This window comes from Camellia sinensis, chromosome 10 (assembly GCF_055761805.1).
Source record: "Camellia sinensis isolate YWXY chromosome 10, ASM5576180v1, whole genome shotgun sequence".
Classification (NCBI taxonomy): domain Eukaryota; kingdom Viridiplantae; phylum Streptophyta; class Magnoliopsida; order Ericales; family Theaceae; genus Camellia; species Camellia sinensis.
The window spans coordinates 115,944,568-116,016,656 of NC_138970.1; the positions used below are offsets into that span (position 1 = coordinate 115,944,568).

A 72,089-nucleotide genomic window follows, 5' to 3' on the forward strand; every position below is an offset into this window, starting at 1 on the left:
GCATGTCGTCTCAGACTCTCACTTCTTATCTAGTATTGGCCATCTATTCTTATTAAGTTCCCACAGACGGCGCCAAATTGTGGATGTTGTTTTCTAACCTCACAACAAAACAGATCTCTTTGTTGAGATCTAGGGAACTTAGCTGGAGAGCACGTGGCAAAATAAATTAAGCCGAACAACTATATACAAGAGAGTGAGAAATACAGCGGTGGCTCGTCCACCAAGGGGCACTTCGATGATCAAGTCAGTTAACTTATCTCTCAAAGATATCAGCACAAGTAAATAACTTACAAATTAAAATGTACCTTCGACCCATGAGGGTGCCTTACTTTTATAGTCAGCAGTGTCTTCGTCCACTACAAGTCTCACTTCATAGGACTCAAGCATAGCACTTAGCACTTATCTTGGACTCTCAGCTAGATAAGAATGATCCCGCTTAAGAGTTTCATCTTTATCCGAACTGAGTGCCTCAACTTATCTAGGACTTTTGTCCTCTATCCGAATATTTCGAATTCTGATATTACCACACCATATCTCGGCAATATCATAACAACCTCGTCAACATGGCTCGTCCATGTGACATCTTGGCTAATCACCTTGGCCACGTAGACAACCCTAAAAATATGTCCCCACAACTATTATCATCATTTTATTCATCTCTTTTGTTTTCTATTCTATTTTATTTTACTTGGGCTTTAAAGAAAATCTACATAAGTGCCATGCCATGCTTTTTTTCTTTCCCTTCAAGCAATTTCTAATTTCTTTCCTCCAAGTAAATTTTATTTTCTTATTTTATTTGTCATCATTCTTTGTCCATTCTTTTTCCTTTCCTTTCATATATATATATATATATATATATATATATTTCTGTTCTTCGGCTCCAAATTTTCTTGGAGGCTAAGTAGCCTCTTATTTTTTAAGTTGCAATTTAAAATGCTTTTTTCATCATCATAGGCCTTCGTTTCTCTCTCTCTCTCTCTCTCCCCATTTGTTATATAAATTTTAAATTTAGATTAGGAGTATTTATAGTGAGTGTTAGTAATTTTACCAAAAAGAAGAGTTGTAGATTTTGTCAAACCTTACATATCTTTTCGATCCACCACCTTTGGAGATTTATCCTGATATAACAGGTAATTAAAATATTGGTGATGGAAGGATTAAGCATTAAGTGATCATGGAATTGTTTTGAGGTAATTCGAGTGGTATACAATATGCTCTCTTCAAATCTCTTGCAAAGAGTTTTATTTTAATTACTTTCAATTTGTAATCCTCTTGATTATTCTAGTCATTTCATAAATTCTGTGAAATTATTCTTTACTGATTCATTTGATTATTCTGATCATTTGATTAAACTCTGTGAAGTTATTTTCTATTGACGATGCTGATTTATCTGACTAAATGATGTGGATATGCTCCATATATAGATCGAGTGGACCTTGCTAATATTTCCTAAACCAATATAGTTGCATAAGCGATTGTACTTGGATGTATTGGATGAGGTCAGTCACTGGTCATGTACTGAGTAAGACCATGTATTTAGTCCTAGACAAGTTATCATATGTTAAGTTTATTTGTGTATGCAATTTGGTAAATTGCTTGATAACCTCAAATCAAATTATTTCTGCAATGTCATTGGAACGCCCCGACTTTTAATACTTGGATAATATTACCTTTTCCTTTAAATTAGTCCATTCAATAATAATAAACATGCAAAAAGCAATTAGAAATGAATAAATTGCAATACCCTCTCTCGTATAAATGTAATGAATTACAACACAGGCCTGTTAGCTTACATCACCAAATACAACAAATGATATAACAAGGGATTAACTCTTTTACATCATACTAGCATTCCACCTACAAGTGTATGGCCCCATGGCCAACAAATAAAAGACATCTAGGCTTGAGCAAGTCTTCACTCTATAGCTGGAAGATGAGTAACAACGTGGGATGAACACAAAGGCCCAGTAGAGATCCCAATGATTCTAGACAATAGCAACATATAGATAACTATGATCATGAATGCTCCACATATATACATATATATGGGTAAAGTGACATTTGGTATTCAAGATATACTTATACAAGTATTTTTTTTCTTTCTTTCAAAGATTCCTCTTTAACATAACAGGAAAATCGAAGCCATATCTTATCTTTCAAATCCTTTTATTCAAATTCAAGGAAATCCCAACTATCCCTCATATTACCACAATCTCATAAATTTCTTAAACAAAGACACTCGTCATATATTTCCAACACATTACAGCTATAATGACAATTACCATCTTTTATAGCCTTAACACAAGAGTAGATGGAGCACCCACGACAATGTACACATACAACAAAAGGTACGTGAACATGCATTAACATCTTCTACCAGTTCCAAGCACGGAAGGCTAATAATACCCCATTTTCATCATATTCCAATTATAAAACTAAATTACACAAAACTATCACACAAAATAACCTAGTTTCGTCAAGCCATAACCATCACAACTTACTTTACCAGACGTGAACCAGAGGGGAGAGAAACCCATTTCAAAGTGCCAAACTTTACCGGACCTCAAGCCAGAGGGGAGAGGAACTCGTTCACACTTTACCTAGCACGAATCGAAGGGAAAAGGAACCCATGCCAAAACGCCAAACTTTACCGGGCACAAATATGAAGGGGAAAGGAACCCATATCAATGCGCTCTTTCATTTATCTCAACAATTTGCACATTATTCCAAACTCCACAAGTTTATTTTAACAATGCATGGAACACATACTTTATTCAACAACATCTATACCATCCTCCACCGATGGCCAAAGACACCACCTCCAGAACAATGAGGGCCAAATCTCATAATTAACTTCGCAATTTTCATTTGTCAATAATTACGACACGAGTCAATTCCATAAATTAATTTTGTCCTCCCAGTTTAGATTGTTATCCACATTCACACGTTACAAGACTTCTATCATTTAGTTCCATTCAATTCAATTTCTAATTCATATATTCTCAAAGTTCATGAATAAATCCCCTTCACTCTTGTTTCCTTCCATTTCTCATAATTCAGTTCAAAATGTTAAATTGACTCAACAAGTAGTAAGTTCATCAAAAGTGCAATTATTCATTTTAAAATAAAATCATATACTCTTCTTACTTTACAATCTCATTTCTCGCTTCACAAAAATTGATAAACCTTCTCTTGATTTCAAATTCTTTTCTCCTTATTCCAAATTTTCATCACCCACAACAATTCATCAATTCTCTCTTTAGTTTTTTAAAGACTCAATTAGTCAATTTGTAATCATAATCCAACATCCTCTTTATTTTCCTGAACTCCTAAATTTTTTTACAATGTTCATTACAACCCTACAATTATAAAATCATTGGCAATAATTAACACAAAGTAAATTCATGACCACTCTCTTTATTTTTCTCTCATATCGATTTTCGTGTTTTTAACACACAATACCCCATATAGTCCAAATAATATCAAGTCAACAAATTTTCCCTCTTTCTCATAATCCTTACACAATTAATTAGGGATTTTTACTTTAATCCTTTTTAAATATTTACCTCAAACCATACAATCTCATATATTCACAACAAAATACAAAATTTAACTCTAGATCATAAAATCCTAGCCTTCATCTCATGCTTTTTGAAAATACCCAACAAATCAAGTTTTTAATGCAATAAAAACTACCACATGTCTCATACAAAGTTGTCAGAAGAGCTATGCCGACCATAAGAGGAGGCCTTTATCGTTTGAGGTGGGAGATCATGTGTTTTTGAAAATATCGTTGAGCCAAGGATTGATGAGATTCGGGAAGAGCGGGAAGTTATTTCCTAGATTTATTGGGCCTTTTCAGATCCTAGAGTGAATTGGGGAGGTAGCTTATCGTTTGGCCTTACCGCCCCAACTTTTCAGGGTTCTTGACTTGTTTCATATTTGTATGCTCTGGAAATATGAGCCTAATCCTTTACACGTGTTAGATTGGACCGAGTCAGAGGTAGAAGAGGATGTTTTGTACGAGGAGAGGCCAGTTAGATACTCAGGATCAAATCTTGAGAGGCGAGACTATTTCGTTGGTTAAGGTGTTGTGGCAACACCATGGGATTGAGAAAGCGACTTGGGAGCGTGGGGCAGAAGTTCGTGAGAAGCATCCTGACTTATTTTTTTATTGTTGTGGAAATTGCATGAGTATTGGGTGAATTGAAACTATTTACACATACATCTTGCATTACGCATTTTTTTACACTTAAAACATTGAAAATGTATTTTTTTAGGAAAATGGATGTATACCTTGGTGAATCTGGTTAGGGGGTGTGGTTATGGTTATTATGTTGGCCTGTGTGTCATGTGGTTAGGTGTCGATCCTTCCAGTTAGTACCGGTAAAATGGCTTTGGTAGTGCTTGTATAGCCTACTAGCAGATACGTTGTTAACATGTCTTGGGGGGTACCCGAGCGCATTAAACAGTTTAAACCCTCGATTTCTTCGATCTAGTCTCATAAGTGCAATGTAAAACATAGATGAGAGTCCAACTTTGGCAACTTTTATAGAATCCTTTTTTTTTTTTTTTTTTGCAAAAATGTTTGTTAGAAATGGATTGCATCATTAGATCTCAGAGTCACCACCTAATATTTGGTAGAATTAGGAAACCCGTGACTCGTGCCAAGGCCATTATTCGTCGTAACCAAGGATGCTTGGCTCGAAACCTTAGGCATGAAAGGAGAAGGTTATTAATTGAGCACTCCTACTCACCCAATCAAAAGATCGGCCTTTACTAAACCATGATATGAATTTTATTAACTTTATATGTTCATATTCTGATTATTAATAATAAATCTTAAAATTTACTCTGTGAAGCAAACAAATATAGACTGTGTCATCCATTTTGAAATAGCTTGATTTCATTATTTAAAAAATGTTTTGAATACTGCAATCATGAAAATCAATTTATTCCAAATTGAATAACACAACCTTCACCCACTGGCATGCATAAAGTTATATCAAATAACCAATTAGCTACATGGTAGGATGCTCGACATAGTAGAAAAAAGCATAGGCGGGATGCTAAAGCACAAAAACTGACATATTTATCGACGTCCCACAAAAAATTACAAAACAAAGTTAATAAAATATACATGATCCTATATATAATATCCTAATGCAATTCACTCATGAAATGCAACTATAGATCCAACTTTTAAAATATACGACATGTGAATCATCTCAAAACATGAGGTAGTGCATAAAATTACATAATAATTGATTAAACTCACAGATGCAAATTTAGCCGAATCTTAAGGCATAAAACATAGGTGCAAGGCATGGATATGATGACAAGCATGAGATAATGCATATTTATATATAGGGAATGCAATTGAAAGAACAGGATAAAAAGAAGCAGGGATGGGAAATTATTACAGCGTTTTGAAATATTATAAATCCGAATAGGGGGAAAGGAGAAAAATATTACAACAAAAATTAAATCCTTGCAATCTCTCTAATTAGAACAAAAACTAAACAAAAACGGAAGCTTCAGAGGGCCTCAAAGACTGTTGGAGAGTGTTCTACTCATCGCCAGAGGTTGCTAAGTTCTGTCATGAAGGAAATTGGCTAGTTGGCCAAAAGATGAGCCAGTCGGCCAATAAGGTCAGGCCGAAAACTCTATTTTGTTCAAACACCAGAAAAGCAAACGAAAAATATGCAAGTGGCTCAACTAACCACTTCTAGTTAGCATACAATAGGTTTACAACAAGAAATTGAAGCAAGAAAAGCAATACAAGAAAGAAAAAGAAAGAAAGTAAAAGAAAATAGAAAGTGTGCAAAATTTACCTTCTAAGGAAGGATTTGATTTCTAAACTTCTGTTTGATCACTCACAAGTTTAGGAAGTGTGTTCTCAATTCTTATGTTGAAAATTCAAAATTCAAGCTGGAATGATGTTTTTGGGCTACTTAACTGTGTTAGTTTTGGAGGGAGGAGTTACAACTCTCTGTTTTTCTCTCTTTCAAGGAACACTCACTCTCTTTTGATCAAGGCTACCTGATTATGGCTATCATAGAATTTATAGACTTGGTTTGATATATTGAAATATGGAAAATCAGTGTGTAGAAGTGTTTTGGCTTAAACTTAAGCTTTCTATCTTTTCCTCTCTAACTCTCAATTCACTCTCTCAATTCAATTCCATTCTCGCTATTCCATTCTCATTCTCTCTATCTCTCCTTATAGATCATGAATGGAATGGAAAGTCAAGGAGGTGGGACACAAGGGACCATGGGTGACAAAGGTGGTTGAAAATGGATACCCTCTATTAGGAAGAGCACAATCTCCCTTTTGACAATGGAGGCTAATAGAGGATAATTTAGGGGGTGGGTGTGTATCTCGTGCATGAATCTGCCAAGAAATAACTGGAATGGGCATGTCCCATACGCATTCAACAAGAATTCTGCTGAAACTGCCCTTCTCCTAGGAAAATTGGTCGGCTAGCCTAGTTATTGGTTGGTTGGCCAGAAACCTTGACATGGTCGGCCAAAAACTTGGCCAGCCGGCCAACTAAGTGGCTGGCCGGCCCAAAAAGTTGGTCATGGCTAACTATTTTGCTTGAAACATGATTTTTCAACACAATTCTTGTCATTTCCTCCTATTTCCACATTTTTCTCAATTTCCTAAGAAAATGTTTCATTTTGAAGTTTAAAAGTGAGCCTAGGAACACTACGAAAATATTTAGAACAAAGCACAGAAAGAAAGTTTTTGAAAGGGACTTAAGCACTTGGCCAAAAACAGGCTTAGGGTTGGAAATGAAGCAAAAATTCCATCTTTCTTATTGAGAATTATCCAAGAAACACATTCTAGTTTTCGTCATCAGGTAATCAAAAGAAAACACCTAAGTCTTAGGACAGGTCAAATTGGAGTGCCTTTAGTTGCCCCTCTTTGATAGAACTCGAAGTCATTTCTTGATGTGAGTGAATGTCAAAGCCCAAAGACGACCCATTTGACAAGGGCGTAAGACTTGGGCAAACAAACAAGAAGCGAATGCAGGTGGTTGAACCCAAGGGTTACCTATGTATCCCTTTGCAAGGAATCAAACCAGCATAGTTCAAGGACAAAATGCAAATGATATGCAATTGAAATACAATTTGAAAGCTGTATTTACACGATTCATGAAGCCATTTTTGTTTTGAAAATTCACGATTTACAATGCAATGCAACAAGTAATATGAAGCATAACAAGGGACACAATCTAAACACATTCACATAAGAGAACGAAATGTAACCAATGAATAGTTTTAACCTACAACCCAAAACAGGGGAGGTATAAACCGATGGATAGTCTCAACTAACAACCTAAGAACATGGAGGTATTAGACGTGCTCTGTTTTGTCTGTGTTAGACGTGGTCTGTTTTGTCTCCATGCCTTTTCTAGGTAAGATATGGTTTGGCCTGCACCTTTTATTCACTACATCCATTGCATTGTACTTTATTTTGTTACATTCATCATTTAGGATCCTTATCTTTCCCTAGCAGATCATTCCTCACTTATATCATACCGCCCAATTACTTGTACTCTTTCTCTTTCTACGAAAAACATAGTTCTGCATGTGCACGCACCCCTTTCACGTTGAAACATGGTTCTGTTATGTGTAAGCATCCATGCAGCACTGAGGCCAGTATTGAGGATGTAGGCACTTAGCCTGTGTTAGGCATCGTTTGGTTGTGCCCACTTATTTTCTATATAAAACGTAGTCTGATTTTGTATCCCCATTTCTTTATGGTATTCATGAGTTTTGCACTGCTTGTGGTTTGATTATTTCATTACATTGTATATCATTTTGCATCCTACCCTTGAATTATTCTGGTTTGATTCCTTACAACGGGATACGTAGGCAACCCTCGAGTTCAACCAACTGCATCTGCATTTTGTTTATTTGCCCAAGTCTTACGTCCTTGCCAAAATGGGTCATCTTTGGGCTTTGACATTCACACACGTCATTTCATAACTCTGAGCTCTGTCAAAGAGGGGCAATTGTAGACACCCCATTTTTTAGCGCCCTTAAGACTTGGGCGCCTCAGGTTTATCACTCGATGATGAAAAGTTACGTTGTACAACATTCAATTTCTTCAGCAAGAAGAGTTTCAAAATCCCAACCTCACACCCTAGTTTGACCAAAACTATTTTATACCTTAAGACGCTCATTTTCAAAATATTTTTTCAAATGTTTCTACGATATTCTGAGGCTCGCATTTCGTTTAAAATATTACACTTTTCGGTAAACCGAGAAAGGACAAAGTGGAAATAAATGAAAGGGAGGTAAACTCTTTGAAAAATCTTTAAAACCTCTTATTTATAGGTTTGGCGTTGAAGAAAATAGGAGGAAAGGAAAGAAAACTAGTTGGGGAAATAGATGGGCATCAATCCGTTAGGAAAGACATGAGCAGCCTTCACTAAAATAGGAATATCTCTTTGTGCACTTAGAATTTAGATGTGAAATTACCACCATTGGAAAGTAGACTTATGGAGCTTTAATTTAGACTTAAGAATGACCTAAAATCGAGTCCGGATGAAGGAGATATGCCCATTTGAAGTCGGGCTTGGAAGCCAATTTTTGTGGTCGGTGTAGACACCCCATTTTTGACTACCTTTAAGACTTGGACGTGACTGATGGTTTACTTGGTGGAGAAAGGTGTGCAGGGGAAAGGTGCAATTTCTTCGGCAAAGAGAGAGAGTCAAATCTCAACTTCATACCCCTGTTCTGGACCAAAACAATCTTGATCAAAAGATTTTAGTCTTTAAACCCTCTCTCTCAAAAACATTTTTGAAATAAAGTTCCTACGATGTTTTGACGCTCGCATTTTGTTAAATGTTGCGCTTTTCGGTAAACCGAGCAAGGGCAAAGTGGAAAAGAATAAAAGAGAGATGAAATCTTTGAAAAAAATCTTTCAAAACACCTTGCTTAGGGGTTTGAAGTTGAAGAAAAGAGGAGAAGAGGGAAGAAATCCAGTTGGGGGAGAAAATGGGCATGAACCGTTAAGAAAGAGTCGAACAGCCCTCGCCGAATCGGGCCTATTCATTGGCATACTTGGAATCAAGCTATGAGGCCACCACCGTTGGAAATAATACTTCCGGGGCTTCATTTTTCACTCAAAAATCTCCGAAATCCAATTCCGGACGGGGAAGATATAGTTGATTGAAGTAGGGCATCACTCCGGTTGGACCGAAATCTGCGCGGCTTCACCAAAAAGGGCATAACTTTTTCCACAGGAGGAATTTTAATACAATGTTTGCGCCATTGGAAAGCTAACTTCTGGGGCTTCAATTTGGACACTTGAACGGCCACCATTGGACCTTTCTACCACCCACCGGCCACTTTTCTTTCCGGTAGTCCATTTTTTGTCTTGAAAGTAGCTAGCCGGCCAGAAAACCTAGCAGGCCGGCCACCTAGCTGGTGAAATGACCTTTTTTCCCTTTTTTAGCTGGCCGGCCATAATCCTTGCCCCAAGTACATTCTAGCCATGTATTTCTTTTTACACTTCACCCATGTCCGAGGGTTTGGCACTTTTGGAGGGAAACTTGACTCATTTTCCCTCCATTTCCCCCCCCCTTTTTCCCCCTCTTTGGCCTATATATCAGCAGCTCCAGCTGCTGGTTTAGGGTTACAAAATTCCCCCCTAAGCCCTTGCCTTGTATCTCTCTTCCTCTATACTCTCAAGCTCAAAACCTTCAAGTCCAACACCCTTCTCTACACCACCACCTAGCACCATACCTCCAACCTCCATTGCAACCACTTGAAGCCGATTTCCAGAGCTAAGGAGGCATCTTTTCTCAAGCCAAGAAGTGTTGAAGTTTGGTCTACAAGGGTGAGCAACACTTCCCATCTTTTTAAGCTTATTTTTGCATCCTATCTAAGCCATTCTTGCTTGCTGTTTTGGGCTCCGATCATAACTGGAACTAGGCTTATTTTGAGCCATTCTTCATGTTTGTTTAAGGGTCTCACACTGTTTGAGGCCTCCTTGTTGCACTTGCTTCATTATCCCTCTTGTATGCCTATTCCTTGTGTAGTATTTTTGGCCTACGTGTAGACTGTTTTGAGGCATGTCATAAACTGTAAAGTTTCTTATTTTGAGCCCTTCTTCAACATTGTTGAAGGGCTCATCACTGTTTGTGGCCTCCATTTGCCACTTGCCTTTATATCTCTTTTTTGGCCATATTTTTGCATGATTTATTAGCCTCTTTTGCTTCTGTTTTTGGACTCTGGTCCAAACTGAAAATGACCTTATTTTGACCCCCTCTTCATGTTTCATTAAGGGTCTTTCATGGTTTGAGGCATCTTTTATACACTTTGTGTTATATCTCTCTTTTTGGCCTCATTTTGCATAGTATATTAGGCTTGCATGCATACTGTTTTGGGTCCGGCCACCAACTGTAAAGTGTAGTATTTTTTGCCCCTCTTCAACATTATTGAAGGGCCCCTTTGTGTTTGAGGCCAGAAACCGCCACTTTCTCCTTTGCCCCTCTTTTGGCCCATTTCTTGCATGAGAGCTTAGCCATACCTGCGCTGGTTTTTGTGGTTTGCCATAAACTTTAAAAGGTCATATTTTTGGCCCCTCTTCAACATTGTTGAAGGGCCCTAATCTGTTTGGGGTCAGCAGCTGTGAGTTGCTTCTTTATCTCACATTTAGGGCCATTTTTGCATGCTAGTTTTGCCCTATTTGTATTTGCTGTTTGGCCTTGCTTAAAACTGTAAATGTGCTTATTTTTGGACTTCCTTGAATCTGTCTTCATATGTCATAAGCAAATAGTGCATTTTTTGTATAGCTATAGGCCAATGCATAGGCCTAGTTTTGCATTTCGGTTTCATTTCGTGCATCGGGTGTCATTTTGCCATCTTTCGGGGCTGTTTTGCATCACTTATTGCCTCTGAAATTTGTATGCTTGTATGCCATATTCCATGTCTTGCCATGTCTCGATAGAGTGGCATTTTGTGCCTTAGGGTCGGTCCTCGGTTTGTGTGCATGTGTGCACGCATTCCGAGTTGTCTCATTTTCATCTGATGGCCTCCTATGTGAGTGTGGCTGAGGTCCACTCATGTTGGTGTAAGCCCATATTGCATTGTGTATGTCATTCCATTTCATAGCATTGCATATGCTAGGTTGTATGTTAGCGCATTGTGTATGCCATGTTATCTCGTGCATCGTGTATGCCATTTCATAGCATGTTGCATGTTAGGTTGTATATTAGTTGCATTCATGCATATCATGCATATTTCATTGTGCTTGGGATAGGAGTTAGCCCGAGCACGGGAAACGAGGTACGTTTCGTACTCCGAGTGACGGAACGTGTCTCAATTCCCAGTCACCGACACTCCGGATTGTCCATGATGGAGTCTAGGTTTTGTTTTGTTTTCATGTGCATTCATTCTATATTGAGTAATGCATTTCGACCCCTCTTCCATCATGCATCGAGATGCGTGATTGGTGGCACGAGGATCGAGGCATGCATACATTTGCAAAAATACATTGCTATGCCCTTTTCCTGCTCTCTGTTGCAGCAAATCAAGAATCAGTAGTCTTCCGGGACTTGGCGCACTTTCCAAGGATAAATTGCAAACAGAGGCTAATCGGGGCATCGCCGTGGATTTCCGCGCAAGGCAGCCCAGACATGCATCATTCATCATCCGAAGAAGAGTCAAGGCAGTCCCTGGCTTGCATGCCAATTTATCTTTTTTCTTAGTTAATTTGTAAATTAATTAGGAATTTGTATTATTTGGACTGTATTATTTGGACTGTACTATTTATTCGGACCCTCTGCGCGAGGGCGTAACTGTAATAAGTGTGCGTGTGTGTGATGTATGTCTTCCAACCCCACGTCTTTCTCCCTTTTATTTATCTGCTTATGATGGTTAGATTAGGGCATATTTCAATTAGCATACAGTATGATAGCATGTTTGCATTCATTCATCTGTTTTGCATGCACCGGGCTCGGCGCATCATACTAACTGCATTGTATTTCAATTTCAAAGTTGAATACTTGTTAGCTATTGCATCTCATATGCCATGTTTAGAATAGCCGAGCCTACTATAGTTGCATTTTGCATGTGTTGCATTAGGCATTTCTGTATAATTAGGATCATGCATGGATTTCTAATAAGTTTCTGTTTTGGCTTGGAGTACTCGGTAAGTTTTATGCTTTAGCATCCTTGCATGCGTGTGAGTGATTGCCATGAATAGCATGCTTACCATGAGGCTATTTGCTTATGTGATATAACTGCCTGAATGCCTGTGGGTGAAGGTTGGGTTATTTGGATTGGAACAATTCACCAAATGTGTGTTTTAAGCCCACTAGATAGTGGCAAAATCATGTTTTCTAAGCCCACCCGAGGGTGGCAAATCCACGTCTTAGCCTACTTGCGAGTAGCACCATCAAACCATTTTCAAATAAACAAACATGAAATGTTTTGTTCCAATTCAGGCGATCCAGTCTATACTTGTATGCTGTGCGCATCACATAGTAAATCTAGGCTAATAACCGGAATAAGAACGCATAATGTTTTCAAAAATAGATATCATGGTTAGTAGAGGCCGATCTTTGATCGGGCGAGCGGGGGTGCTCACGAAGTGACCTTCCCCAATCGTACCCAAGTTCCCGAGCCGAGGCAACTTTGGTGATGACGGACACGTGGCCTTAGGCAAACGAGTCAGGATTTCCTAAATTTTCCCAAAATAAAACATTTAGGTGGCAACTCTGTATCTGGCAAAGCAGTCCATGTTTGGCACTTCTTTCAAAATTTGTTTTCTCAAAACGATTTGCCGGATTTGGACTCTTTGGTTCAGATTACGAACCGTGACAATTTGAGAGTCCTGAGCTGTAGTGAGCCCAATATCGAACGGAACGGGGGACTCCATCCTCCCCGGGGCGTTCGGGGACGTCTACAGTCAGCCACCCACTAATAGTGGCCTACCGACCACTTGTGCAAAATGCAAATATTTGTTGCCAGCTGTCCCCCAAAAACTCCAGCTGTTCCTATACAAATATTTCAGGCCTAAGAGGCTGTTTTTCTATATATACTTAACCTTCCCTCGTGTTTTTAGGTTACAAAAAATTCCAAAAGTCCCAAAACTTGAAATTTTCTCTCTATCTCTATCTCTATCTTGCAACCTATGCACTCTCTCTCTCTCTACACTTTCTAAACCAATATTGGAGCTCCCCTTGCTGAGATTATTGAGTCCAAATTTCAGCCCTTGAGAGTGAGAACTTGTGGGTTTGTTAACAAAAGAGTTGCCTTGCTTCAAGAGGTATAATTTTGAGCATCTTTACACTACTTATTTTCTATCTTTTCTTGTTGATTTTGAACTGTTTTTACACTGTTTTTATGGGCTAAAACTTGTGGTTTAAAGCTACCAAAGGTGGAGGGGTTAACCACCCTTCTTTGAACCTTGTTCTCTAAGTTTTTGCCCCTATGTTTCCCATTCTTTCTTAACTTTTTTGGAGCTTTTTACCACTGATTTTTAGAGGTTTTTAAAGGCTAAAAATATAAGTTCGAAGTCCCAAAAATGGAGGGGCTAGCCTCCCCTCCTTGTGCTTGTTTATTAGCTTAAATTCCTCAATATTATAGCTAACCTTTACAAGCTTTTCTATGTGAATTCTAGCACTGTTTTGAGCTAACTTAGGACTATTTTGAGGTGTTTATGTCATTTAAGTTTTGTATAGTATGCTTGTAATGTAATGGTCTTCACAGGCTTGGTGGTTTAGGCCTTAGCCACCAACCTATTTGAGTTGATAGCCTTTATTTCTTGCTTTCCATACTTGTGTTCACCTCTAAGCATCTCTGCAACCTCCCCTATTTCTTGGTTTTTCGTTTGCTTTGAGAGTGGTTTCAAACTGATTGCTTGTTTAAGCTTGAGATTGAGGCTATTGTGCTTAATGGTTTAATCCCTTTGGGGGTTCATTACTAATGGCATGACATCTCTCTCATGCGTAAAACAACATTTGGTTTGGTACTTCTCTCCAATAGTGGACTTAAAGCTTATTATTGGACTCAATGAATTAAGGAATGGAAGGTAATTAAAATGAAGCAATAAAACTTGGACTAAAATGGGACAAGATAGTAAGGTAATTTGGTGTTCAATTAGACGTTAATTGAACACATGGAGACTTAAGTCATTTCATACTTATTAGTGATGAAATGGTTCAAGTTTCTAAGGTCAATCACTTCCCTTGATCAGTCCATGATACGGAGGAGGTTTTATTGGTCTTTTCTTACTATTTATTGAAATTGTGTCCCTTGATTCATAAGTCATCATGCAATGAAATTGCGTCGATTAATGATTTACGAATCAAGCCTACCTATCCTTTGACCTGTTTGCTAATAAGGAGAGGCAGGGTGGACAAAACATCCCCTGAGAATACTCTGGTTTGTGCTCTGTTTGTCCTCTGTTGCTGCAGAAAAGAACCAACATTAATGGCCGGCAGACCACTTTTACTGGACGGCAACCCACTTTTAGTGGGTGGCAGACCACTACTTCTGGGTTACCAGCCACTTTTTCTAGCTAGACGGTGTCCTTTTTTCAAGTAGAGCAGAGCAGAGGCTGAGGTGAAAAAAAACAGTCCAATTTTCTAACTGTGCAAGAGACGCATTCTGGCAGCAAACACAGGGGACTTTTTTTGATCGAAATCTGCGTGTACACATGGGTCAGCCCTCATTCCCCGGGGGCTCATAATAGTTAATTAATTAGCTAATTAATTGTGCATTGTAATTAGCTAGTTAGTTTTTGTATTAAACTAAGTAGAATAACTAGTTAATTTTGTGTTATACTTATTTAATTAGCTAAAGTAAGTTAATTCGTGGTGTTGTAATAATTAGCTAGCGCAGTTAATTTATTTCATTTGTGTTATAATAGATTAGTTAATTCGTAGTAATTAGTTAGGTATTTATTCAGACCCTCTTGTGCAAGGGCCAAACTTATAATAATGTGTATGTCTTCCAACCCCACGTCTTTCTCTCTTTTATTTACTCACTTATGATGGGTAGTTTAGAACATCATGTTTCTTTTAGCATTTCCATTATTACGTCCATTTGTCTTGCATGCATCGAGGCTCGGTTCATCACTCTAATAAGCATTGTTGTTTATTATTTTGTTGAAAACGTGTTTTAACTGTATGCTATCAAGTTGTTTCAAATGCCATATTAGTAGTTGAGCCTATTAATTACATCTTGTATGTGTTGCATTATGCATATTTTGTAATAGTTAGGATCATATATTTTTTCTAACTAGTTTATCTTTTGCTCGCCTAGGGAATTGGGGTAAGCATTTTTTGCTTTAGCATATCGCATGAATGCGATTGTTGCCATGTCTAGCATGCTTGCCATGAGGCTAATTGCTTAATTGTTATACTTGCTTGAATGCTTGTGGATGAAGGCTAATTGCTTGAATTGGAATAATTTGAGTAATGTACATATGCGATCACTTTTTCAAGTAGTACATATTCGAAACAATTTTCAAAAAAAATAAAATCAAATCAAAGTGTTCCAATTTTTGTAAATTAGTCTATACTTGCGTACGCATCACATAGTAAGGTAAGCCTAATAATCGAAATAAGAGCAGATAATGTAAATAAGAATCACATCATGATTAGTAGAGGCCAATCTTGATCGGGCGAGTGGGGTGCTCAATTCATGACATTCCCCTCTCGTACCTAAGTTTCCGAGCCGAGACAATCTTGGTGATGACAGACACGTGGCCTTTGGCACAAGTCATGGGTTTCCTAAATTTTCCAAAAATATTTAGGTGGTGACACTGTATTTGGCAAAACAGTCCATTTTTGGCATTTTGATTCAAATTCGATTTTTCAAAAGATTTGATGAATTTGAACTCTTTTGTGTTTATCTATTTCGTATTGCACTTCTGAGATCAGATTTAGAATTACGGGAGTTCGAACTATAGGGTTATCGTATTTGAAAGGAGTATAACAAGTCAAGCTATAGTCACCTACCTCAGCCCAATACATAGGAGACCTACACAGTTGGCCATACAAGGCCTCAAACGGTGCCATGCCAATACTCACTTAAAAGCTATTGTTATAGGCAAACTCCACTAAAGGCAAGTGCCTCTACCACGACCCTTTAAAGTTAAGAACATAACCCCAAAGCATATCCTCCAGGATTTGAATGGTACATTCTGACTGCCCGTCAGTCTGATAATGATAAGCAGTGCTAAACGTCAATCTAGTGCCCAAGGCATTCTGTAGGCTCTGCCACAACCGAGCCGTGAAATACGGATCTCTATCCGAAACAATAGTAATAGGGACCCCGTGAAGTCGCACTATGTATCTAACATAAAGGACGGCGAGACAATCTACCGAGTCACTTGTGCGCATAGGTACAAAATGTACTGACCTGGTTAACCGATTCACTATCACCCACACGACATCATTACCCCGTTGAGTCCTTGAAAGACCCATAACAAAATCCATTGTGACATGTTCCCACTTCTACTTGGCTATAGGCAAGGGTTGCAACAAACCCGCTAGCCTCTGATGTTCGGCCTTCACTTGTTGACAAGTAAGAAACCTCAAAACAAATAAGGCTACGTCTCTCTTCATCCCCGCCCACCAAAACTGGCAACTAAGGTCGTGATACATCTTGGTGCCTCTCGGATGCACCGCAAGGCGCGAATGATGGAACTCTCGGAGTACCTCCCCTCTACAAGATTCCGGTATAAAAAGACGATCAAGATATCTAACTCTCGAGTCAAAATACATATTCAAGCTTTTCTCCACTTTCTCACTAGATATATTCTCTCAGAGGATTTTTACTTCATGATCACCCCACTGTGCTTCCAAAACTTGGTTCACAAGTGTAGATTGTGCAACTATAGTAAACAAAGCTGCAGACTCAACAGACTCGCCAATAACGCCCAACATCTCCCATTCTCGGATAGCAATACTAGCTACACTGCTAATGGATTTCTTACTCAAGGCACCGACCACTACATTGGCCTTCCTCGAATAGTAGTGTAACTCAAAGCCAGAATCCTCCATAAATTCCATCCACATTCTCTGCCTCAAATTCAAATCTTTCTGTGAAAACAGATACTTCAGACACTTGTGATCGGAGAATACCTCAAACCTCTCACCATACAGATAATGTCTCTAAATCTTCAAGGCAAATATCATAGCTACTAGCTCTAAGTCATGAGTACGGTAGTTTCTCTTGTGTGTTTGTAACTGCCATGAGCCATAAGTTACTACCTTCTCCTCTTGCATCAAGACACAGCCCAAACCTTCCCGAGACACATCGCAAACTCCTCTCTGGAATAATCAACACTAGAGCAGTGGTAAGTCTAACCTTAAGCTCTTGAAATGACTTCTCACAAGTTTAGCTCATCTTTTTCGCACCCCTTTTCGGAAGTTCGAAATAAGCCCTACAGTTCGGACTCCTACGGTTCTAAATCTAATCTCACAAGTGCAATGTGAAATAGATAAACACCAAAGAGTCCAAATTCGGCAAATCTTTTGGAAAAATCGATTTTGAATCAAAATATAAAAAATAGACTGCTTTGCCAGATACAGAGTCATCACCTAACTATTTTTGGAAAATTTAGGAAACCCATGACTCGTGCCAAAGGCCACGTGTCCGTCGTCACCAAGATTGTCTTGATTCAAGAACATAGGTACGAGAGGGGAAAGTCATGAATACATTTGAGCACCCCCGCTCACCTGATCAAAGATTGGCCTCTACTAATCATGATATGATTTTATCAACATTATATACTCTTGTTCTGGTTTATTAGGCTAGCATTATTATGTGATGCGCACACACAAGTATAGACTAACTTTGCAAGAATTGGAACTCTTCGAGTCATGATCGTTTTGAAAAATTGTTTCGAAATATGTACCACTTGAAAAAGTGATCGCATATGAACACTACTCAAATCTTTTCAATTCAACCAACAAGCCTTCATCTACAGGCATACAAGCAGGTTTATCAATTAAGCAATTAGCCTCATGGTGAACATGTTTTGACATGGCAACAACCACACTTATGCAACATGCTAAAACAAATAAATGCTCACCTAGTACTCTAAGCCAAAATAAACAAAAGAGTTAGAAAAAATGCATGATTCCTAACTATGCAAGATGACTAATGCAACATATGCGATATGCAATTACTAGGCTCAGCTACTAATATGGCATATGAATCAATTTAATAACATGCGGTCTAAGCACATATTCAAAGAAGTATTAAACTAACAATGCAGTTAGAATGATAAACCAAGTCTCGGTGCATGCAATACGAATGGATGCAAACATGAAAAATGCTAATTGAAACGTGGTGTCCCTAAACTAACCATCATAAGCTAGTAAATAAAAGGAAGAAAGACGTAGGTTGGAAGACATACACATTATCACATTGTGCTCTTACGAAGGAGAGTCCAAATGAATAAACTAGCTAACTAGCTAACTAATTAAAACTAAAGCTAATTAAGCTAATTATTACAACACTTGAAATAAGCTAGCTAAGCTATTTAACTAGTTATTACAAACCGAATTAATCAACTAACTAGTTAACTAATTAAATAATTACAACACAAGTGCAATTTAAAGTAAGTAATCAAACTAAACAACTAACTACTACGCTTTAGCAAACGAGGGATGTTCGTGCACTTGCTCGGTTTCCACCCGAAAAGACCACCGTTTTGCTTCCGAATGCCTCTGTTTGCACAGTTGAACACCAGCACTGCTGCTCACTCTATTCTGCCATACAAACTCACTGCTGAATTTTGCGCCAGTGGTCGGCCGGCCAGGGAAGAAGGTTGCCGGCCATAAAAGTGGCCTACCGGCCATCAAAGGCCATCTGCCAGCCACTTGCTGGTCACTGCTGCACAGGTTCATCTTGCTGTAATAGAGGACAAACAGAGCATATGCAGGGTATTTTAAGGGTTTGTTTGCACAACTCACCCCTCCTTTTCATGGACAAATCCAAAGAGTGGGGTACTTAAGCCACAAACCACCAATTCAAGCAATTTCATTGAATGATGGCTTGTGATTCAAGATGTGCAATTTCAATAAATGCAAAACAAGACACAAACCCCCCTTCCTTTCATGAATGATCAAGGAAAGAAGTTAACCTTGGAGACTTGAATCATTTCATCACTAGCAAGTATGAAATGGTTCAAGCTTCCTTGTATTCAATTAACGTCTGATTGAACATAACCAAATTATCACCTTGCACCATTTTTAATTCCAAGTTTTAGTTACTCATTTTAAGTTACCAACCATTCTTTAATCCAATTAAGTCCGAGGGGTGAATTAAAGTCCTCTAATGGAAAGAAGGCTCAAAACACAAGTTGCCTTAGGTATGAAAGAAACATCACACCATTGGTAATTAACCCCCTAAAGGATTAAACCATTAAGTGTGAAACCTCAATTTTATACTTGAGCAAGCTACTGACTTAAAACCACTTTCAAAGAAAAATAAAAAATCAAGAATGGAGGGAGGTTGTAGAGATTATTAGTGCTGAAATGAAGTATGAAAAGCCCAAAATAAGTGATGTCTAAGACCTAAAACATCAAGCTTATGAGGACTATTACACTAAAAGCATGCAAAACAAAGCTCAAATGCAAACAACAACCCAAAATAGTGCTAAAATATGTTAAAACAAGTCCTAAAACATACTGGAATTAAGTTAAAAATAGCTAGATTAATATGCTAAAACATGGCACCAATTAGGCTAGTAAGCAAGAAACAAGGAGGGGAGGCTAATCCCTCCAAATTTGGACTTCAAAACATGATTTTGGCCACTGAAAAAGCTCTGAAAATGAGTGTTTAAAAACTTTGAAAAAGATAGTAAAATGGTGGGAAACACAAGAGCAAAGGCCTCCAAAATAAGGTACAAAGAAGGGCTATCAACCCCTCAACCTTTAATGGCCTTAAACCCAAGTTTTAGCCCAAAAAACACAGAGTTTTGACAGCCCAAAACAATGAAAAAAAAAAGTAAGAAAGAAAGTAGAGAATGCAAGCAAATATGTAGAACCTTATACCTCTTGAAAAGAAGAAACAATTCTAAGCAACAAAACAAGCAAACAACACCCTCTAGAACTCAAACCAAACCCAAAAGTACCTCAGCTCAAAGGTAAGAAGATTTGGTTAAGGATGTATAGGCAAAGGTTAAGGAATTGTAGGCAAAAGTGTAGAGATTTGGTAGAGAGAGAGGAAAATTTTTAAGCTGAAAATTTTCTAACCTGCAAAACAATATGAGAGGTCTTCTATATATAGAGAACCAAGCAATTCCCTCAAAAACATCCAGCCCTACACGTGGGTGAAGATGCATGCATCTGTGCAAACAGTTGGCACAACTAGCATAAAAATATCTACAAAATACACTGGTGCCCGGCAGCCCAAAGGTGGTAGCCAGAGGTTGCAGGCTGGAAAAGCTAGGCTTGGTCCAAAGTTGGGACAATAAAGGTACAGGGTTTGAAAGGCTCAAAGTTGTGGCATTCTGCTGAGAACTTCGAGCACTTGGCGAGAAAATACATTTATTATCGGGTGTATATGCAAGGACGTCCAAGTCATAAAAGCCGTCAAAAATGGGGTGTTTACAACAAGTCTCATTCTATACAAACTTAATTCCCTTCCTCATCAGTCTAGTCAACAGTGAGGCTAATATAGAGAAATCCTTCACAAAACAACGGCAATACCCAACTAACCCCAAGAAACTCCTAATCTCAAAGGCATTCTTAGATTGCTCCCAATCTTGCACTGCCTTAATCTTAGAGAAATATATAGTCACCCCTTCCCCAGATACCACATGGCCTAAGAATTTCACCTCCTTTTACCAGAACTCACACTTTCTGAACTTAGTATACAACTTATGGGCTCTAAGTAACTTAAGCACAACCCGTAAGTGTTCTTCGTGCTCCTCCTCAGAGGTTGAGTAAATTAAAATGTCGACCACAAAACGGTATAGGAACTTACGAAAGGCCGATTCATCAAATCCATAAACAAGGTTGGTGTGTTGGTTAACCCAAAAGGCATCATTAAAAACTAATAATGCCCATACCGCGTACGGAATGTCGTTTTTTGGATACCCTCTTCCTTCACTCTTAGTTGGTGATAACCCGATCTCAAGTCTATCCTTGATAAACAATGAGACCCCTTCAATTGATCAAATAAGTCATCTATACGACGCAATGGGTACTTGTTCTTAACAATTACCCAGTTCTACTTCTGATAATTAATACAAAGTCACACTTCTTCTTGGCAAAGAGAGCCAGTGCTCCCCAAGGCGAAGTGCTAGGATAGATAAAGCCCATATCTAACAATTCTTGGAGTTGAATCTTCAACTCACTCAACTCGACAGGTGCAAATCTGTAAGGTGCCATAGAAATCAGTGCCGTACTAAACACTAAATCAATAGAGAGCTCAATCTCACAATGAGGTGGTAAACTAGTGAGATCATCGGGAAAGACGTCTGGGTATTCCCAAACTACCCTTGGCAACTCAACTCGGACCACGTCGTTTTTCAACACCCAAGAATGTAGCAAGAAGGAGACTAAGCTCACCCCGACCACACAGATCACACACTGGCAACAAGGCCCTATCAACTCGATCCACTAAGAAATAAAAACATTCACCACTTGAGGTGCACATTGTAACTCTCTAACGGTAACAGTCTATAATGGCTCGATAGGATGACAACTAATCCATGCCCAAAATAACATCAAAACTCGGCATATCAATCAATACAAAAGCAAAAGAAAGTCAGCGACCGGCAACCTCTATCTCACAACCCCGATACCTCTAGTCCGACACAACCTCACCGTAAATAGGTGACTCTACCCTGAGTGAAAATGCTAACTGAGCCACTTCTAACCCCAATACTGATGCGAATGCAGACGAAATGAAAGAATGCAATGCACCAGTACCAATCAACACATTGGCAATAGAATTACACAACATGAAGTTACCTCTCATTACTGAAGGTGCTGGCAGCAAATCTGGTGTGGTAACAACATACACACGTCCTGTAGGTCTCCGTTCCACCTGCTCTCCTCTAGGAGCATGAGTTTGATACATTGACTAAGCCGAAGAAGCTCCCTAATTGGCCCTCGAGGCCTGAGCTGACGATGTAGGCTGATGGCTCTGTGTTTGTCTCAAACCAGACGCACCAGATATGCCATCTGCTGGAGGGAAAAACCTCCTCAGTTGTCCTGACTGCCCACACTGATAACAGGTAGGCGGTTGTCCTCTTCTCTGACTCTGGCTCTGAGAACGAGCCGAAGACGGTGCAAATTGTTGCCACCCTCTATTCTGTGGGAAAACTATTAACTTGTGGCCCAACTGACCACACTTGAAGTAAGTGATCCCTCCTTGACCATCTCTCCCAGAACCGGAACTTGGTACTGGGAAAATGGACCTAGACTATGCTCCCTAGGATTGTTGTGGATTGGAACTCCTCTGCCTCTTACTGTCCTGTGTCTTTCTCTGAACCTTCTGACTCTTCTACCTAGAGCCCTTCATCCTCTCCTCCTCAGTCAGAATCACCATCACTAAGTGAGTCGCCGCCTCCACAAGACGATCATAATCTCTAATCATGAACGCAGCCACCTTGAATGAGAGTCCAGTCCTCAACCTCTTCTTAAACTCCATGCAACAACATTCCTTCGTCACTACAAGCTCAGGTAACCTCGACAGACTAGTGAAGACAACCTCAAACACGGCCATCGGTGTGTTAAGCTGCTTGAGCTTCAAAATTGCTCCTTGAACTTCTCTTTAACAATGGGAGGCAAAAATTTGTCTTGGAAGGCGTGACAAAAGGTTCCCAAGTCCCTCCAATGTTCCCCGCACAAACGTCCACCACTGACCCGCATCTTCCTTCAGCTAGAAGGATGCTAAGATCGCTCTCAGTCCATCATCCTTGATGCCAAGCATCTCGAACGTCTTCGCTATCTGCTCTAACCACTTATCCGCTTTTAGTGGCTCCTTCGGGTTTTCCAAAAATTCATCTAGATTAGACCGAAATAACTTCCTTTTCAGAAATGATGGCTCGATTTTCACAACTTGGGCTTTGACTTGATTCTCAGCTCTTAGAATGTCCATAGATTCCTGCAAGGCTTCGGCCATTTCACGGGCCAAAGCGCCTATGGCCTGCCGACCAACCAGTTCGGCCACATTGGCCTGACCAATTCCTTCTTCTTGCACCGGAATATCATCCGATAATGGCACCTCCTACCATCTAGGCCTGCCACGCCTACCATCACCACATCCACGTCTAGAAATCTTAATGAAGGTAACATAAGAGATTAACACATTTACAAATGTGCCGAAGCTAACTCACTCGCATCCTAATGCAGTGGACAACAATTAATTCACTCCACATAAGCACATAGTCACATACATACATACGAATTTTCTTTATAGATAATGATCGTCTCGTGACGTTGCCAGAGTTCCAGTTAGAAATAGCAGTGATCAAGTGCTCTTCTAACAGGACTTCCAGAAACTTGTAGACCCAATCAATATCTTAGAAATTAAATCCCATACCCACTTAGTCACATAAGCATGTTATCACATAGCATGCAAGGCTATTCTTAATATCATCTAACAAGGGAACCCATTGTGGTAATAACCACTTCCCACGATCCCAAAATATTCAAACCCGGTAGTTCTGGTACCAAGTTGTAATGCTCCGACATAATTACAATAAACCGAGAGCAATAAATAACTAAGCAACTCTATGATCCTAGGATAATGCACTTTCATTTATATACCCCAAGCATACAAAAGAGTATCACATGCAATTATACGTTCATAAGCCCTAACCCTGAATCTATAGCATGTATTATAAACATCAGATAAGAAATAAAGTTAAACAGATATAGTAATGCCCTGTTGGCTACAACTTTCCAAGACGGTGCTTGGTTACAATAAAAGTGAGTTTAAACTCAATACAAACAAAGCCCTAAGCTTATATAAAATAAATACCAAAAAAAAAAAAAAAAAAGCTCTTGACTCCCAGTCCTCCCAAGCTATTGCCTTGAGGGAGGCATATCATCTGTACCTAAAAATAGTTTTCCACATAGGTGAGCCAAAGCCCATTAAAGATACCCTAACGCAGTGTATGAATCTTAACAGAGTTATAAGATGAATGTATCTGCAATGCTCGTGTCAAAACATTTTATATCTCTTTTCAAAACCATGCAATACCAAGTTTAAATCTCGAAATTATGAATTTATTTCCTGTACAATAGAAAATAGGACAGTGGATATAATATTGGGAATCTCTAGGACGTGTCTACAAGTAGGCTACAAGCACTACTTATTTGTCATTTTTACCAGTATTAACCAGAAGGCTTTACACCTAACCGCGCAAGTTTTTGGACTTTCACCAAAGGCACGCATGCCAACATAATAACACAAGTACACTCCTACCCAGATTCACCAAGGTATTCACCATTTTTTCTCAAAACAACAACAATTTCAATGTGTTAAATATGTTACAATGCTTAATGCAAATGGATGACAAAATAGTTTCGATTCACCTAATTCTCATGCAATTTCTACAACAATCATAGCTATCCTTCATCGATAGCCCAAAACAGATATTTCTAAATAGATAAATAATTTTGAACACATATATACTTTCCAACATTTCCAAAGAGGGTTGATAATTCATATCCAACTCCACTACCATCATCATCATTGTTCTAATTCCATAAAACCAAAGTCAATTCCATTTTCTCTTTACAAAAATCAAATCCCCACAATTTAGGGCAGAAACCCCCTTTTTTTAAAATCAATTTCCATAGATAAAATCCACCATTTATCATAGCCCAACCATTTTTATAAGGCCACAATCATATACAAGAGCCCATTTTGAAAACCTATCTTTTGATTTCAAAAACCAAACCCTAGGTTTATCCAAAAATCCCCAAATCACTATCTTGTTTAGAAAAGAAAATAACTAAGTTAAAAATCATAAAAAGGGTCAAAGTAATCCTTACCTCAAAGACAAGAACCAAGAAGAACAAGAGTTGAAACTTGACGAAGTCGAAAACGAACTTTGCTCTTATCAAAACGAAGCTCTAGGTGAGCTCTACCTTTTTATCAAAGGGACTATGGTGTAGAAATCAACGGATTAAGATATATTTGAGGTTTAGAGATGGTTTTCTAGAGAGAGAGTAAGTAGATCTAGGTTTTGGAGTGTTTTAGAGAGAGAGAGAGAGATGAGAAAGTGACTCAAAAGTAACCTCCTTTAAACTAATATATGCGTAGATCGCTCAAGCGTAGAAATGGTCGCTTGAGCGACCAGACACAAAGAAGACACCGCTCAAGCGCAAGAATGATCGCTCGAGTGCACAATGCATCCATCTAGTAGTTCAGACCTGAAAAAGTTCCCTCAAGCGCAAGAAGCATTGCTCGAGTATAGGTATCAAGCTCTTAGTAGTTTGCAGACTGTAAAAGACAGCTCGAACGCAAGAAGCGTCGCTTGAGCGAACAAGTAGAATTTTGGGCAATCAACTCTTTGAAAAACTAACCTCCAACCTATTTTAAACTCAACCAAAACTTCCAATAACCAAACCCAACAAACAATATGATGAAAAGAAGTTGAACAACCAATAAGACAAGGGAATTTCGGATCCAAAACAATAAATGGATTGGGTCCAAATTAGAGTCATTATAGTGAGGCCATGATTTTAAGCCAAACCTATGTAATACAAAAGTTATATATATACATATAATATTGTATATATAGAAATCATAAATGCATGCACATAATAGAGCTTCAATAAAAAAGAATTTCTTCTACAAAGAATTAAAGAGCTTCAAATTGAAACAAATAAAAACATGCACATAATAGTTCTTCAACAATTAAAGAGAATTTCTTTTGCAAAATCTAATTTCAACAAATATATAAATAGACACACAAAATATATGTATACATATATGCCTATGGTTGCAACCTTATTGACCATTGTAAACCCAAAATCAATACCCTCATGCACCACTGCATCTCATTCCCTACATATACAACCAATCACTAATCCAGACCCTATACACCCAAACCCAAAATCAATCAACCATTTTCCAAAATTCTAAAAAAAAATGATAATTAGGCGAGAGAGAATAGAGAGAGATCAAATGAGAGAGAAGAAAGAGGCTCTCTAAAATTAGGTATCGGATTGGAATTTAGCCTTGATCAAGCTCTACGATAGGTTGCTCGTTGGCCAGTTACGAAGGTTTTTCTTATTGGATTTGCCTCACAATTCCCCTTCTGTCTATTGTAGTAATCACTATTGTACCATCTTCCACCACCGATGCAGCCCAATCCAGACCTAATGGTGATGAATAGTTGCTGCATAGGTGGATCGACAAACAAGAGTAGCGGAAGTGGACAAGGGCTATGGAGGCAGTGGTCATTGACGGTAGTAGTGATCTTCGACGACAATTGATGGTGGTGTTATCTCCTCTTCTATCTTTTCTTTCTCTGTTTTTTTTTTTGTTACATATATCTTTTGTTTCTTATATCTTTTTTTTCATCTCATCTATTTTATTTAAGATACAAAATCAAATTATAAATAGAGTGTGGGTATTATAGTAATTTTATCATTGCAATTAACGGTGTTAATTGACAAAGGGTGGCAGTGTGATTTCAGATTTCAGTGTGATTTCAAAGAAATTGAGGGGGTGTCAATGTAATTTACCTTATAATTCATGAATTCTTTAATTATACCTGATGCTGTATTTAGTTATGATTTTTTTTAGTTATGACTTAGAAAGTTTGAAATTATGTCATTTTTTTTAGTTATAAGGTGTATATAGTAAACACATTTATAGAGCGTGTGTCATAGTGTTTCTCTTAATATTAGTAAGATATCTAATTGTTTATGATACTCTCTCAGCCCCAAAATAATAGTTATTTTGGGGAATCTAACTTTTTTTTGGTAGTATAATTATTGCATTTTAAAAAATTGATTTTCCAAAATTATCTTTTGATAATACATTTTTTTGAGAAATATCAATTGTCATAATTGTACCTTTTGTGTGGTTAATAAATTTAAAAAAAAAGTGTAAAACAGGAAATTCATATTATTTTAGTTCTTGATTTTTGAAAATGGACTAATATTTTGGAACAATAAAAAATCGAATAAGGAACTAATATGTAACAAATTATTTATATGTATATATAAACGGTCTAGTTTTGTCACGCCCTCAAAATAATAACATTAAACCCATCAAATAAGACATGCATTGAGATGCAAAAGTTCCACCTTCTTCCATTTATCCGAGTTCTATTACATAAGTATTACATGTTAACAACAAAAGCAAAATGCCCTACGGGCTTACAGCTTTCCAAGTTAACACTTGGTTACAACAAAAGAGTACTAACTCATACACGTTAAGCCCTTGGCTTGAGTTTACATGTAATACATCAAAAGTAAATCAACAAAAGTGTGCCCGCCTCTAGCCTCCCAAGCTATGTCCTTGGAGGTGGCATGCTACCTGTACCTGAAAATGATATTCCCATATAGGGTGAGCCACAGCCCAGTAGAAATACACTAAACCAACCATGAACAATGACTAAAATATTAGCAATTGATAGATGGCCAACACTGATACATTCACATAAATCACATATTTATGTCATACGACTTATGATTCCAAGTTACTTTTCATTTTCCCTTTTTCAACGGATAGGCATATAAGCACTAACCACATTCCCAACAGATATGTATAACAACAATATCCACATTCTCAGATAAGCATATAAGCTATGTCCACATTCTACAACAGATATGTACAACCACAATATCCACAGATAAGCATATAAGCTATATCCACACTTCACAAAGATAAGCATATAAGCTCTATCTTCACTTCTTTAGACAAGCATATGAGCTGTATCTACGGAGTTCATCCCCTATCTTCTCCCAACACTATCCGGTTTAGAGGTACATCCCCTATCTTTCCCTAAACCGCGGAGTACATCCCCCATCTCCTCCTCTACACATAACGTATACAAACACATTGGTTCTATATACAATCACCCAATACATACAGTTAATGTATTCTATCAACCGTCAAATTCCATGACACATTCCATTGATTAGTTTCCGTTTGCCTAATCATCATGCATTGTCTACAACAATCACGACTATCCTCCACCGATAGCCCAAAACAGTTATTTCTAAACAGAAAATAAATGCACAATGGATATTCAATCAACATTTCATTTCCTCATTTCTCACAATTAATTATCCCAATTAATTAAACAATGTAATTAGGTTGTTATCCATAATTACCATTTCAACCCTTAGGTCCCATTTTCATCAATGATTCAACATTTATTCCATTTCTCTACTCCAATCATGCATCTAGGTTTATTATGAATAAAACCCAAACTTTTGTAAAATTGCACAAAAGCCCCAAACTTTTACCAAATTACCAAACCAACCCCAACATCTCAAAATACTAAAATTTAAAGACAAAATCCATAGAGAGGAGTAGGATATCCCTACCTCGAAGTTTGAGCCAAAAAGGAGATGAAGACTCGAAGATCAACGTGTTCCGAATCCCAACTTTTTCAGATTAAAACAAAGCTCTCAACGCCCTCTATCTTTTTAACAAAGGCCCTAGGCTAGATTCACACTCTAGGGAGATCAATTCTTAGAGAGAGTGTAAGTTTAGAGAGAGAGGGTCTCGAATCTAGGGTTTGATCAAAAAAGAAAGTGAAAAAGTGAAGTTCAAAATCGCTACTGTCCGCTGATATAAAACACGCTCGCTCGAGCGAAGCCTTTGTCGCTCGAGCGACCAGACATAGAAAACTCTCGCTTGAGCCAATAAGTTCTCGCTCGAGCCAAAAACTCAAAAGTGCGCTCGAGCGAAAGAATGCTCGCTCGAGCCAACAACTCAAACCCTCAGGTCTGCAACCAGAAGCACGCTCGAGCGACACACCTCTCGCTCGAGCGAAGAACAAACCAGACCGCTCGAGCCAAGAAAAGCTCGCTCGAGCCAAGAAACACAACTCTCAGGTCCAGAACCAGACGCCATCACTCGCTCGAGCGAAACCACTCTGGCTCGATCCACCAGACACAAACTCAACTCTCGCTCGAGCGACCAACTCCTCGCTCGAGCGAAGGTCCAAAAATCTGGACAGCAACAGTAGGCTCCCAAACACAACCAACCTGAAACAAACCTGCCCAACACATCCTATAACTCAATATACAAAGTAAAGAGGATGCAAGCTAAATAATAAACAACTACCAACATCCACGGACACATGTCCGGATCACTGTACAACAAGGGTAAACCCGGGATCGCTATAAGTTTGGTTCCAAATCAGATTCTTAACTATAAAGTCATGGATCGAACCATTAAGTACGATTTGTCAATTTTAAAAATTAAGCTCAAATTGTACATTGAGAAAATCAAACCAAATCGTGTCATTGATCTGGATAAAATCGGTTAGCAATTTTTTTGTGGAAAGGGTTGAGACGCCATTTTTTCTTGAGTCCCACCACTCCTAATGTATTGCGATTGTCAAACTTTTTACTTTTTGTTTTTATTTTTCCTCCCATCACTCACTGACATGTGTCTGTGGAGTTTGTGGGAGTCAAAGAAAAACGGGGTCCATATCATTTCTTTTTCTTATTTTATTTTTCTTGCTTAACTCTAATTTATGCACAAATAATTACAAAATAAATTTAAAAATTAAATTTACGACACAAGGACCTTATTTATAAACGGTAATGTGGTACCTATAACATTTTTCTTTATCTATATCTATATATATATATATTGAGGAAAATGAGATTTCTAACCTGCAAGTCTTCTAAGAGTTCCAATATCTCAATCTGAATTTTAAAAATTTTTAATTTTAAAAAAAACCTTAGTATTTATTGATTTGGTCAAAATCTCTTGATCAACATTTATTAATTTTTTTCAATCCACATATCTTTCCATATGTCTGCATTTATTGATTTGGTCAAAATTTCTTGATCAGCATTTAAAATCCCCTCATACAAATAATTATAGATACAATTCATATATAATTACTATAATATCCTTTTTAACTTGTTCTATATATTATAATTAGTGATAAAATTATTAAATTATTTAGGGCAAATTACATATACACCCCTCGAGGTTTGGCTAAATTACAGATACCCCTGAGGTTTCGGAAATTACATCCCGCCCCCTGAGGTTTGTATTTTCATAACAATTTGCCCCCTGAGGTTTATATTTCATAACAAATAACCCCCTAATTTCTTATGCAAATATAGTATTCAGGGGGGAATTCGTAATTTCTCAAACCTCAGGGGGCATCTGTAATTTGGCCAAACCTCGAGGGGTGTATATGTAATTTGCCCAATTATTTTTATAAAAAATTTTAAAAAACATAAATTATATATTAAAAAAATTTAAAAATAAATATAAATATTTATAATTATTTGTAAACAATTATTACAATATCTTTTTGTCATGGTTGTACTAGTGAACCCCACTAAAACTCATCAGTTACCTCCGTCATCACCACCCTGGAAAGCTACAAAACCACTTTATCGTGGCAACACCTGGAAGCCCAAATCTATCGATTTCTCCGTAAGATCAAAGATGGCACAATCGTTCTCCACAACCATTGCAAAACCAACTTCCATTTTCACTTCCACACCATCATCACCCTTGTGTACCCTTGTGTTTGTGGTTATCCTCTGCATTCTAGGACTCTATACCCTACAACATCACCACCGCCCAGAACCACAACCAGTGTCCAACTCCACACCAAAGCAATCATCATCCAAAAATGACTTCCGAGACATATTCCTCACCGCCGCTACCAACAACACCCTTTCCTCCTACCTCCGAGCCCTCACACTCCATCCCCACCTCGCCGGCACCCCACAGGCGGTCCAGACAGCCCTCTACGTCGAAACCCACTTCAGGGACCTAGGCCTCCAGACCCACGTCAAGCACTACAATGCCCTCCTCTCTTATCCTACGCACGCGTCCCTCTCTGCGCACTTTAGCGACGGCACCATCAAGGACGTGGCCTTGGCCGAACAGGGTGTGGCTGGAGACGACGACGTCGTGCGGCCTTACCACGCCTACTCGCCGTCCGGGTCGGCCTACGGCAGGGCTGTGTTCGTGAACTACGGGAGGGAGGAGGACTATCGGGCTCTGCTGGCGCAGGGGGTGAGCGTCTCAGGGTGCGTGGCGGTGGCGAGGAGGGGGGACTTGTCCAGGAACTCGGTGGTAGAGAAGGCGGCGGAGAAAGGGATGGCGGCGGTGCTAATGTACGCCGAGACGGAGGGCTTTAGTGGCGGGGTGGAGAGGGGGACGGTGATGAAGGGTTTGGGGGACCCACTGACCCCTGGTTGGGCCAGTAGTAGTGTTGATGTTGATGTTGATGTTGATGGAGAGAGATTAGGGTTGGATGACAACGAGGTTGTGAGTAGATTTCCAAAAATACCCTCTATGCCGATATCAGCCGACTCGGCGGAGACCATTTTAAGGTCACTTGAGGGGGCCAGGGTGCCCTATGAATGGAGGGCTAACCTAAAGTCCAAGGTCGCAAGGGCTGGTCCTGGTCCTACCATGCTCAACTTCACTTATCAGGTTGGTTGGTACACAGATTCTCTTTTCCATACGCCGGCAGAGTTGGTAATTGTTATTTATTTATTTATTTATTTTGATCAGGGTAATTGCTATTATTATGACTTCTAATGTATTGGAGTTGTCTGTTTGTACTATTGTTATTAGAGTAATGGTAAGAATTTTAAAGGTTTTATCAATATTTTTATCAAGGTACTGTTATGGTGTGCAACCCTTAAGGTTGGTTGCACACCATATGCAACTAACAAGGGTGTAAGTGGAAGGTATAAACATAAAACAGGACAGCAAACAGAAAAGCGTAAGTGTAAGGCTTAAGTTGCACACTTAAGAACAGTTTTTTTATCAAATGTTTGTGGGACCCACATATGAGTATACACCCGAGCCCTTCGATAAAACTATTGATAAAACATATGGAGCTTTCAATCTACATTTGTGATTTTTTCAAAATATCTGAAAACATGATAAGATTTAACCCCTTTCAATTCTCTCAAACCTAAATTGTTTCAAATAATTGTCATGATGACACATGTAATGCTTGTTCACCATATAATTGGATTAAAATATGTCAAATTTGGTCAAATTCGACATATCTTTAATATTCAGGGAAATTACATAAAAGAAAGTTCAAAGTTTGACTTTAATAACACTCTGGTCTAGCTTGAGCGACTTTGATAACACATTGAGCCCTTGAGTTTTCTAATGTTTCAATTTAAACCTTTCTAATTTGGTCTCAATTTAAACTTTCTTTTTTGTTTAGACCACTAACGAAAAGGGGTAAAATTTGTCAATTTGCCCTTCAGTATACATATATTATATATAATACAGATTCAAAAATATTATTTACTATCAAAATTAATTATTAATTATTTGTTTAAGAGTTACTATCAATTTGCCCATAGCATGAAATTGTGCTAGTAAATATACATATACATATATGATACAGACACCATAAACCATCTTCTTCCTCCTCTTCCTCCTCCACCACCACCACCTGCAGATCCTCCACCAACTTCCCACTGCCACCCTTACAAACACAAGTCTACCTCCACCTTTCCACCAAAATCTCATTTTAATAGTTAATCCCTTCACTTCCACCAAAATCTCATTTTAATCCCTTCACTTTCAATTGTACCAGTTAATCCCCTACACTTTTTAGTTAAGTTGCAGTCTCACTATTCAATCCATCTACTATTAACAAAGTTGACGGAATTTGTCATTTGAAACATATGTGACATTTTTGTTTTTTCATTGGCACTCTTCCACTTTCACTAAAATCTTACTTTATTTCTTACACTTTCACAAAAATCTCACTTTAGTCACTCCACTTTCAATTTCCGTTAGCTTTATGAACGGTAGATGGACGGAAGGGTGAGACTGAAACTTGACTTTAAGTGTAGGAGGTTGACTATTACAATTGAAAGTGAAAAGACTAAAGTAAGATTTTGTTGGAAGTGTAAGGGTACTGAGTGCAATTTACCCAACAAACTACCAATGAATCTAAGTAAGATCTAACAAAACAAACAAATTAGAGATGAGATTTTGACGTTGGAAAAACCTCAATTGGAAGGCAAAAGCGTCTTCAGAATCCACCAAAAGGTCTTTAACAATTGCCTTTGGAATCTACCAAAGGTGTTTAAATTTGCCTTTAGAATCTACCAAGGATTTCATCAAGGAATGAATGATTTGATGATTGAAGACTTGGAGTTACTTGATCCATGCTCTATCATCCTCATATCTTCATACAAACTTGAGGCACTGAAAAATTATCTCTAGATGGATCTGGTCCATTTGGAACAATTTTGGTACATCAAGAAAGAGAAACCAAGTGCTTAGATTTGGAAATGATTGAGGTTTGCATTTTTATAACTAATTGTGCTGACCTTGATTTCACAAGCCGTCTCTTCACTGCTCTGGTGGTGAATGCATGCTCTTTGTATTTGGTAATAGACTCTGAGATCAAAAGATGTTTAGAATACCGTTGGATCACTGCTGGACCACTGGTCCAGCGGTTGATCTATCTATCTTGCTTCTTCACGTTGTTGAATCACGATGACTTTAATTCTCAGCTTAAGTCCATGGGAGGGATTCACACTCACAAATACAAGTACATGGACTATCTTACCATGTTTACAGGATTACAATATAAGCAACTGATTGTCAAACAGGATTGCCAAGTCTAAATCCTAACATCCATGCTTCATAGCTTTAGCCCCTTTTCACTCATGTTTCTTGTTTTCATATCCAATAACCTATAACATCTTACTATGTTAACATTGTAGGAGTGGAAATTCCTTTCGTATTTCTCTATTTTGTGGGTCTTGCGTACAAACGATCAAAATGCTTGAATGAATAACCGTTAGATTTGTGTATTATTTTCTCAAACATTTTGGTTTCTTGACAACATGATTTAAAGTTGATATATTTGAAGTCCTGCTGATTTGAAACTCTTCTACTAAATTAACCTATTAGACGATTGGTAAATGCCCCGCCCATAGGTTCGTTTGTCATTGGGGCTTACAATTCACCTTATGACTCATTCGTTTGGTCAAGTGTTCTCCTTACGTTGATCAATAAATTCAACACTGGAGTGAAGTGCAGGGCTTCCACATGTTTGACACCACGCGGCATGTCAATTTTTTTAAAAATATATATATTTTTTTTGCAAGGCACATTGGGGCACTTTATAGACATGCGTTGTAACACCTCTAATGTTATTGCATGACATATGCGTGTTTTGTTCCATGCTTAAATGCTTGAGTTGCATTAGTACTTTGATATTTGAAATACTTTGAATTGAAATATGTTTCGGTAGGAAATGAAATGAAATTTAACGTTGTGTTTGGTTTGGGGATTTGGAGAGGGATTTGGAAAGGGAAAAGGTGTGTGAAACTAAATGAAATGTAAGTATATTTTATTCGCATTTCACTTATCTTTTTCCTTTCCCTTTCCATTTCCATTTCCATTTCCAAATCCCTGCTCAAATATCCCAACCAAGCACATCGTAAGGCTAAGTAAAATCTAGAAAGTTTCCTTTTTGAACCTAGTATGCTCATGTGTGCTCATAATCCTTAATCAAGGTGCTTAATTATATTGGTCTAACGAACTAAACATTTTCATACATTATGTGAAAACTTAATTGATATTAGTGCTAATTAAACGTGATTAATGTAATTGATCCAGATTAATTAACCTTAAATATGATTAATTAAGTGTGATTAGTGGCCTAAATTTGATTAATTAGTACTAACACAGCTTAACTAGTGTTAATCTAGATTAATTAAGTTAGTGGTGCAATTAGTAGAGACAAGTAGGCACACCTCTCAATTGGTATTGCCACCTCCACCTTTATATTTGATATATAACTATTGCAGAGACAAGTGTCTCTTCAAGTAAATTAAATAAAAACAAAAGAAGAGAGAGAAAATCTACTGGAAAAAGAAAGAAAAGAAAGGAGAAAACAGAAGAGAAGAAGAAAAAGAAAGGGGAAAAACTTGGACTCTTGACCTAGAGTTGTTCTTAGCTTGAATCGAGGTAATATTCATGTTCTTACACCTAATTTTAACCTTTTAATCGGTTGATTTTTGTTTAGAGATGATATTTTTAGGGAAAAATCAAAGAACTTAAGTTTTCACACTTATATTAATTGAATTTAAGCTTTTGAGTTAGAAAAGCCCTACTTATTACAGAATTATAATCTGACAGGTTGCAGTCTTTTGACCATATCTCCTAAAATATATGGAATTTTAATGTCAAATTGCTATCACTAGAAACTAGACATGTGGAGCTACAATTTAGACTCAAATTTTGCCTAAATCCAAGTTTGTATGAAAGAGTTAATACTCATTTGAAAATGACTTCTCTTTGCTGGAAATTAGTGCACAGACAATAATTTTGGGCCAACTTTGATTGAAAATCTGTATTAATTGGAAAATAAATAATTTGTGTGGCCTAAATCATTGGAAACATATGCGAGTTTAATTTCTAATGTACCAAACGGATCTTGATTTCTAGTTTTCTGGTGAGAGATATAGTTGTTTCACTAAAAAGTGTCAACGCTGCCTGCACAATTCAAATTGCTCTAAAATGGTTTCAATATTATTTTTCTTCATTTAATTCAAGCTCAAATCACACACAAGTTAATCCTAAAATGTTTTAAGACATTAGTGAGGGCCTAACTGACATATTTGAATCTTAATACACCTTAAACAAGTTAATTTAAGAAAATGAAGTTCAATTGCTCTAATTTTATTGAAATGGATTATCAACCAACGTGCATTGCATTATATGGTGTAGGTTAATTATATTTGGTTCTGACACTAGCCTCCGTTTGGCAAGAAAAAGCCCAGGCTTTTTTGGCTAAAATAGCCACAAAAAACAAAATAGGCTATTTTAGCCACAAAAAACAAAACATCAAATCCAACCCATAATCATTACAATCCTCTCTCACAAAAAAAGTCAAAAAAGCCAAAAAGCCAAAAAGTCCTTCCCAAACCAGGCTAAAATAGCCCAGGCTAAAATAGCCAAAAAGCCAAAAAGCCAACCCACTTCCCAAACGGAGGCTAGAAAGACTTGAGGTGAATAGTATTCCTTTAAAGTTAATTTGAACTTCTATTTTGAATGCTTAAAACTTTGTTTGATCCATTGTATTGAAATGTCCTAAACTAATGGATATCCTATGATTATGTTGAAGTGAATATATACATGGTATCCTTGTTTAGTCCTAGCTATTAGGAGACAGAAAATATACTAGTCGCAGTTGTTTGAGATCAGTGGGTTTGTCTAACTGGAGTCGACCTGGTTATTCCATTTGTTAGTACCGATCCAGATGTTCATTATCATTGTTTTGAAATGAACTGTATATGACTATTTTATTCTCAAACTGCTTAAGCTCTCAATTTAACTATGTTTTTATTGTACGAATGCTGATATCCATTATTTTACACCTTTGTGAATCTCTCGAACTTCGGTTACTCTCAAAAACTACTTGAGGGGACTAACCCGAGGGGAAAGAAGATTGCATTTGTCTCAACCAAACTGTACGCGAGAGCAATATTCAATGTGGTCCCTAAAGGCCATGTGACAACTTTATATATGTTTGCTTGGCCCCCAAGCTGGTCTAAGTGCCTATAAATAGGCACCCATATTTCAAAAGCCCTAATTCATGCTTGAGTAAGGATATTCACCAAGAGTGGGGGGTAGTGGTGCTTAAGTATATTCTACCATTCTCTCTCTACTCTGTTTGCCTTGCTTTCATCCAACAGTATCTCTCTCACCATCTCCATCTTCATCTTCTTGTACCAATCATTCACCAGTGTCACCTCACCATTTCATTACCTTCCATTATTACACTTTCTCCATTTGAACCCCTACAGGAGCGTTGGTGCTCCTTAGATATTTTGTCATACGCAGGTGGGTGCAGGATAAAGGATTTGTTAATTAGTTGTATAAACTTTGGCAAATCTTAGGAACATGGGGATTAAAGTCCAAAATTGCTAGACTTCACCCACTTGGCCTAGTTGTGCATGTCATGACTTTGTTAGTTAATTATGACTTCAGTACCTTTTCGTTGGATTTATTTGTCGCTAATCCAACCATTGGATTAAATGTAATTCCCATCGTTATCATGCATGCTGAAAACTAAATCAATTGGAAATTCATAACTAATCCATGAATCCTATGTTTAAGTTAGTATTTTATTTAGAGAAATGTGAGGTCATGCATTATACACTTGCCTACATCCAATCAATTTGATATTTGACATGAATGATAACCACGATAAATGTATTTAATAATGTTTGGTCAAAATCAAACAAAAAATTATTGACGTATAAGAATTGTACCCTAGATCTAAGTTGAAATTCCTCCTATATATGTATGTAAGGTGTAATTATTAGATTCTTTACATACCCACTTTACAAATTGGTGATGGGGATCAGGAGAGAGGGTTGCGCACTTATTTTAGGCGCAGGAGGCATTAGTTTAGGAATTTTAGTTTTATTAAAAATCTGTTTCTTTGTTGGATTATTTTTAGTTATTTATTTTATTTTATTTTATTTTCTCTATACATAGAGTGAATGGCTGGTGCAGCTGGCAAAGCGCTGGACCTCAAGAGGTCATCCAGCTCAACGATCTCGGTTCAACCCTTGGGATCCCTTTCTTCCTTCACCTCCCAGTCCCCCTCCCCCAAACCAGAGAGAGAGAGAGAGAGAGTAGCTATATATACATAATCTCTCAGACCAAAGAAGAAGAAAAGAGAGTGCTATATATATACGGGCTGTATATTGGAGAAACAAATGTTTTGCATAATTGAAATTGAACATTTTGGTTTAAACATATGTGCAGAATTCCCCCTCTTCTCTCTTCTTCTTGCTTAATCTTTCTTCTTCACCTTGGTTTTACACCAGTTAGTTTTAGTGGAAAATTCACCCATAAATTTACTCTTTATTCTTTACTAATAAAGTGAGAGGTACATGTGTAGTTTAGTTTCCTTCCCCTGTTCTTGACAACAGTTACCCTTTTGTTCATACTATTTTTCTTTTTTCTTTTTTTTACAAGTTACCCTTCTCTTTGCACTCTTCTATTTCTATGTCTTTTGGCTTTTGTTTCTCTGTTCCCCATTTGTTTTTTGGCAAATAGTTTGTGAATTCCTGTCCTTTTTTTTTTTTTTTTTTTTTTGGCGAGGAACCCTGCTCCACACATCACACTTCCTAGGTAAATGTCGGATATATGCCCGCAAGACACAAATATCAAATGGAGTGAAACACCTAGCAAGAGTCTCTCTCTCTCATGCAGGCCACAAGAAGATCAAGAAAGGGTATTTAAATAAACAATAAAGTTTGGAATTTGCTTAGTTTCAAGCCAAATCCACTTGAGGCCAATTGAAATAATGCACATAGTCAACTTATTAGTCTGAGTAGGGTTTTATTTGTGTTTTTTTAGGTCAAATATGTTGTTGATCCGTTTTAAATATTTTTTCTTCAAGTTTATAGATCAGCTGTATTTTGGTAATTGGAAAAATTTCTGAACATGGGCTGTAGGGTAGTCACATTATTTACTTTATGTAATTGGGTTTTTATTTAGGGGCCTTATTTGGTTTTCAAAATTTAATGTCTCAATTTCCAAGTAGGAAGTCAAAATCATAAGATAGGAAGCTCTCTAAACTCTACATAAAACCATGTAATATTTCTAGTTCAAAAGAGTAGAGTTCTAGAGAATTTATGAAGCTTTTTAAGGTCTATTATTGTGAGATGACTTATGAAATGCATTGGCAAGTCTCTTTCCTTTATTTATTTATTTTTTTAATGTTTTAAATTTTTTTGGGGGCACGGGGGCACTTTTAGCATCTAAATCCACAAAACCAGAACTGTATAAATCATTATTCAACACTTGAGCATCATAGTTTCTCAATCCTAGCACCTGAGCATTTTAAAAGAATAGGTCCCAAAATCTTTTCCTTCCATTACTCTTTAATTACTCCATATTAGAATACTGAATATTTTTATCATCTTTTTTTGTTACAAAACTCAAGTAAAATAAGCCAAATGGCCTTCTTTTTTCCGTGTCAATAGTTTTGGGCTCACTACTTGGAGAGTGTACGCCTCTCTCTCTCCCTCTCTCTCTCTCTCCATTTATATTTTTTGTGTATGGAGAAAATAGATTTTGATTTGTGGTGATTCGAACATAAATTGCTGTTTGTTAGAATTTCCCATCTTTACCTTCACCTACTCCACTACACACTCCACTTCACCTACCTCCACTTCACCACACACTCCACTTCACCTAACCCACTATCACCTCCACTACACCTACTACCACATTTTCTTCTATATATAGATTGTATAGGAATTGTATAAATCAATCTTGTAACAATCAATCAATCAATAATACATTATATTTTTCATGGTATCAGAGCTTGGTTAAGAAATTAGTGATTCCGCTTCACCGGCGGGCGGCAGCCTCACCTTGGCCGTCCGCCGGACAAACCCAAATTTTCAAATTCTCTCTCTCCTTCCTCCATACCCTCACCCACATACCAGTGCACAAACCTCAACCTCATTACCTGAGATCTCGAAGAAGCAGAAGCCGTACAAACGTAGCGTCATGTATAGTCGCCAGCGTCTTCCTCCTCTTCCTCGCCAATCAGACAGATCAGACATCAAAGCTTGTTTCTCAGTCTTTCCAGAGAGAGAGAGTGAAATTGCTGGTGATAAATCCGATTCTTTCTCGGAAGTCTCTCACTCTCGATCATCACAGTCGTCTCTCTCCATTCTGTCCTTCAAAATTCTACAAATATGCAGAAAACTGCCCAAGCATGGTTCGCTGGAGGCCCCAGTAGCAGCAACGATCTGCAGAAATCGTCGTCGTCTTTGCTCGCCGATTGGAATGCTTACGCAGCCGCCAAAGAGTCCGAAGACGCAGATTCCAGCTTAGGCTTCGATCTCGTGGCCGCCGTAGTCTTCGTCCTCCTCTCCGCTCTCAGATCCACCGGAGACCCCTCTCCATCGTCAGCGTTCCAATGCCCGTTTCGTCCCACCGCCTCGACAGAGATGACCAACCCCTTTTGGATTCTCGAGATCGAGAAGGGAAGCAAGAAGACATTTGCTCTTCTAGTAAAACTGCTCCACGCAAGAATAGCTCTCGTCTGTTCCCTATTACCTGCTTTGGCGTGGATCTAACTCAAGGTTCTGAAAAGCGGTTGCGGTCGCCGTAACGGTGGCGGTGACGCGGTTGCGGTTGCGGGGTGTAAAGGCCGTAGTGTAACGGTTGCGGTAATCGGAACCGTGAATTTTTTTATTTTTCGCACAATTTGAAAAAAATTTACCGATACGCATATTTTTTTTCCATGATCATATTTATTGGGTTAAAAATAAATATTGATCAATTTTTGCAAATTTTTAAGTATGATCCAATATATTTCATATTTCTAAATCACTATAAACTGAGTTTTTTTTCATTTTATTTTAATAATTAATGACTTTATATTATACAAAAAATCAATCACTAACTATTATATATAAGATAAACAATGACAAAAGTAAGAGAATAAATAAAAGCCTAAATATATATATATATATACATATTTTAACCAAGCCAAATAAATAATGACCACACTTATTATTATTATTATTATTTTCAAACAATATATAGATAGACACACACAAACAAAATGATTTAGTGATAGCAGCTGAATAGAATAGCATAGGTCTTACAGTTTCAACAAATCAATAATATGTTCTTCATCTTCCCTCTTCTCTCTCTCTATCTGTTGCTCCTCCATTTTCTCTCTTCTATCTTCCCTCTTCTCTCTATCCCTCTTCCCCCATTTTCAGCTTTTTTTTTGTATTTTTTTTAAAGAAACAATTTGGCACCGTTACGTAACGGTGCGTAACATGCCGTTATGGCTGTTACGGCACCGTTACGACCGCTACGGCAGCCGCTACAGCCGACACACCTGTGAATCTCAATCACACTGCAAAAGCGGCCGTAACGGGTGGCGGTAACCGCCAAAACCGTTACGTAACGGCGTTACGTAACGGTTGCGGCCGATTTTTAAAACCTTGATCTAACTCCAGAACAAAAAAAAAAAAAAAAAAAAAAAAAAACATGGGGGCACCCACTCCATCTCTTTCTCTTTAGTCGGGCACACACACCCAATTCACTCACACCCATCACCGCCCACTTTATTTTTTAATCCAAACTTTATTTTTTTTTAAAATAAATAAATCAAACACTTTACAAATTTGCACAACACCCATCTTTTATTCATCTCCGGGATCAACCCCGTTCATATTTTTACACAAAAAAAAAAAAAAAAAAAAAAAAAAAACACCAACAGAGTTGTTTTCTTTTCTGCAGACGGCCACCCACCGACCTCCCTTCTTCGCCTATTCCGCCGGTCTCTTCTTCTTGCCTCCGTCCTGGGCGGCCCTTGCCGGTGTTGCCTCCGTGTTTCCCACTCCACTGGGCCCGATCACTACACCCTGCTCCTCCACTACAGCATATGGCGGACCTCCAAATCGGAACATCACGGTGGCCTTCCGCTTCAGCTCCTTGTTTTCTGCCCTTAGCACGCTTATCTCTGCTCGCGCATCCTTATACATGCGTTGGAGCAGAGCCAGCTGGGCGTTTAAATGCTGCACCTCATTTGTCCTACTCTGCAGCCGGTTCGACAAATTTGTGACCGCCGTCATGGTTTCCACGCATGACTTCAGAGTATACTGATTAGCCTCAATATCAGTTTGCACCGCCATTTTTTGCTCCACCGACCGCATCGGAAAGTTCAATGGAGCAAAACCAGAGGTGTTTGGTTGAGGTTCACTGGCCACCGCACCAGTTATTTCTCCTGTGGGCTCGTTCAGTTCTGGAAAGAGAGTGAGCAGGTTCTGGGTAGCTGGACGGGAAGAAGAGGCCATGTTTTTGGGTTGCTAAGTGTTTCCGAGCAGGGTTTACAGAGTATTTCAGACTGCCAAAATTCATAGGTTTTTTGCCTCAGCCTCAGCCTCTGTCTTATAGCCGAGGCAGCCACGCGCATCGCGCGCCTCTTACCACCAGCCGACAAACGGGCACGCAAGCCAAGGCGCCCACGTGCCTCGCCATCATGTCCGGCACACCTTTTGATGAATTGGGCACGCCTTTTGATGGCACGCCTTTTGACATAGATTGGGCACACCTTTTGAGGGTGCGACTTTTTAAGGGTCCGACAAGACTCTGTAAACTGTCCCGACATTGATTCCGGTTAGCTCCTTTATGGGTCCGACAAGACTCTGTAAACTGTCCCGACATTGATTCCGGTTAGCTCCTTTATGGGTCCGACAAGACTCTGTAAACTGTCCCGACATAGATTCCGGTTAGTTTCTACAAGGGTCCGACAAGACTCTGTAACCTGTCCCGACATTAATTCCGGTTAGTTTCTACAAGGGTCCAGCAAGAATCCGTAAACTGTCACAACATTGTCTTCTACAACGGTCCGACATGACCCCATAAACTGTCTTCTACAACGGTCCGACATGACCCCATAAACTGTCTTCTACAACGGTCCGACATGACCTCATAAACTGTCTTCTACAACGGTCCGACATGACCCCATAAACTGTCTTCTACATCGGTCTGACACCACCATACAGTGTCCTCTACAACGTTATGACACCCCATACAGTGTCTTCACCAACGGTCTGACACGACCATACAGTGTCTCCTATCCTTTTTTATTTTTATGTATTTTCTTGTTTTGTTACTCTCTCCAAACTCAAGTTAGTTAGTTTCTCTCCTCCTTGAGTTTGCGGGGGGCTGTTAGAATTTCCCATCTTTACCTTCACCTACTCCACTACACACTCCACTTCACCTACCTCCACTTCACCACACACTCCACTTCACCTAACCCACTATCACCTCCACTACACCTACTACCACATTTTCTTCTATATATAGATTGTATAGGAATTGTATAAATCAATCTTGTAACAATCAATCAATCAATAATACATTATATTTTTCACTGTTCTTCTTTGGGTACCAGTGGAGAGGTGTAAAGTATGAAAATGAGAAGAGAGTGATTATGAGGTAAAAAGAGCAGTCATACCTGACCGTTACAAAGGAGGTAATTGGGTGCTTCTGTCCTTGCAGCCTAAATCCACATGTTGGATAACAAAACCATATACATAAACTAAGACAATTTAACTTTTTTCCTGGTTTCCTGTGCAATGAATAATTGGTTACTAGTATTCATCTTTTTCCATCTTTTTCTTTCTGTTAGGTGTTGTTTTAAAATACCATAGCAATATATTGTTTTTTTAAGGCCTCGTGATCATAGTTTATTCACTTAAGGTGGAAGCAGATTTTTCTGTTGATAAATTTACACATGTATCAATGATATTTGTATTTTGTTGTTACAAAGCATTATCTTTTAGATATGTGGCTATCTCGGGAAAACTGCATTGACCTCCCCTGAGGTTTGGAAAAAATACTGTAAGCTCCACAGTTTTAAGATAATTACACTGATCTCATTTTTAGTGAGGTTAAATGATCGAAAGCAATGCAGATGGAGCGAAAACACAAAAATAAACAACGCAAAGTATACATTTTCATGTAAAAGAGAGGATAACAACATTTTTCATCCATATAACTAACAAATTATTGATGAAAAGGGGGCTATGTGTTATATGAGTTCAAATCTCAAAGGATCTCAATGTAATTATGTCAAAATTGTGGGGCTTACTATATTTTTTCCAAACCTCAAGGGAGGTTAGTGTTATTTGCCCATTTAAATTTTACTTTGATTCAGATTAGTGTTGCATGTTTCATTATAGATAAGTTTGTTGTAGTCAACAATCATTCTTTACCCATGATCTCACGGTTGAGCCCATTTAAGTGTTCAACAATATTCTTCAGATATGTGTTTGGTACATGCTTATAATTTGTGAGTGAACTATAATATGGCAGTGTGTAAATATAGATGTTTAATTGCTGTATTTCTCATCACCATCATTTGAAAGCCTTAGCTTTTCACGACATTTTGGATTACAAAGTATGAATGAAGTTGTAGATGTCAAAATAGATTTGAAGTCTTGTTACAGCCGTTTACCATATAAAAATCCTAGTTCATTTTTTAATTTTTTTCTTACAGTTATTTTATTTTATTTGTTTGTGTTATTCGTGCTGTTAATTGTACGGAAAATCTCAAATTTATTATAGCATGGTAGTATTTACTTTCACAGCCATTGATGCCGTTGAAATGTCTGGAACAGCAAAATAGTTTTTTTGGCAGTTCAATTGAGAAACTGAGTTGACTGGTTGATCGAGATGCGTTCGCCTTTGTGATATGCAATACTCAAAACATATTATTTAAGCGTTCCTTGGAAAAATCTGTCATAGTTGACATTGTTAAAGCATTATGGTGGCTCTTCACTATTATTTCTGTTTACAACAATTAGAAAGATCCACATAACGGTGTGAAAATTAATTAGATTGGTGTCATGTGCAATGCATATAAATGTTGCCTCACCATATTATCTCTATTGTATTACCAATTCCCTATTTCATTTTTTATCCTATGGTTTTAAAATCCACAAAATTATTTGAATTTGGTGTGTTTTTTGATTGGAAAACATTCTTTTGTTTCTTCTCTTTTCAGGGTGTGAAAAAGATGGCAACAATTCATAATGTTTTTGCCATCATAAGAGGATCAGAAGAGCCTGATCGCTTTGTATTGCTTGGCAACCACAGAGATGCATGGACTTATGGGTCTGTTGACCCCAATAGTGGAACTGCAGCGTTACTTGACATTGCTCGTCGATATGCTCTTCTTCTGCGCTTGGGGTGGAATCCTCGAAGATCAATTGTTCTCTGCAGTTGGGATGCAGAAGAGTTTGGGATGGTAGGTAATGTTCTATCTCAGTCTGTCACCAGCTGTGCCATGGCATCTGGTGATAGGATCAGGAGGTCACTCTCTGAATCCTCAATTGAAAGTTTTGGAAGTTGGAAGATGAATTCAACTGTCTAGGATAACACTATTATTAATCTATGATGCTATATGTATGAAATGTCAGAAGTATTTGTGCATGCTATATTCTGTTGACAAAAAAGCATCTTGTGAACACACTCCTAATTTTATATGGTATATTAAGATGAGTGAATACCAGACCCTTCATGGGATGAGAGAACCTATGTGGTTAATTCTCTATTGAATGTTTGCATTTGCCTTCCTGTTTCACATTGTTAGAGGAGACGATGCTACTGTTAGGCCTTTTTGGGGGTAGCATTTGGTTTGGGATTTGGCCGAGGTGTATTATATTTTCATGATTCTATCAATAGCAAAAACTTTGAAAGTTTCTGATGGGAATGTGATTAAATGCCAATATTTGTGCATGCTATATTCTGTTGACAAAAGAGAATCTTGTGAACACAGTCCTAATTCCATATGGTATATTAAGATGAGTGAATACCAGACCCTGCATGGGATGAGAGAACCTTTGTGATTCATTCTCTATTGAATGGTTGCATTTGCCTTCCTGTTTCGCATTGTTAGAGGAGACCATGCTACTGTTAAGCTTTTGGGGGGTTAGTGTTGGTTTGGGCTTTGGCTGAGATGTGTTATATTTTCATGATTCTATCAATAACAAAAACTCTCAAAGTTTCTGAATTTATTATCTCTCAATATTCATTCATTCAACAGTAAGTTTCTTCCTTGCATAATTCCATATGTATATACCATAACCAAATAAGGAATTGAAAGAAAAACAAGAAATAAATAAAATGGAAACAAATCCTAAGACGAAATCTTCTTGCTCCTAACATATGTCTCCAAGCCTTTCCTTTCCTTTCCTGATCCCCATCAACTTGTCGATTGACTTATCCCAAAAAAAAAAAAAAAAAGGAAAAAGGAGACACTGCTATTGCAAGTGTGCATCCATACCAGTAAGAAAATGTCCTAATAGCGATTTGTGTTGTTAGGCAATGACAATAACTTGTCGGTTGATTTATTCCCCCCCCCCCCCCCCCCCCCCCAAAAAAAAAAAAAAAAGAAAAAAAAAAAGGAAAATGGAGGAGACACTGCTATTGCAAGTCCGCATCCATACCAGCAAGAAAATGTCCAAATAACTCGCCTGATTTGTGTTGTTAGGCAATGACAACAAACCTGTTGTTATCATGGTAAGACAGAGAGTGGTGACATGTCTGGATACTGCAATCATCTAGATTAAAACAATGGTCTGCAGTTAATCCCACCTTTGGTTGTTAGATTCTGTGTATGTTAACAGTTAACACCCCCTCTTCCCCAGTGGGCTTCCATTTCCCTTTTGTTTAGAGTTGTATATGACCTCTTTTTGTCATTGTTTCTTAAAGATCTATGTTCTAATGCTCAAAATAGTTCCACTTTTAGTATTTTTTTTCTTTTAATTCTCAAAATTGATCTCATGTATTGTTGGTCTTGTGGTTTCAGATTGGATCTACAGAATGGGTTGAGCAAAACCTTGTGAATCTGGGATCTAAAGCTGTAGCCTACCTTAATGTGGATTGTGCAGTTCAAGGTCCTGGCTTCTTTGCTGGTGCAACCCCTCAGTTAGACAATCTCCTTGTTGAGGTCACAAAGAAGGTGGATCACGTAACTATTGATCATAGTAACAGGACAAATGTATCAAAATGTTCTGTGATCAATTTGATGATGGTACCTGGTATTTGACATGTGTCTCAATTGCGTTTTTTTTTTTTTAATAACTAATTCAGGTTAAAGATCCTGACTCGGAGGACGTGTCACTGTATGAGAGGTGGACAACTACTAACAAAAGAGTCAATGTAAGTTCACCATAATCTCTGCCTCTTTGACTGATTGAAAGGCACACATTAGCTGAAAGAAAAATACCCAAAAAGAAAATTAGAATGGTTTATTTTCTTGATGGTACAAGTGTTTTTCAAATGCTCCAAGAAAATGATATGATTGTCACTGTTTCTTTTCTGGGTATAGACTAATTCAGATGAGTTCATTTTTCTGCATCCTAAAATTTCTCTAGGATTCCAGTTAGTTATACTGTTTCCATTGTTTTGTATGCTCTTAGTGTAGCTCCATCTTGTTGTCATCTGTGTGTGCGCGGGCGCATGCGAGTGCATGGGTGCACGTGGAGAACGTATATATCATTTGAAGATAACAATTCCTTCTCCATTTTATTAATAGCTCATGGAATGAGTTGTGTAGTATGTGTGGAATTTTAGTTTATTTAGGAGTCCAATAATCTCTATGCTTATGGGAGAATACCAAACCAAACTAAGCCTAGTGTCCCACTCAAGTAAGGTAGGTTACATGGATTCTTTTTGTTCCATTTTTCGCTATCAAAGATTATATGCTCAATTAAATTATTATTTATTATTTATTTATTTTTAAACTATCACATCCCGTGTTAGTTTAGGTCTTTCCCTCTCCAAACATTTTCATTCATAGTGAACATATCACTATTCTTTATAAAAGATTAAGAGCATATATTAATTTTAGGAGGGGCAAATTGAAGAACTTTTCTAAAGTTATAGGTAAATAAATAATTACCAAAATTTGAGACCTTCTGAACCTATGGTAGATCCGCTAGTGACCATGGGATATCATTTTGAATGTGTGTAGTTAATTCATTCATGATTAAGGTAAATATAACGACTTCATGGGACCTATTGTAGGTGATCTAATTTAGTCACAACTCCATCATTCATATATTTTATCACATCAATGTACCCTTTGGTCACACTTTTTTTCTCCAACACCGACCGTCTTATATCTCTAGGTTTTTCTAAATCTATAAAAACTATTTGTAGATTCCTTCTTTTTTCTCTGTACTTTTCTATTAATTTTCTTAGTAAATAAATTGCAGAAAATAGGAATTTAATATAATTAAGAACAATGATTTTTTAGGATTTATTGTTTAATTATGATTTAATTATTGTAGTTTTATTTTTGATAACTTTTTAATTAGGGTTTCTTAGAAGGCTTGTAGGTGTTTTTGTAATGGATTTATAAGACTTGACTTGATATTAAAGCATAACAATGAATTGAGAGTTTTTGTTGGATATTGTTTAGTTTCTTTAGCTTTTCATTGATTTTTTTTTTTTATTTTAACTGCTTGGTTTGTTCCTATGTTATGGATCGCTCCAGTACATGGAACAAGAATATGGTACACCACATGTTCTAAATGTGGTACGATAGGGGTAGACTTGTATAGTTTACACTACAAGAATTTAAGGTGCTTCACGCTAGCATAATTTTGTTTTTGTTTTTGTTTGTTTGTTTGTTTGTTTGTTTTTTCAAATGAATCATGTGGCAATACATTTGTACAAGCATTATGACCCATTTGTAACCTTTTGTTATGTCAAAACTTCACTCACTTTAGATTTTAGTTCATCATGTTTGATTTTATTTTTTTCACTCCTAAGGCAACTTTAAGGAAATATATTGGAAAATGTTTTTGGGATCGCTAAGTTTACCGTTTTAAAACGATTGTGTACCATATCCGCAGAACATGCATTCCAAAAATTAATTTGTTAGGGTGTCAGAATTTTTCTGTAGCATTACTTTGTTCTAGTCTTGCATCACCCCTTCTATTAGTGGCGTGTTTAATGAACTATTGCGGCATGTGTAGGTTGGTAATAAGGTTATTCTGCTATCATCTACAATCTAGGAAGCACTCATATGAACACACAGACACGGACATGGCCCATGGGACATGGTGTGGATACATATTTTTATTTGCTATTTATTTAAATATTGCACCAATAAACAACCAAAAATAATAAACTATTAGATTGCAAAAGTGTCAAAAGCATTTAAAATAATAATGAATACATCATCTTTCAAAAATAAACAATAGAAAGTTAAACTTGTCCTAGGGCATGTATAGAGCCAGTACATACGTTGAGATGTTTCCCCAATGTGTTCAACAAGAAAAATAACAATAAAAAATTTGACAAGCCATGTGTTGTGTTGTGTCCAATACGCGTCCGATGTGACATTGACATGACTTCTAGAGATGTGTTTGTGCTTCATAGTATACAATGATAAATGCCTATCTTGATTAGTGATGACCTTATGTGTCTGGTATTTTATTTTCAAGTTTGGGAGCCTCATTTGCAGTGTCAAAATTTTTGATGTTTTAAGGGAGAAAAGCTGAAACGATGGGGAAGGAGAGATGGGGAAATTCTCAGTGATACCGTTTTAGCATTTGTGGCAGGATGAAGTCATCCTTGGAAGAGTGTTAGGAGATCAGGGATTCCCACAAATGTGGCTTATTTTATTTTAGTTTCTTAGTGATTTCATTATTATTTTAAATTAATTTGGATTGCAATATTGAATTTGATTCTTACAAGACAATTTGGGAAGAAGGGATTGGGTTATTCTTAACTTCTTTCACTGTGATGTGGCTCAAGATTTGCAGAGCTTTCTCCTTTCAATGTTTGGGTTAATTGGGTTATGTTGGCCAGAGTGTTTCAACTCAATGAGAGTTGGTCTCATGGGTGTTCTTTGAAGAAAGTGTGGAAGGATTAAAGGGTGGTACCCATGTGTTTGATGTTGTGTATTTGGAGGGGAAGGAATTGGTGTTCTTCTGACGATGTACAGACAGTGGTGTGTAGGATTAAGTTATCTGTACATTGTTTTATAATTTTTTGCTTATAGAAAAGTTGTGACTCTTGTTCTGGTAAAAAATTTGGGAGAGCTTAATTTTTAGGATTGGCTATAGTTTTGAGTTATAAGGGTAAATTACACTTTGCCCTTTTATGTTTGACCATTTTCTCACTTTGGCCCTTAAAGATTATTTTTTGCCACTTTGGCTCTTCGTGTTTCAAGTTTTTTCTAATTTACTTCAGATGTTAACTTATGTCTAAAATTAGTCAAAAAATGACACATTGACAACCATGTGACATAAAAATATTTTATTATATATAACTCACACTGCTGACACAAATCCAAAACTCAATATAATAATATATTTTTTATATTATGTGGCAGTTAATGTGGCATTTTCTGTCTAATTCTAGGGAAAACTTGAAGCATGAAGGGCCAAGTGAGAAAATGATCAAACATAAAGGGGGCAAAGTGTAATTTACCCTTTTTAATTTTATTATTATTTTATTTTATCTGTGGTCCTTGTGTATATGTATATGTCTACCGGACATGGGTGGCACCCCTTTTGGCATCTTTTTGATGTTGCATTTATACTTTACATCTATACATGTCATAATAAAAATAATGTCTCTTTTTCATTTTTGGAGGGGTTGATGTCGTTTTAGATGATATGGAAGGACATTGTGCGACTATTCGTCTCTTTTCGTCATGGACTAACAATAGTTTCTGTAAAAATTTATGTATTATTGATTGATGTTTATTAATTTATTACAATGATTCATGATTCCTATATATAGAAGAGGGTGAGTGTGTAGTAGGTAAGGAGTAGGTGAAGTGGAGGTGGTAGTGGTGTAGTGGGTTAGGTTTAGTGGAGTAGGTGAGGTGGTAGTGGTGTAGTGGGTTAGGTTTAGTGGAGTAGGTTTAAGTGGGTGAAGTAGGTGATAGGTTTTAACAGCCCCCCGCAAACTCAAGGGGGATAGGAACTAACCAACTTGAGTTTGGAGAGAGTTACAAAACAAGAAAATACATAAAAATAAAAGAGGATAGGTGACACTGTATGGTCGTGTCAGACCATTGGTGAAGACACTGGATGGTGGTGTCATAACGTTGTAGAGGACACGGTATGGGGGTGTCATAACGTTGTAGAGGACACTGTATGGGGGTGTCATAACGTTGTAGAGGACACTGTATGGTGGTGTCAGACCGATGTAGAAGACAGTTTATGGGGTCATGTCGGACCGTTGTAGCAGACAATGTTGTGACAGTTGTTGTGACAGTTTACAGAGTCTTGCTGGACCCTTGTAGAAACTAACCGGAATCAATGTCGGGACAGTTTACAGAGTCTTGTCGGACCCATAAAGGAGCTAACCGGAATCAATGTCGGGACAGTTTACAGAGTCTTGTCGGACCCATAAAGGAGCTAACCGGAATTAATGTCGGGACAGTTTACAGAGTCTTGTCGGACCCATAAAGGAGCTAACCGGAATCAATGTCGGGACAGTTTACAGAGTCTTGTCGGACCCCTAAAAAGTCGCACCCTCAAAAGGTGTGCCCAATCTTTCAAAAGGCGTGCCATCAAAAGGCGTGCCCAATCCATAAAAAGACGTGCCATCAAAATTTGCGCCCTCAAAAGGCGCGCCCACTTCATCAAAAGTCGTGCCCGACAGAAAGCGTCGAGCCATCAAAAGGTGAGCCGGAGACGCGCCGAGGCACGTGAGCGACAGAGTGGCGTGTCGGCCGCGTCGTCAGTGTTGATATAAACCAATGCGGAGGCTGTGCTTGAGGCAGAAGCGAAGACAAAAAAACCTGGGAAAAAACTTCTGAAAAACTTCTGAAAAACTCTTCATTTTTCTGAGAGAGATATTCGTTTTTCTGAGAGATTGCCTCTAAGAGCTGCAAATCTTGAAACACTCCCCTTCCGAACATTATCAGTCTGAAATTGCTATTTCGCTGAAACACTCAGCAACCCAAAAAACATGGCCTCTTCTTCCCGTTCAGCTACCCAGAATATGGCCTCTTCATCCCGTGGTCTACTCACTCTCTTTCCCGACCTCAACGAGTCAACAAGAGAGATAACTGGTGCGGAGGCCCGTGAACCTCAACCAAACACCTCTGGTTTTGCTCCGTTGAACTTTCCGATGCGGTCGGTGGAGCAAAGAATGGCAGTGCAGTCGGATGTGGAGGCCAATCAGTATACATTGAAGTCATGTGTGGAAACCATGACTGCGGTTACAAATTTGTCGAACCGGCTGCAGAGTAGGACAAATGAGGTGCAGCAGTTAAACGCCCAACTGGCTCTGCTCCAACGCATGTATAAGGATGCGCGAGCAGAGTTAAGTGTGCTAAAGGCGGAAAATAAGGAGCTGAAGCGGAAGGCCACCGTGATGTTCCGATTTGGAGGTCCACCGTATGCTGTAGTGGAGGAGCAGGGAGGAGGCAACTTGCTTGGTGGTCTAGGAAGCACGGAGGCAACACCGGCAAGGACCACCCAGGACGGAGGCAAGAAGAAAAGACCGGCGGCTGAGTAGAGAAGAAAAATCTCACTGTGGGTGTGGTAGTTTTGTTTTTGTTTGTGTTTGTTTGTGTGGGTTTTTTTTTTTTTTTTTTTTTTTGATGTAAAAGTGTGATCGGGGTTGATCCCCTGATATGAATAAAATGACAAGGTTGTGGAATGTTGTTGGTGTTATTTTGTGGTGTTGTTTTGTTTAATAAGAAAAATAAAATAAAAGAAAATAATGGATAAAGAAAATAGAGAAAAATATTTGTGGATGGGTGATAAGAAAAACAGGGATAGGGAAAATATATTATAATAAAAAATATATATATATATATATATATTAAAATAAAAGAAAAGGGTGAAAGAACGTGGATGAAATAAATTAAGAGAAAGGAGAGATATTCTGCTCGCGTTCAATGTTGCCAGATGCAAAAAAGGAAGAGTCGGGACTGGAGTTGAGAGCTTCGAGAGCCATTACAACTTAGTGAAGGTATGTGTAGAAAATAAGCGGAATAGGTTGAGGTCCGGCGGGCGGCCAAGGCGAGGTTGCCGCCCGCCGGTGAAGCGAGAAATACTAAGGTCTTAACCTTGCTCTGATACCATGTAAAAATTTATGTATTATTGATTGATGTTTATTAATTTATTACAATGATTCATGATTCCTATATATAGAAGAGGGTGAGTGTGTAGTAGGTAAGGAGTAGGTGAAGTGGAGGTGGTAGTGGTGTAGTGGGTTAGGTTTAGTGGAGTAGGTGAGGTGGTAGTGGTGTAGTGGGTTAGGTTTAGTGGAGTAGGTTTAAGTGGGTGAAGTAGGTGATAGGTTTTAACAGTTTCTTTCATTATTTTTTTAGATAAGTAAAATAATTTTATAGAAGGCACTGAAATCGGCGCATCCTGTTGTAATATGAGTGGGTTTCTGTCAGTTATTAAAGTAGTGTTTTTTTTAACTTCTTGGACTTTTGATTGACTAATGGAGACTCTTCCCTCAAAATTAACCTTATCAATCATATTGTTAATTTGTTTTCCTTCCTTTCTTTCCTTAAAAGATATAGATTTTTCTTTTAAATTTTTTTTTTTAAGGTGGCTGTGGAGCCAAGTTTCTAGCTGATTAAGATCAGCTTGGTGGATAAAGGATCAACCTTGAGCCAGACAGCCTAAAAAACTTTTAAATAAAACCTCCACCCCAGTTTGGCTCATATGTTTAACCAAAGCCATTTTTGCATTGGTAGTCTTCACCATCATACCTCTTATGGTCCCTTTGATCAGCATAATGTCACCAATTTGTGCAACCATTATCAAGCAACTGTAATGGTTGTTGCTGCTACCTTGATTATTTTTGGGGAAATTACATGCAGGTAGGAGAAGGGGGAAAAAATTATTAACACATGGGAGGTGCAAGTGTGTCTGTGGTAGGATGCAAATGAAAGACTGTGGGGGTGCAAGCTCCATGTGTTAGTTATTTTTTTCCCCTTCTCCCACGTGCATGTAGTTCCCCCATTATTTTTAACATTGCATTTTATTGGAACCAGGATGCATAACTTCCTATTTTACTTGAAATGCAATTTTCTTCTAGATTTCTTCCAAAATAATTTCAAATTTTGATTTGCTTAATGAAAGATCAAATATATTTTAAACAGCTTAAATTGGTGCCAAATGTTTTCACTTATTTACTATCATCTCCTTTGAGGAGATGTGAACTATTTGGATTTTCGTACAATTCTTGAACATATATATCAAATAAAAATAAAATAAAGAATCATACAACTGTTGTGGATAAATTGCATTTTGAGATTGTTGGGTTGCAGATCCAGAGACTCAGTGGAGTAGATTCAGATTTTGCTCCGTTTTTGCAACATGCAGGGGTTCCTTCTATTGATTTATATTATGGCAGAGGTACGTTGTTCATACCAGCACACATTTGATGTCAATTTGTGTTGCATAAATCAACTATAGTCCAGTGTAGGTGCAGTTGTTATCTCTTACTCTCTCTATGTTTGTGCGCACATATAAGAGCTTTATAGGTGCATTTAAGATTATCATATTCTTGTTATATTTAGCTATCAAGGAGGGGAAAAAAAAAAAAAGAACATTCTTGCAATGTTTGTCTATATGTTCTTGTCGTGATCATATGAGCCTTGCATGCCAAATGAATTTTTGGTAAAAAGCACTCTTATTTTATTTATTTATCTAAATTTTGTTAGGTGGTGCTAATGCCATTTATAGTTTAACTATTCATTTTTATTCAGATTTTCCAGTCTATCACACCGCTTTTGACTCCTATAATTGGATGATAAAATATGGAGATCCATTATTTCAGCGTCATGTGGCAGGTAAGCTTCCTAAGTCCTTTAGTCCAATATTCATAAATATTTGGGAATATGATCAGGGCACTATTAAAACAACTATCCATTGCTTTTCTTTTTTATGTCACCTCAGTCACCGGAGTCTGGGGACTTCTTGCACTTCACCTGGCTGATGATGCAGTTCTGCCTTTAAACTACATCTCTTATGCTGCTCAATTGCTGGTATAAGTGTTGTCTCAAGTTTCCAACATCCATCATTGGTTGGATTTACTTTATTTGATGTTGATGCCTCATTATTTGCTACCAGGGAGAAGGAAAAACAAGAGAGTAAGGGAGGCAGAGAGTGTGCATTAATGTTTGATGAAATCTCATGTTGTAGCTGGTCAAATTTATAAAAAAAATTCTTATTCAAATTCTCTTGCTTGATTTAAAGGACTGAATTTGATCAACTTTTTTGGTTTCAATTTAATTTCTATATAGGAGTATACAAATATGTTGAGCAACTTGTTGGAAGGGAGTGCCTCCGTACATCCTATAACTGCATCCATCCAGGAACTTGCCACTGCAGCTAAAGAAGCCGAGGAGGAAGCAAAGGTTAGATACAAAGTTTCTATGATAAAAATTTAATACTTTGCAAAAATGGAAAAAGCTTCTCTTTAGTTACAAGTTTTATGACCTTTATACAAGTACATTAAGTGTCCAGTGAAGAAGCATGAATACGGACATGAGAAATGTATGCTTCATGGTATGTGTTGCAGATGCAGCAATTGGCAAAATCTGAGGACACGTACACGGTGACAAAAAAATTTGTAGTTATTATATGGAAAGAATACAGATAGTTCAATTTCTATGTCTATGGTTATTATACGGAAAGAATAACAGATAGCTCAATTTTTATGTCTATATGTTGGGAAAGTTCTATTTTAATAAATCCTAGTACTTGCAAACAAATTGAAAGTTGTTATACAATTCCATGCTTCTTTTGATTGTAAAGTTATGTCCATACTTCAAATTTGTTTCATGTGTGTCCAAGAAACTTGTGTCAATTGTGAAAACTTAAAAGGGTAAATTACACTGACCTCACTTAAGATGTGGAGAAATTAGAGATAAGCCCACTTTTGACATAATTTCATTGTACACCCTCAACTGTTAACGCTGTTAAAGTACTTGAATTGACACTTTTACCCTTGGCAATCATATAAGTACTGAATATATTTTCTCTCAAAGCAATTATCTTCTTCTATGTCTCGTCTCCTTGAAGTACAAGGTGCCTTCATTGTCAATGCTGCCCTACACCAGCCACCCTCTTTTCCAGCTCTACCAGCACAACCATCCTTTCCCACTCCAGCGCCACCCACTCTTTCCCCCTCCAATGCCGTGACTGCCAAGCTGCCTACCCACTTTCTTCTGCATCCATTCTTCCCCCTCCAGTAGTTCCTCCTCCAATTAAAAACCTGATTGGATAACCCAACCCAAAGCGGTATGTGTGATGGGGGTTGTGATCATGGGTTCAGTGGGTTTCTGATGGAGGGCTTGCTGGGTCTCCAATGGGGGTTTGTTGTGTGACATACGCAATGTAGTGGTCCTATGTTGTGTGTGGTTGTAGAGATTGATAATGGTGGTAAGTGCTGGTTGTGCTTTGCATCAGGGGATGTGGTCAAAACTCAAGACACACAGATAATGGCGGTATGCATTTGTGGAAACCTTGTAATTAACGACTATGTTACTTTTCAACAATGACCCACAGATTTAAAGCTTGCAATATGTTTCTTTCCTTAATAATCTTTTTCTTTTTTATTCTTTTTTTTTGAACATGGTTGTGTATTCTACAATTTTTGTGATGGAGAGAGGAGGGAGAGGAAGATTGGAGAGGAGAGAGAGAGAACAAAATGGTATTTTGAAGATTGTTGTTATGATTGATTAAAGTTGTTGAAGATTGCAGATGTTTATTTGATATATTACGTGCTACTACTTAATGGTGTTATGATGACCATATCTATATATCACATTTTGTCTGACTTGTCACTATTATATTGGTTTAATGGGTCCTACCAGTATTACGTTATGTGATTGGTTGATTTTATTAAAGAAATGTGGTATATAAGTAGTGTCATTTTTATTTTTATTTTTATTTTTAGGAAAGAACAAATTAGGCATTTAATGAAATATATGCTATGATGTAACCAAAAACGGTTATTTTGTTAACAATTCTTTAAAGTTTGGATCAGTTTGATAGGTAATGCTGAATTTAAGGGAGGTCAATGTAGTTATGTAAAAAATGTGGGCTTATCTGTAATTTATCCATACCTTTGAGGAGGTCATTGTAATTTACCCAACTTAAAAAAAGTAATAGGATATGTTTGAAGTGGACCCTAGAAGGCATGTCTGTGCTTAAAATAAATAAACTTGAAAAAATGTGAGTATTAAAAATAAATTCATAAAAATGACTGTTTGGAAAATTGTAAATCTAGTTAGTAAAATTTGTGAGGGGATGGGAGGGGAGGGCACTATAAATTACTTCCAACCTAAAGATCTATATTTTTCTACATTTGATATTTAAGAATTTATACAATTGATATCTTCTGAATTTTACTGAGCATCTGTGATCTTGATCTGAAGAAATTGAGAGGGGAAGAAACTCTGGGCAATGTTTTGGTGTTAAAGAAGCGTACATTAAATGATCGGCTGATGTCTGCTGAAAGAGGCTTCTTGGATGGAGAAGGGCTTCAAGGCAGGCACTGGTTCAAGCATCTGGTGAGGGTTCAAGCATCTTTTACCTAGTATGCATGCTAAAAGCCTATTGCATTTTATAATCACTGGACTGGACTTTGTTTTGAACAATATTTAGGTTTAATTACTGTCATTTGTGTTTCTACTTTTACTTGGTACTAAGCTTCTATCGAATTGTTATTATTTTTCAGGGTATAACTAATTAAAAAGAAAAAAGAAATAGAGAGAACCTTTACTTTCTTGAAATCTTTTAAGCTCTGAAGGAGATATGTTGAATTTTCTTTGTGACCGCAGTCCATATCAATTTTTAGAGACATGCGAACTGATAAATTGGTTGGTAATTCAAATATCATTCTTGCAGCTGTTGACTTAAATCACATTTTATTCAATGCAGGTTTATGGGCCCTCTTGTGACCATGAAAGTAAAATGCTTTTCTTCCCAGGAATATTTGATGCCGTTTATCAGTCCAGAAGAATGACAAACAAGAGGCAAGGGCAGGCAGCAATTCAGCATGAGATTTGGAGGGTTGCAAGGGCCATTCAAAGAGCTGCCTATGCTTTGAGAGGTGAACTCACCTGAGAAGCAGAGGGGGGGAAAAACAGTGAGAGAATGTAGGATTTGTGTAAATATATGTCCACTATTTTGTTACTATGTATATTTTTTAGAACAATAAATTATATAGATTTTGCTACTACATTCTCTGCATATGAACACCATTATTTTGTGCACAAGATAGCTTGCAGATGCCTCAACAATTTTTATCCTATTACTAGGGGTGCAACTTGGGTGTATTCAACCTGAGCAACACGAACCCAATTCAAATTGTTTTAAGACTTGAGCAAAATATTTTTAAATTTAGTACGGCTTTGAACAAAAATTCAGATGTCCAAATTAAATTTGGGCGTGCTTGGGTAAAGATATCAAACAACAGAGCAACTTGAAACCCGAATTATATATATAAATATATAAAATTATTTAATATACATATAAATTATTAGTTATTAGATGATATTAAAGTAATTTAGATTGTTAGATCATATTTAATATATATTATATACACAAGTAACACTATAAAATTTTATTTATTTATTTTTTCTCACTCAAATTGTAAAGGCTATCATAATGACATTTCTTTTATATAATATTAATTATTTGTTGGGCGCTCGGGGGAAAGGTCCAAATTTGAATTTCTTGTAGCCAAATATTTTCACATTTACTTATTTCTATACACGCATTTAATGAAATTTTATTTTAAGAACAATTGTGTCTTAAAATAAAATTATTGTAATGGACGTCAAAACACATCTCTCGGGCCGAATAAGTCCAATGGAATTGGAGGCTCAAAAGCTAGCCCACTTGGGAATAGGGCCGTTTATAAGTCGGCCCAATCCAAGAGCCCATTGTATAGGCTGTAGCCAATGTAAAGTGAGCCGAATAGAAGTGAGCTGAAGGGTTGACTTAGTCAAATATCTCATGGGTGGTGGGGGCCAACCATGAAGTTAGGATGTCTGAAAGAAAGAAATGGATCCAAGAGAACAATATAAAAGGAGGGGCCTCCATCAAAGGAAGGAATGTGAAAAATAGTAAATAACTTATAAGGAAAGTTAAAACTTAAGTAAAAGACTGATTTACTCATTGGAGTGCTAATTTTAGCACCCCTGATCAGAGCGTTTGTTTCTCTTTCAGGTATTATCTCAAGGATCAGAAAAGGTTTGTTTGGATCAGAGAGTGTTTTCAAATCCTTTTCATCGCACGTCGATAACCAAATAGTTATCTCTCAGTTTCAAAATTTAAAGCATAATAACAATGATATTAAAATCCAACAAGATAAAAAATATGAAATCTTGACGATTTTTTCAAAATCTCAACGATTCCCAATAAACAGCATTCACACTCACTAAGAAGAGTCATATGAATCTTAGCATTTCAAAACTAATTTCCCAAAAAGTAATATAGTTTTTCCAACAAACTCAATATTTCAAAAAGAGTGATTAATACCTCATTTCCAAAGATTTCACAAATCTTTCCAACCAAATCTCTTTCCAAAAGCTTCAAAATCAAACTAGTTTTTATAGAAAAATTGGGTTTCTTTCTCAAAATATCATTTTCTTTAGTCACAAGTTAACCAAAAAAACATTTATTCACCAACAAGAAAAACTCAAGAGAAAAACCCCTTTTTATGCACTAATACATAACTTAGATCAAACCCTAGCTTTCCAAAATCATTTACTTCACAAAATAACACATATCAAAGTTAAAGAGCATACAAGACATCAAGAAAATCCGTATCTCAAAGCAAGAGGAAGAAATGGAGAAAACCTCCAAAAGTCGAAAGTGATGAAATCGAGATTTGCTCCGATTAGAACAAGTCATCGACAAGCTCTACACTTAGCAAGGTAAGAAAATGCTTCTAAGTGAGTAGATCTGAAGCTTGAAGTGACAAAAGCTAAGTTTAGAGAGATATGGTGGCTTCACGGTGGAGAAAAGAAAAAAAATAGAGAGAGAAAGAAAAAGTGAGGAAATAGAATGGGTTAAGGTTCTATTTATAGACCTACGTCAAGGGTGAAAAGTGATTCCAAGGTCAACCCAAAAGTTAGGTCAAAGCCCCAAAAAGAAAAAAATAAAAAATCTGAAAAATACACAAGTGTCAACACCAAGAGAAAGGGTGTCGACATTGCGAAGCAGTGTTGAAACACTAAAAAAGAAACAGACAGGGTGTCGACACCAGAAGGCCTTGGTGTCAACCCCAGAAAACAGAAGCAACACTAAGAACAAAGCAGCAAGGTAGTGTTGACACCAAGAAAAAGTGGTGTCGACCCCAGAAGCAGAACCCAACAAGAATGGAAAGAAGAATGGCAGGTGTTGAACCTCCTAGAGCATAGTGTAACCACTAGAATTGAAAAACTAAGTTCCCAATGAACTTTCCGACGAAACAAAACACGAGCGAACAATCCCAGTAAGTCTAAACCGAATTGTGTTCCTCCAAAACCAAGATACAACAACTCCAAAGACTCCAATAACAAAAAATAAATGAATTTAATACACTCTCCAATGACTTAAAGAACACAAGTGTCACATGCGGGCGTTCCCACTTTTTGAGAAAAAATTTGAGAAAATTACATTGGTAAACAAGAAAAGAATTTTCAAGGAAAATGAGAATTTTTTTTTTTTTAATACCATGTAGTTGACTTCTTAACCTTACATTGTGATGTTGTGTAATGAACTAAACTTGGATTGATACCTTGTAGTTGTGCACCTTGTTCTTGGTTGAGTAATGGTGTAAATATGAATTTCTTGTTGTGTGCATGTGTATCTAGTTATTGGTAAACCAGTATCTTTGAGGCGTGTTGAGCCGAAGAATCGTCCTTGTGGACCATATTTCGTAGATATAGTTCTTCTTCTTGGTGGGAATTGATGGAGAGCCTTGTTGTGAGGGTGAAATTGTTCTTCAGTTGGAGTTATTGATCGACTAGTAATTGTTTCATGTTGTATGTATTGGAGGAGGAGTTGTGATTGAATGAATGAGTAAGACCTTGCGATTTGATCCTAGTCTTGTAAACCGACAAGTCTTGTAGTTTGTTGAGATATCTGTGACTATGCTTCTTCTTTTGTTTGACCAAACTCTCTTGGACCATAGTAGATAAGTTGAGAGTGACTCATCATATCTTGTTCATGTTTTCCTTTGTACTCAAGTGCCCTTAGGGCACTAAGAAGAGAAATCGGGATCTAGAAAGTTATTCCACGTGTTGGTTTGAAACTTTGAGTTGGCACTTGTCACCCTTTTGTTTTTTATTCCACTTTGAATCTTAGAGTAGCCTTAATTGCGTTGTTAAACATTCATAGTGACTTAGTTTGGCCTTTTTGGAAGAGTTGTTTGTCTGTTTGTTATTGCTCCATTCTAATCCTTTTTTTACTAAAAATTCGGTGGCAAAATTTCCTAAGATGGGGAGGCTGTGATGTCCCAGGTCACGGACCCGACTTAATGGTTAATTTTTGGACTTGTCATTTTGACTTTCGCAGTCTCAAGTAGCATGCTTCATTAAATAAAAAAATTTTGACCTTATCCGTAATGCCACCCAAAAATGCAACATACCATCCAAAACGATACGTAAATAACATTATGAATCAGAGTATAATGTCATTCTATTACATGAGATTCAATTGTACAGAAGAGGTGACACATGAGATATACATTCATAAATAGAACACCATGAATCTATAGCGTGTTACCAAACAGTCATAATGTAATAAAAGCTAAACATGTAACTATATGCCTTAAAGGCTTACATCTTTCCAAGTCAAGACTTGGTATATCAAAAGTGAGTTGTAAGCTCAATACAAATAAAGCCCTAGGCTTGTACAAACGTTAAATACAAAAATAACAAAACAAAACTGAGCCTTTAGCTCCACGGTCCTCCCAAACTAAGTCTTTGGAGGGGCATATCACCAGCACCTGAAAATGGTTTTCTCCAAATAGGGTGAGCCAAAGTCCACTAGAAATAATTTAACACAATATATGAATCTTAACAAAGATATGAGTGTGATATGCACATACAATGTCCGTAATAAAATCATTTGTAACTTTTTTGCAAAATCATATTACGTTGAACTTATATCTCGATCTATTTTATCTTCATTCACGAGTCATTTCCATTTCATTCAGACAACCAAACCGAGGATACAACTCAGTGGGTTTCTAACTAATATAGCCATCACACAAACACTTCTATTTGCCATTTTACGGATATTTCGTCCGCCGGAGTTGGCACCCATGTATACTCGTGATTTTTGGGACTTTCACTCTGGACACTCCGGTCAACTTAATTCAATGGAGTACATCTCCTTTCTTCTTCCAAACATAAAGTACAACCCATTTCTTTTCTCAAACATCATACATTTACAATGTATTAAAGATGTGACAACACTCAATGCAAATGGATGAGAAATTAGTTTCAATTCACCTAATTCTCATGCAATTTCTACAACAATCATAGCTATCCTCCACCGATAGCCTAAAACAAATATTTCTAAACAGATATACAATCTCCAAGATAGATAAATTATCCAAATTTCAAAGTGTGAGTGGTAATACATAACCAACTCCACCACCCATATCAACAACCATCTATTTTAACATTTTCAATACCAATTCCATTTTATTTATACAAAATAAATATTTGAGATATTTTAGGGCAAACTCTATTTCCTTCCAAAATCCAACCCAAGTATCAAAATCAACAATTTTTTTATTACAACACAACCTCATATTCACCCCCATAACCATTTCCAATATATCCATTTGTAAACCCCTCTTTTGATTTTAAACCAAAACCCTAGGCTTGTTCAAAATCTACCAAAATCACAATATTGTTCATACAAAACAAATAGCTAAGTTAAAAACCATAGAAGAGTGTAGAAAATCCCTACCTCAAAGATAAAGACGAGCAAAGCAAGGAAAGAACTCGGGTGAAACCAAAACCTAACTCTATTTGGATGAAAACGTAGCCCTTGAGCTCTACCTTTTTAACAAAGACACACGAGTAGAGAAGCTACTAACTCTAGGTGAAAATTTAGAGAGAGAGAGAGAGAGGGAGCTTTAGAGAGAGAAGCTCTAGATCTAGGGTTTTTAGAAAGTTTAGAGACAAAGAGAGAGAGAGAAGAAAAGATGATGTAAAAAGTGATTCTTACGGACTGATAAACGCATCGTCCGCTCGAGCTCAAGAAGTGACGCTCGAGTGTCCAGACACAATAAGTTGTTCCGCTCGAGTGCAAGAAGTGACGCTCGAGCGTAGAATACACACTTCTAGTAGTTTTGCAGAGACTAACACTCGAGCGCAAGAAAGGCCACTCGAGCTAAGATCGCTCGAGCGCAAAAAACACCGCTCGAACGTAGAATACACTTTTTCAGTAGTTTTGCAGATCTGCAAAAGTACTGAGAATTCACAAAGCTCACTTGAGCGCAAGAAGTGACGCTTAAGTGGAGGAGTAAAATTCTGGGCAACAAAAGTTTGAAAACCAAGCTACCAACTTGTTCCAAACGCAACCAATACAACCCGAAAGCCAAACTCAAGGAAATATAAGGGAAGTAAGACATGAATCAACAATACGAAACCACGAAACCCAAGTCCAGAATACAAAATGGGTCGGGTCTAAACCAAAATGGTTATAACCTCCCCCCCTTAAATTTCAAATCAAGCTTTAAAACTATGTTTAAACCAATTTCAATAATGATAATTAATCAATTCCATTACCATGACCCATTCTCCGGTCATCCATTCTCATCAACTCGATACACAAGTTCCAACATTGAAAGTATAATTCATATTTTCCAAAACATATACAATTTTTATATTAAACAAAACATAGACAACATATACAATGTTTCAATATTTTCAAAACATACATAATGTTTCCATATTTCATTAACATAACATAATCTCAATACATGCTCAAACATCAACAAATAGGTTCGGATACTTCTCACGGACTTCCAACTCAAGTTCCCAAGTTGCTTCCTCAATTCCGTGATGTTGCCACAATGCCTTAACTAAGGGAATTGTCTTGCCTCGCAAGACTTGGTCTCGAGTATCCAAGACTTTCACTGGCCTTTCCTCATACGAGGCATCCTCATCTACCTCTAAGTCGGTCCAATCCAACGCGTGCGATGAATCCGGCTCATACTTCCGAAGCATACAAATATGAAACACATCATGAACCCCAAAAAACTGAGTAAGTTTAAGGCGTATTCGGCTCTAACTCCCAACCTACGGGTCCGGATTACATTCCATCAGTTGTCACAAGTCCTATTTGTCATGGGAAAACTGTCCGTGAGAGCCACATGATGGTTCGGGGGCTGTTTTGAATTTTCGCCCCGAAACGCCCTTTTTCGAGTAAATTTAAGGCGTATTTGGCTCTAACTCCCGACCTACGGGTTTGGATTACATTCCGTCAGTTGTCATAGGTCCTATTTGTCATGGGAAAGCTTCCCATGTGAGCCATATAGTGGTTTGGAGGCTGTTTTGAATTTTTGCCCCTGGAACGTCCTTTTTCGACTAAGTTTTGGGCGTATTCGGCTCTAACTCCCAACCTGCAGGTCCGAATTACATTCCATCAGTGATCACAAGTCCTATTTATCAAGGGGAAACTGTCCATAAGAGTGACACGGTGGTTCGGTGGCTGTTTTGAATTTTCATCCCCAGAACACCCTATTTTGACTAAGTTTAGGGCGTATTCGGCTCTAACTCCGAATCTACGGGTGTGGATTACATTCCATCAATTTTCACAAGTTTGATTTGTCATAGGGAAGCTGTCCATGTGAGCCACGTGGTGGTTCGGGCGCTGTTTTGAATTTTCGCCCTCGAAACTCCATTTTTCGACTAAGTTTAAGGGCGTATTTGGCTCTAACTCCTTACGTACGGGTCCAGATTACATTTCGTCAGTTGTCACAGGTTCTATTTGTCATGGGAAAACTGTTCATGAGAGCCACATGGTGGTTCGAGGGCTGTTATGAGTTTTCTCCCCCAGCTATAAGGCAAGTACCATATATGTATGGTATCAGAACCAATTTGGTAGATCGTTTTTAAGAACGTCAGGAATAACATGAATAAACCAGGAATGGTTTTGTAAGGGATTCATATAATAAAATGCTTGAGAAAAAGCATCAATATAATCCCAATAGCTTTAGCGAGATTCTTTATTGCGAATCTCAAGAGATCTGGTAACATGGGGATGCATACCCCAAGCCTGCATAGGCAAGATTTTCTGGATAGTGGCCTTACTGTAATTAATAGGGCTAGCAGTACGGTTGGGTTCAGCCAACGTATGCTTGAATTCTACTGAAGCAGTTTCTGTAAGTATTTGTTCAAAAATATATTTGTATTGATCAAAATGAGGAGTAGAATGATGTGTAGTCAAATATCTCCTTTTGATCTCCCAAGGATCATTCATCCACTGGATATCGGCTGTATCAATGTAAAGGACAATGTCCTCAACAATGGAATTCTGGACATAAGATTCTGGAGGTGTTAGGAGGACATCCTTAGCCATTTGGCTAGATTCCCCTTTTTTATTGGAAAGAGCATTAAGCCCTAGAAATTCTGTATAATAGGGATTACCCCTTCCACGGCCCCTTCTGCCTGGGCCTCGGCCTCTACTGGACATTGTTGAAACCCTGCAAATATTCTCGGGTTAGAAAATCATGAAGAGAATTATTCTCGCCTTTGATATATTCAATATCAAAATCAAATACTGAAAGTTAGCCTTGCCATGCTGCAAAAATTTGTTTTTGAGTTAAATTCTGGACATCTTTTTTAAAAATTTGTTTTGCTGCAGAACAATCAACTCTTATTAAAAATTTGATTTAATAAATCATCCTAGAATTTTAAGACACATTTAATAATAACTAAACATTCTTGTTTAATGGTCGGATAGTTTTTAGCAGCTTGATCCCAAATACCAGAAGTAAACCTTAGAAGTTCTTCTTTTTTACTGTTGGGATTAAATTGTTTTAATATGCCACCATAACCAAGGTTAGAGGCATCATTTTCAACAATTTTCCTCCATTCTGGATTTGGTAAAGAAAGACAAGGTAGAGTTTTAACTCTAGCTTTGATCTTCTGAACTGCCTTTGTATGTTCTGGACCCCAAGGTAGAGGATTTTTTCTGAGTCTGGAATATAAAATAGTTGCATCTGTAGCTAGATTAGGATAGTAATCATGAATATAATTTAAACTACCCAAAAATCTCTGTAATTGAGTTTTATCTTTAATTTCATCTGGAAATTTAGATGCAAACTCCATGCTTCTATTAATTGGAATAATGGTACCATTATGAATATTATGGCCCAAAAATCTGACTGTAGTTTGGAAAAGTTTCATTTTTGATGCAAAAAACAACCAATCCATTTCTGCTAATAACATGCTTAAATATATTAAGATGTTTCATATGCTGGTCAATAGATGATGAAAAAATAAGAACATCATCAATATAACAAATTGCAAATTCTGTATAAGGATTAAATATATCATTCATAATGTGTTGGAATTCTGATGGAGCATTTTTTAATCCAAATGGCATAACATTCCATTCAAAATGCCCAAAGGGTACTGTAAAAGCAGTTTTATACCTGTCTTTTTCGGCAACTTGTACTTGCCAATATCCTGATTTCATATCAAATTTTGAAAATATGATAACATCCTGTAAACGATCTAATAGATCTTTTTTATTGGGAACTGGATACCTAATCCATTGTAAGGCATCATTCAGAGGTTTGTAATTTATTACCAATCTTGGCACACCTCGTTCAATTTTTGCATTTTTATTCATATAAAATGTTGTACAACTCCAAGGAGATTTACTGGATCGAATAAGTTTTTTTCTGGAGGAGAGTACTAATCTCTGTTTTACAGAGTCCTAGATACTCTTTTTTCATCTGGCTTGGACGAGCTCTGGTTGGAATTTTACGCTCATCATATCTGGGTTCATAAGGAAGGGAAACTATGTGTTTCTTCCTATCCCAAAAAGCATTTGGAATATCACTGCAGATTCATTTTGGAATTCTTGTTCAAGTGATTTGATCTTTTGCTGGAAAGAAGATTGCTGTAATCTCTATTCTGTAGTTAGAAAACTAATTTCTTTCTATAAGAAATTAATTTGTTTTTCTTTGAAATCAACTAGATCTTTAATTTGATCTAGTTCTTTGGTGTAAGGTTCTATAATAAACTCAAAAATAACCGGTTGATCATTTAGAGTTGTATGAATGCCAATGGAGTCAATTTTGGTGATTGGCATTAATAAACACAGGAATGGTGTCCCTAAGATTATGGCTTGAGACATATTTTTTATTAGTACAAAGGATGTTGGTAAACACAATCCTTGATTGCAAATGAGCACTTCTGGAAGTTTGTGTCTAATGTACAAAGAATTACCACTTGCACTGGTAAGTGATTGGGTTATTTTCTGGAAGTATTTGGTAGGAATTAATCCTTCCTGAATACAATTCATATCAGCACCACTGTCAACAAGGACAACGGTGTCTTTTATTATAAAATCTGGTTTTATAATAAAAGTAATTCTGATATACTATTTCTGGAATGTAACCTTATTAATAAGGTTCAAGTATGCTAAAGATGCATCTTGAGGAGTACTGGATTCAGAAACTTCAGTAATTTCTAATTTTCCTGTATTTTTAGAACTAACTTGTTCTTTGATCTTTTTAAGGTCTGTTTTTATAGCAATATTTGCTGTTTGTAAATGCTTGATTTCAACTTTTAAAGCATTTATTTCCATTTTAAGATCCTGGATTGTGATGGGTTTTTCTTCAGAAGTATTCTGGATTCTTTTATACACTTCCTTCATGCTGTAGTGTTTGGGAGGTAAAACTTCTTCTTTTTTATGTTGTTGATAGCATAATTCAAGAAATTTTAATTTCATTTCTGGATCTATATTTGATCAGCAATATTTAACATTCGCTGCTCATCATAAGTTAAAACATTGATACTAGGACTACTAATATCAAGTCCATTCATCTCAACTATTGCTTTCCAATAGTTAACTTCTTCTGTAATTTGATTAATTTGAGGTTTACAGGAACAAATTTCTGGAGGGGATTCAGAGTCAGTATCAGAGGAGGATGAATATAAAACTGCAATTCCATCGTCGAAAGTAGAGTCTAAATCAGAGTCTTCAAAAAGCACCTGAAGAATTTGTTGTTGAATTTCATCGTCTAAAGCTAATTCATTCAATTTTTGTTGAATTTTAGCTTTACAACGATTTGCATAGTGACCTGTTTGGCCACACTTGTAACATTTAACTGTAGATGTGTCCTTCTAGGAATAAGATTTTCTCTGTTTGCCTTTAGATTTAGAAGGCTGGGGTTGCTGAACAATTTGTTTATTATACTTATGTTTTCTGAATTTTTTGGAATAATATTTGGATGATTTTCCAAATTTATGTTTATTATGTTTATCTTTGGATGGATACTGAATTTTAGTTTCATAGGCAAATTGTTCACAAAATTCACCTAATTCATTATGACTTTGTTTTTTTATTTGATTCTGTAGTTTCAGATCATTACAAAGAGCAAGACCTTCTTCTGTAACAATTCTTATGAGTTGGCCATAAGTATATTCTGAATAAGGAATAGACATTTTGCTATGCTTATCCCTCAATTTTTTTCTGATTCTCTCGGCAAAGAGAGTGGGAAGGCCGTCAATAAATTTGGCTTTCCAATGTTCACTATTAGCGTCAGATCTTCTAACAACTCTCATCATGAGCACATCTTTATATCATCTAAAATGGGATAAATATGGACATCGTAAATTCTGTAAAAGTTCTCTACTCCTATCTTCTAAACCATCAGGAGAAGCTCCTACAAAATGGTGTAGAATTGTATTGATAAGAGTATAAACAGCATCCTGTTCAGATTGAACAGTACCTGTAAAAGGGTCTGTAATTCTTTTAAAGGCTGTTAGAATTTCTGTTTGTTGAGTTTCTGTAATAATGTTATCCCACCATCCTTTAAGGATACCGGTAAAACCATTAACCAAGAATCGTGCGATTTCATGATCATCATTTTCATTATGTTTGCAAATTGTTGAATACATAATCATTTGATGCAACAATTCAAATATCTGGTATTCAGAAAGACCATCTATATTCCATTCATAAATGGTTTTTCCATGATAAGATTTTTCTGTCTGTAAAAAATCTTCTTCATAGAGAATATCCATAGGAGTGCTCCGAGGATAAAAATGTCTTGTTAGGGAAGTCCTATTAGAATTCCTAGAAGGTTCTCCATAATGGACTTTATTTATGGAGGTTGGATTTTCCTGAAAATTATTTTCAAGTTCTGTAATTTGACAAAATGTTAAATTTTCTTTATTTGGATTCTGTTGTCTGGATAACATATTAATAGAAGAGGATTCTCCAATTTTAAGAGTCTTAATCTTATCAATTAGAGTATCCATAAATTCTATATCCTTCTTAGTAGAAGACAACTTAAATTTAGTTACTTCTAAAGGAGGTTTAATTGTTACTAGAATTATTTCAATTTTAACCTCAGATTTTGGCTGTAAATGACAACTGTCCTTAATGTGATTAACAGTTTCTTCAATTCTGGTGAGTTGTTTGCCAGCTGTTTGGAAAAACAAATTTGTGTAATTATGCTGTTTGAAAATTGGAACCATATCCTGGATAAGAATAGGATCCCTATTCTGTGATTTATGTGGAATTTCCATATAAGCAGCAATAGCTAAAGGTTTAGTATTACTACTTAATGGCTGTAACTCCAGAGGTTAGGTTGGTGGATGGACAGAAGTAAAACTTTGACCATCGGTGGTTATCCAAGTTTTTCGAATATGTTCAATAACATTAATTTGGGATTCTGTAGGAGTGATGTTTTCAACATACCACCAAGGGAAAGACTGTAATTTCTGATGTTGTTCCTAGTGAACATAATACTGGTTTTTGTATTGTTCTAACTGGAGAGGGGTATGGTAGCTAAAGTACCATTCTCTAAATGTCCTATATTTTTCTTTCTGTAAGTGCTCATTTAAGACTTTTCTGATTTTGCTTCCTGGTGTAAAATCCATTAAATCTCAATATTCATATCACTGGCTGTAGGGCTATATGGCCTTCTGGATTCATAGATACCATGTGGTATTTGATTTTTTGAAAATTGTACTCCCTGAACTATTGGATCGGTAGGTTGTTCATGTTGAGTATCACTAGGAGGTCTTGACGATATTCCTTGTAAGACCAACTCAGCTGGTTCAGATAACGATTGTCTGGATGACTCAGGTAGATCTACGCTATAAGATGGAGCAGTTTTATAACTGGTACTTGACATACTTCTGGATAGAGATCTTTGTGGTCTCTTGAAGGTAAGATATACATTTCCTCCTTGTGTCTAGATAACTTCATCCAATGTTTGTTGAATGAGTGGTCTAGTTGGAACAACTTGATTTATCTGCCATCTTTCTGGAAACTTAATTTCTTGCCAAGGTATCATTTTTGGCACTGCAACCTGACTACTGAAAAGATTTGTGTCTATTAGGACAGTATGTCCTAGATCACTTTGTTTCCAGATATAAGGGTTAAGGGTTGTTAAAACCTTTAGATAAATTCTGGAAACTACCATAAAAGGTGGTGATCCTGGAAGATACTCATAACCATTAGATAACACTCTAAGTTCTAAGACTTTAGACAAATTAGCATCTGTGAGTGCTATACTTAGGTTTGGATATATATTAAAATATACTGGACCATGTGAGAGGCTAGTTTCTATAGCTCCCATAAGTGATGCTCTCCAATCGAGACATCTACCATCTCGAAGGGTACACTGGATACTGGTATTTTGACCTAAGAGAGTCAAAGATTTGAAGGCTATCTGGACAAGTCCTATGTAGACATACTTGTATTTCTGTAGAAAAGGATAAAGATTCTGAAAATGGAGAAGATACATGATCTCATCATCATTCTGGATTGATACTGCATGTTCAAAGGTTTTGATGATTCTTCTACTGAAAAAGTCAAAAGTTCCTATCTTGTAGATAGTATCTGGTTTAACTTTAGGGATAGTCCACTTATCAAGGGCTTCCTGAACATCCTGGTAAGCTACAAGCTCTCTGGCTTCCGATGTAAAAGCGACTGTATTGGCTACAGTATTTGATACTGTATTGGCTACTTTTTCTGAAGGTTCAATACTCATTTATGGATGTATGTGACCATCTATGTATAATTAAAAGTAAATAAAACAAACTATGACAAATTTTAAACTTGGCTCTGATACCATACATGGTGTTTGACACAAGGTTTAGCTAAAGCACGTCTGTCAACGACTTACGAAATCAAATGACCTAACCGCAATCACTGCTAATGGTCTGACTCTATGCGACTTGGGTGACGTCCCACTTCAACCTTACACTATCCTACCCTTACACAACACAAACCCAAGAATACTATATGTCATAGTTTTATTTTATTTTATCTTAATTATGCCATATATGGTCTCATGTTTTACTGTAGAGGAGGTGGAGGCCTACCGGCGGCAACCCACCCAACTATCTGTTCCTGGATTTGAGATTGGATTTTTTCAATTTGTTTATTACTGTAATCTAATTACTGGAGACCCCAAGGGTCATTAGGAAATATAGAGAGAAATTGTAAAGTACTATTTTTCCTTTGAATATGGAAATATAAAATTTCATGCAAAATAACAAGTATATCAACAGAGCTCATACATTAGAAAAAATGAAAGAGAATACTTACAATCAGTACTACAAACTTTTTTTTTTTACTTCAAAAGGAAAGAAGGAGTACACACTTTTTAGAGAGAGAGAGAGAGAAAAAAAAAAAAAAAAACAACGCACACTTATAAACTGAAAATTATTATTCTTACAACTCGTGCCTTCAACAAAAGTGAGGCATCCTTTATATAGAAAATAAAAATAACAATATAAGGATGAGGAAGACAGGTGGCGTGACCTGGTTAGTTTGGAGTCGATCGTCCTTATCTCCTCAAGATTTCCCTTATCTTCAAGTGTCGGCAAGTGATAGCTGGTTAGCTAGCTGGTATGGTGGCAGACAAAAGATACACTTTTGCCAAAAGTAATTTTGTCGTCACATGCTGTTGGAAAATAATGCTGGAATAGAGGACAAAGAATCAAATCATTTTTCTTTTCCTTTTCCTTTTTTGTCTTTTTCCTGGCTCATCTTTTCAGCAATTAAACCAGTCAAAGAATCCCAAAAGTCACCCATGTTTGGCTCTTCTGGTTCTTGGGATTCTCTCGCTAATACTGTAAATTCATTTTCATCCAAAAGAGGATCAAAATGATCCTCATCTTTTGGAGCACCATGG

The 72,089-nt window shown here is 37.3% G+C and overlaps 1 protein-coding gene across 3 annotated transcripts; it reads left to right on the plus strand.

Moving 5' to 3' along the window:
• Positions 1-30,464: 30,464 nt before the first annotated feature.
• On the plus strand, positions 30,465-57,937 carry AMP1 (Peptidase M28 family protein). Of its 3 annotated transcripts, none has more exons than XR_014342473.1 (10): positions 30,465-31,613; positions 44,740-44,982; positions 46,546-46,698; positions 46,830-46,898; positions 54,004-54,091; positions 54,445-54,528; positions 54,635-54,828; positions 54,982-55,095; positions 57,121-57,255; positions 57,626-57,937. XR_014342473.1 is itself a non-coding variant. In XM_028261058.2 (10 exons), the coding sequence occupies exons 1-10, from the start codon at positions 30,480-30,482 to the stop codon at positions 57,809-57,811; spliced, it is 2,295 nt and encodes a 764-aa protein (XP_028116859.2). In that variant the 5' UTR covers positions 30,465-30,479; the 3' UTR covers positions 57,812-57,937. The 3 variants fall into 3 exon arrangements, 1 of the variants encoding a protein (XP_028116859.2); XM_028261058.2 differs by having other exon boundaries at positions 54,635-54,723; XR_014342474.1 differs by lacking the exon at positions 54,635-54,828.
• The last annotated feature ends 14,152 nt before the right edge of the window (positions 57,938-72,089 follow it).

Bases quoted from the DNA above. Each gene is read 5' to 3' on its own strand.
- AMP1 (XM_028261058.2), top strand. From the start codon at position 30,480: ATGGTTGTACTAGTGAACCCCACTAAAACTCATCAGTTACCTCCGTCA. The intron at 46,899-54,003 runs GTAAGTTCACCA...GTTGGGTTGCAG, and splicing joins CTACTAACAAAAGAGTCAAT to ATCCAGAGACTCAGTGGAGT. The intron at 54,724-54,981 runs GTATAAGTGTTG...ATTTCTATATAG, and splicing joins CTTATGCTGCTCAATTGCTG to GAGTATACAAATATGTTGAG.